The following is a 72,089-nucleotide window of genomic DNA, read 5'->3' on the forward strand; positions in this document are numbered from 1 at the left end:
GTGTTTCCAAGTTTAAAATGAAAAGCAATATTCACAATGATTGAGAGATTCTACATTGCTAAGTTCTTGCAATAGTTATTACATGGAACCATAATTCCACACTTACATCCTTTGCCAAATTGAACAATTATTTGATATTAGCAACAAATTGATTTTAAAACTACTATTAATGAATTTAAGAATAATGAGGTATCTCATCTTACTATTCCACTGAGTAATGTGCAGAAATGAAGAGAAATATTGCAGTGTAAAGTAACTGGTGTTCTCTGAATATCAATGACTGTGATGACTGTGATCTTTCAAATGAGCCAAAGTCAGATATTTACAAAGGATGTCGCAAGGGCAGTTATTGGTCTTTTCTGGGTGTATTGGCCCGACCAAACAGGTTTTTATATTGTAGCATTTACAACAAGAAATATGGAAAATATTAATAACACATTAACTTAGACTTCGTAACAAGCACAAAGTGCTGTGTAATTATTGTAATTGTTAATTGTTTCTAGAATATTGATAGATAAATTAACTTAATGTTTTGAAAGCACTTTGCTCTGACATCGATTGCGTCATAATTAAGATTGATAAACAGAAAATTAATATATAAAAAGTCGCTTTAATAATTCTAAAAAATACTCAGCAACAATTGACACAGTTCAACATTGGGTTTTTTTGTTGAGTCATGTTTGTTTTTTTTTAATTTTTATCGTGATAAATGTTAAGACATCTATGTCAGAATAAGGAAGAAAATAATTAGACCGGGAAAGTGAGTCCTATTGTGAACAAAAGGTCAAATAAATGACATTTGGTACAGAAAATTATTTTGCACAAAATGACTGATAATTACGTGATTATTGTTCATTGACAACTAATGCTGGAAGTAAAAGAAACAGATTCGAACATTTCCAAAGCAGGTTTTTTTTCTTATAATGAAATTAAAATACAAATCATTTTGTATTGATTTGAAAAAGTGTCATTTAATGTGATATTTGAGATGAAGAAGTGTTCTTTTTTCCCCAGTGTAGTCTTTTCAATAACTTAAAATTTAGTGTCATTTGAGCTAAAGTACAGATGGGTGTACCTGCATTGTTTTCTTGCACACAAAAGAAGTAAAGTCAACAAAATTTTTAAGTTTCGTAGAGTTACTTCGCAAAATGCATTGAAGCTATCGTGCATGAAGTGAGATAAGTGAGAGAGAGAGACAAATTAAATGCTCAAATGAACACGTCGATATTTTGAAAGCATATCAATCTTATGAATTATGAATTGGTGGATGGAAATTAAAAACAAATTCCTGACAATTCAAGAATGAATAGTGATAAGAAATTTAATTTGTTCAAAGCACATAACAATATTTAGATGAATTGCAATATTTAGTTACAATTGTAGGTGATCAACTGACCAATGAATAATATGAAGTTGCATTTGGTTATTTTGCTGAAGAGGAATTTTGACTGTTTATTTTTTCATTTTTATAATACTGGAGAATAAGGATTTATGTGCTTGAAATGTCTGAACTAGGTTCTTTCAAACAGAGGAAAAAAAATCAGTGAGTATCATTTCTTAGACTCTTCCAACTTTAAGAATGCAACATTTTCAATTACTTTTTCAAGGAATGTTGAATTAGCAGATATGATACGTTTTATTAGTGACCTGAAGAAAATAAGTAGTAGATATGGTGATGATTGAAATGCACAGCAGATTGAAGTATATTTCATGTGGTTTTAAATACAGTTCAATCTATGCCAGGTATTTTCTCATGAATATTTGGAGCTGCTCTTACACATCTCTGCTGAAGGTGGGAATTGAAATCATTCCTCCTGATCTTGTCGGAGAGACACTGTCAGAGCTCCACACGGACCCTTCATAATGTCCCCACCCCCGGAAGGGTAGGACCATAGTCACATGCTTACTGTGGCAACACAAATGAAAACGAATCAGATGTTTATTGTAATAATTTGTATGGGAATTAATTACATATTTTCTGTGTGTAATGAACTGACAACATGAATTAGTAATTTACAGTAAAGTTGTTAAAAAGCAATAATGACTTTAATTAAATATGAATCTCATGAAGATCCATGATAGGGAAAAAAGCCTAATCATTTGATCATTGTACACTGATGAACAAAAATCAATAAAATAGTTCCATATGTTCAAAGCAATTTTTCACAGAATGACAAGAAAATTAAAATGCTTTTGCAACATAAATGAATAGGAAAATAAATGAATTAGTCACACAATACGACTATTCATCTGAAGACAACTTCCCTTCTTTCCCAAAATGTTCAAATTCCCAAAGTTCAAAATGTACTGTGACTATTTCATGGAACAATAGAGATGTTAGCTCATTTTGTTGTACTTCAAAACGTCACAAGAATTTTAAATTATTTTGTTCCATGAAAAATGATTAACTTGTATCGTGTTTATAAATACAGTAAATGTTAACGTGTAAGCGAAACATAATTAAATCAATTCAACTTTTGCTAGGGTTAAAATAAAAATTGATATTTACAACACACACTGCAAATCTTTACATTATTTCATGCATGAGCCATAATTCCACAGATATACCCTGAACTATATTGAACAATGATCAGATAATAGCAGCAATTGGATTGTCAAAATTCTATCAGTTAATTTAAGAATACTGAGAAATCTTAGTTGATTATTTCACTGAACAATGTGGAGAAATGACCAGGAATTATTCTAATGAAAAGTAATTACAGTTTTCTGAACGCTTCAGGCTGAGGTTACCGTGATCATTCAAATGAGCAATCATCAAATATTTACAATGAGGCATTGAATGTGAAGTCATTGGTTCCATTATGGGATCGTTCAGCTGAACATTAAATTGATTTATATATTGTAGGGTTCGTACTCAGAAACAATTGATGCAATTAAAATGCGATTCTCACTATATTTGATAGAAAGATTAACTCCAATAATTGTGCAATTATCGTAATGGCAGTGACTGGAAAAATAACATTATAATCTGAAAAAATAAATTGATTTAATATTCTAAGAGCACTTTGCTGTGATGATTATTGGATATTAATTAAGATCGATAAACTGAGGAATACAATATAATGGCGAGCTTTATGGATTCACAAAAATGATCCATTCAGTTATTATTCAGCAGAATTGTTTTTGGGTCAGACATGCAGGATTACAAGAATGATATGTTACCATCCATTGGTTTGCTTCATGAGACGTTCTTTTAATTTATATACTTTTGATCATGACCAATGTTTCGACATTCCTGTCAGAAGTAGGAAGTTAATAAGTAGATAGTGAAAGTGCGTATGACAGTGAACGGAAGATACAGGGAACTTCCATAATTTTATGATGATTGTACATTGATAAATAACTTCGGAGTAAAAAAAGTAAATCAACATGTTCAAAGCAGTTTTTTTGCTAATAACAAATTGAAAATTAAAATAATCCTTCTGCAGTGCACATGATGTGAAAACGCATCAGTCACCAGTCACAAAAAACATCGGCGCGAGACAATAAGACCCTTATGAAGGGTATTCTACTCAACAGGAATTCGAGGACCTTGAACATCTTCATGTCGTTCTTGCAAAGAACACTCTTATTATTCCTAAAGTTTTATTACCATAAATATTTCAACATTTGTATCAGAACTAGGAAGAAAATGAGAAGGGATTCACATGAGTATTTTCGTGAGTGAAAGTCAAAATAAATTTACAGTGCCATCTTTCATTATTTTCTCTGAATAAGCAGATAAAGATTTTTAAGGTGCAAGCTCAAAACGTTTTCACCTACTGGTTGTACTAAGCCAAAATACATCATTTTATTTTGCGATACTTCAACTGGATTGGAAATCTGCTATGTATGCTGACGTAAGCGTCCTCGCTCATTTGTAATAAAGCATTGTTATTGGTTTTAGTGAAATATTTCGTGTGCAATTACTGAAGTGAAATGTAAGAAATCAAGTGCATTTATTGGATGGAACTGCTCACCAAATGTTTATTGTGGTTCTTGTTCTCAGAAACAATAAGATACTTACTCAGGTTTTTCTCTGGAGCAGTAATTAGATGACCAGGAAGACATTTGTGTAGCTTTGTGTGCTGTGTTCAGTGAGCATTTTTTTTCAATTACAACTATATTTTAAGAATATAGGAAGGGATTAATAATCGTGTATTAAAGATCTTAATTAAAGTCATATTTTCTTTTAAAAATTACGAGAATTCCTTTGTGCAACAATAATTTGGAGATCTCGGTATTGGACTAGGGTGGACAAAGTTAAAAATCACATGACACCAGGTTATAGTCCAACAGGTTTATTTATAAGCACTAGCTTTAAAGGCTATTGCTCTGCATCAGGTGATCTGGTCTCTTCGGAGAGATACTACTAGAGATACACAAGTGCCTTTCATTATCGTCCCAGCAAGGAAGGGTGGGATTATAATCAATTGGGATTTCTCAAATGAAAATTAACCAGTGTTCATTCCGAAAATTGGGCTGGGAATTAATTAGACTGTTTCTGTGTAATGGACTGAGAATGAACTAGTAATTCACGATAATAATGGTACTAAGCACATATGCTCTTACTTACAAATTAATGTCAGAATAATTGGAAGAAAGATAAATCGACATATCATGAGCTTATAGTAAATTCATAAAAAATACAACTGTTGAATACGTTTAAAGCAGTTTTTCTTATAAAGAAAAAGATAATGAGAATGTTTAGCAGTCGGACGGAATCGGAAGAAAATGTCATTCACTGTGACTATTCAGCTGCAGACATCTTCTCTTCCTTCCAAAAATGTATAACTTGCAACAATTCCAAATGTATTCTGATTGATAAAGGAAAGAGCAAACACCTGTAAATTCTATTTTTTTGTTTACAAAAAAGTCACAAATTTAAATAATCTTACTGTGATCAGAATTACAATAAATCTTTGTGTTGAAGAAAAATATAATCAAATCAAATCAAAATATACATCGATATTCACAATAATTGGCAGAGTGAACACTGCAATATCTTTCCATCAGTTGATGTACTGAGCCATATTTCCACTATTCTATCCCTGACTGGATTGATCAATGGTTAGATATTAGCAATAACTAAATTATTAATATGCTGTCAGTGAACTGAATATTAATGAGAAACTTCACATTGCCGTTTTTATTGTAGTATTGGCAGTAATAATCAATGGATTAAATTATGATGCGCATCACACCTTACTGAATATTATCAAATTTTCTAACAGGTTTCTAGTCCAATCTTCAATTTAAAAAGGGTAATTTTGGCTCAGCACATCAGTAACTGCAAACATTTTCAACACATCTCCAAAGTTATTAATCCTATAATTCAAAAAAAAATCAAAAAGTTGCCTCTGTAAATGTCATTGACTCTTTCTTTAGATTATAGTCAAGTTCGTTCTCTACTTATTTTCTTCCTATTTCTAACACCAGTGGCTAAATATTGATTAGATTAAATGTCATATGAGTGAGGTATTAGTTTTCTCTGAAAGATCTGTGCAGCACAGGAATGGGTCCTTTGGCCCATAACGTTGTGCTGAACATAATGCAAAAGAAACTCATCCCTTCTGCCTATCCTTGGTCCATATCCGTCCAAATTATCTAAATGAACATTAAATAGCCTTCATGTATCTGCCTCCACCACCAAGCCTTGAAGTTCATTCCAGACACCTACCACTCCCTGTGTAAAAAATAAATGCCCCTCACATGCCCCTTGAACTTCCCCCCACAACCTTAAATTCATGCCTCATAGTTTTGACATTTCAACTCTGGGGAGAAACTTCCTGACTGACAAACCTACCAATGTATCTCATGATTGCACAGACTTCAATCAATTCTTCCCCTCAGCCACCACCACTCCACAAAAAAGCAGCCTCTCCAAATCCAGGCAGCATCCTGGTAAACACCCTCTGTGCCATCTCCAAAGCCTCCATACCCTTCCTGAAATGTGGCGAACAGAAGTGAATACAATAATTTAAGTATGCCTTAACCAAAGTCTCACAAAGTTGCAAAATGATATCCTGACTCTTGTAACCAGTTCCCTGACCAATAAAGGCAAGCATGCCATTTGCCACGCTTTCTACTTGCATGGAGACTTTCAGGGAGCCATGGTCTTGAACGCCAACATCCCTTTGAACAACAAAGCTGTTCAGGGTCCTGCCATTAACTATCTACATTTCCTTAATATTTGAGCTCCCAAAGTGAGACACCTCACACTTGTATGGATTAAGCTTTCCCTTTAATTTCTCTGGCCATAGCTGCAGTTTATCTTTTTCCTGCTGCATTCTTTGACAACCTTCTATATTATTCATAACTGCACTGAACTTTGTATCATCTGCAAGCTTATTAACTCACCCAATTAGGTTTTAATTCATGTCACTTCTATATATTTGTATCGTAACCAGAAGGGTTCCAGTAAAGATCCCTGTGGAAAAAAGACAGAAAATGAGGGAAATTTCTTGAATAAATGTGTTTTTTTAATGACAAAACAATTCTGATGAATAATCTCTGAAGTTGTGATTTTTGTTTTAAATTAACCCAATATTTTAATTCTCAGTTTACTGATCTTAATGAATATCCAGTACAAACTGCTTTGAATATATTGAATCATTTTAAGTGTTGATTTCTAACATTAATTATTATTTGATTGTCATTTCAATTCTCACACCATCATGAGATTCACATTTTAGTTGAATCCATTATTTCTTAGTGCCAGTATCACAATGAAATATTAACATTCTTTTCAGGTCAACACACCTGCAATCAACCAGAGTTTTCTCACCCAACACTCATAGTAACTATCTCATTCTCTTTCATTTGAATTCTCGTATTAATGGAAGAATTATTAATCAGCCTTATCAATTAAGAGATGGCTAATTATTTTTCACTTCAATATTTCAGTTTTTTCAGATATACTGCACAATTACATTGCAATAAGGATTTTCTTATCAAGCTTAAATTTGGTTTCAGCCATTTTAAAACTAATTATTGCTAATGTCTAACTGGTAATCAATGTTTAAATGCAATATATCCAGCTGTCGATGTGGAACAATGGCTCAATACATCAACTGACAAACAATATTGCACTCTGCAATCTCTTAATCTGAGCAAAATAATTTTCAGTGTGGAAGCTTAGTTAGATTGAATTGGCTGTGAGCAAAAATACATTTTGAGGAAGGGTCACTGGACCCAAAGTATTAACACTGAATGCTTCCCACAGATGCTGCCAGACCTCCTGTGTTGGTTTCCAGCAATTACTGATTTTGTTTCTGAGTTCCAGCATCCACAGTTTTTTGCGTTTTTGTACTGATTGTATATCACTTCAATGCTAACATTTCTATATTTCTGATTATTATAAAAGAGCTAACTATTTTTCACATTAAACATTATGTAAATTTCATGTGTTTCTTGTGTACACAAACCTGAATTAACAAATGTTTGATCTATTCTTTTACAATAAATCTTGAATTCATAGAAATCACAATTTTGTGAAACTGAGGAAAGTTGTCTTTCGCTGAGAAGTCACCTTAGAACATAGAACATAGAACATAGAACAATACAGCACAGAACAGGCCCTTCGGCCCACGATGTTGTGCCGAACTTCTATCCTAGATTAAGCACCCATCCATGTACCTATCCAAATGCCGCTTAAAGGTCGCCAATGAATCTGACTCTACCACTCCCACGGGCAGCGCATTCCATGCCCCCACCACTCTCTGGGTGAAGAACCCACCCCTGACATCTCCCCTATACCTTCCACCCTTCACCTTAAATTTATGTCCCCTTGTAACACTCTGTTGTACCCGGGGAAAAAGTTTCTGACTGTCTACTCTATCTATTCCTCTGATCATCTTATAAACCTCTATCAAGTCACCCCTCATCCTTCGCCGTTCCAACGAGAAAAGGCCGAGAACTCTCAACCTATCCTCGTAAGACCTACTCTCCATTCCAGGCAACATCCTGGTAAATCTTCTCTGCACCCTCTCCAAAGCTTCCACATCTTTCCTAAAGTGAGGCGACCAGAACTGCACACAGTACTCCAAATGTGGCCTAACCAAAGTCCTGTACAGCTGCAACATCACCTCACGACTCTTGAATTCAATCCCTCTGCTAATGAACGATAATACTCCATAGGCCTTCTTACAAACTCTATCCACCTGAGTGGCAACCTTCAAAGATCTATGTACATAGACCCCAAGATCCCTCTGTTCCTCCACCTGACCAAGAACCCTACCATTAACCCTGTATTCCGCATTCTTATTTGTTCTTCCAAAATGGACAACTTCACACTTGGCAGGGTTGAACTCCATCTGCCACTCCTCAGCCCAGCTCTGCATCATATCTAAGTCCCTCTGCAGCCGACAACAGCCCTCCTCACTGTCCACAACTCCACCTATCTTTGTATCATCTGCAAATTTACTGACCCACCCTTCGACTCCCTCATCTAAGTCATTAATAAAAATTACAAACAGCAGAGGACCCAGAACTGATCCCTGCGGAACTCCACTTGTAACTGGACTCCATGCTGAATATTTACCATCTACCACCACTCTCTGACTTCGACCGGTTAGCCAGTTTTCTATCCAATTGGCCAAATTTCCCTCTATCCCATGCCTCCTGACTTTCCGCATAAGCCTACCATGGGGAACCTTGAATGGGGAACCTTGAATGGCGAATGCTTTATTTCCAATTCATGTGCATTACAAAGCAGGTCAATGTTAATTTATGTATATAAATAACTGCTTCAAACATATTGAATTATTTGATTATCATGAGACTTATATTTATTTAAGATTATTGTCGCTTCATTCCATCATTATTAGAAATTAGGAATTCTTTTTATCCATTACACACTGGAAGTGTCTAATATAATCCTAGTCCAATTATCACGATAAATATCTGAGCAGTTTTCCCTGTGAGTAACCACAGTAAGTATGTGATTATAGTCCTGCCTTTCCTGCACGGGAACATTATGGAGGGCTCTGGTAATGTCTGTACCAATAGACCATGAGGCAGGCGTTCAATTCCTACCTTAAACTGAGATGTGTCAAAGCACCTCAGAGTTGATTAGAAAATATCTAAGTGTCAATTGAATTACTTTTAGATTAGATTAGATTAGATTACTTACAGTGTGGAAACAGGCCCTTCGGCCCAACAAGTCCACACCGCCCCGCCGAAGCGTAACCCACCCATACCCCTACATCTACATCTACCCCTTACCTCACACTACGGACAATTTAGCATGGCCAATTCACCTGACCTGCACATCTTTGGAGTGTGGGAGGAAACCGGAGCACCCGGAGGAAACCCACGCAGACACGGGGAGAACGTGCAAACTCCACACAGTCAGTCGCCTGAGGCGGGAATTGAACCCGGGTCTCAGGCGCTGTGAGGCAGCAGTGCTAACCACTGTGCCACCGTGCCGCCCATATTTTCAATCCAACATTTTCTCAACTTGCATCTGTTGTTGATTATAATGATCACAATATCTTGAATTTATTTGCTTCAGGTCACTGATTAAAGTATGAATGTTATTAAGGCGAGGGGGAAAGTTTTAAAAGGGATCTGAGGGGCAACTCTTTTCACAACGCGTGTTTGGCATATTGAGATGAGCTGTGACGGGAAAGTCAGGGGTTGGTACAATTACAACATCTAAAAGACTTTCGGACAGTTACGTGGATAGAAAACATCCAGAGGGATATGGGACAAACACAGGAAAATGGGACTAGTTTAGTTTCGGAAACCTGGCCGGAATGCCAAGTTTGGCTGAATGGCCTGTTTCCGTACTGTATCAGTCTAACTTTCTACAATTCAAACTTGACTGTGATGGGGAAAGGAAAGCAAACAACGGGTATTAATTCTTTTTTGTGTCCATAAAAAAGTGACATGAATTTTAAATAATTGTGTCACATGAAATAGTTCACTCTTATTGTGATTAGAAATACAATGAATGCGAGCATTAAAGTGAAATATAATTGAATTAATTCAACTATGTTTCCATGGTTAAAATAAAAATTGATATTCACAATGATTGTGAGTTTGTACACTGCAATATATTCACATCAGTTCACATACTGAGCTATTTTTGCACATTTATACCCCTTACTGAACAATAGTTACATATTAGCAACACATAGATTTTTGAAAATATATCAGTGCACTTAAAAGAAGGAGATATTTAATGTTGCTATGTGACTGTGCCGTGTGTAGACATCAACAGCAATCATTGCAGTGAAAAGTAATTACAGTTCTCTGAATTTATAGGGCTGAGATTACTGTGATTATTCAAATGAGCAAAAGTCAGTTTTCAAAGCATGCTGGATGCAAAATCATTGGTTCCATTGTGGGATACTTGACCTGAATACAATAGTATTGTTACAATGGATTAAATGAAACAATGGATTAAATTAAAATATGGATCTGACTATACATGTTAGAAAGACAATCAAATTATTCTGTAATTATTATAAGGATAATGAATTCATAATAAATGTTGTAATCAGAATAAATAAGTTGACTCAACATTTTAAAAACACTTTGCTCTGATGTTGATTAGACATCAGTAAGATCTGTAAACTGAAGACTAAAATATAACAGCTGGATTGATGGATTGAGGACAATAAATGAGCCATCCAGTAATGATTGAAAAGAAATGACTTTTACTCAAAATGCAGAAAATACAGAAGTAATGTATTTCATTCAATTAGTTTACATGTAGAAACGTATGTTTTTAAATTATTTAATTTTATCCTGATCGATGTTCAAACATCTGTGTCTGAATTAGGAAGAAAATTATGAGACAACGAAAGTTAACATCAGAGTGGCCACAAGATACAGTCCATGACATTTGATAGAAAAAGGAATTTGAATAATTTTGTAATTATTGAACATTGTTAACCAATTAACTCCTCAGGTACTGAAGCAGTCCAACCCCAAGAACAACAAGATCTGGACAATATCCAGGTTTGGGTTGACAAGGGGCAAGTAACATACATCCCACACAAATGCAGGCTGCGACCATCACGTATAAGAAATGACCTAACCACCATCACTTGACATTCAATGCTGTTACCATTACTGAACACCCACTATCAACATTATCCTGGGGATAATCATTGATCAGAAACTGAATTGGTCTCACCACACAAACACAGTGGCTACAAGAGTAATTCAACTCCTGGCTCCTGAAAGCCTGCCCAACAGCTACCAGGCACAAGTCAGGAGTGTGATGGAACACTCCCCACTTGCCTGGTTTAGTGCCGCCCTAACAACACTCAAGAAACCCATGGCCACTTCCATCTCGAGGGACAAAGGCAGCAGCTAGATGGAAATACAACTACCTTCAAGTTCCCCTCCAAGGTACTAACCCACCCTGACTTGGGAATATATTGCCATTCCTTCACTGTCGGTGGGTGAATGTCCTGGAAATCCCCACCCCAATGGTATTGTGGGTCAACCCACAGCAGTTAGACTGCAGTGGTTCAAGAAGACAGCTCAGCACCAATTTCTCAAGGGTAACGAGGGACAGGCAATAAATTCTGGGCCCAGCCAGTGACAACCAAATCACATCAAATAAATATTAAAATAATGTCTGCAAGATCAAAACAGCTCCAACTCTGCCCTAACTGCAATCTCTGCCTCTTCTTATTGACAAAGATAAAAGGTTACCTTGCTCAACTTTCTCATCAGTACAGTATTCACCCCAGCCCTCTCTTATACCAACCAGAAGCATTTCCATCACCAGCAGCAACTCCGCTTAAAATATTTTGTCAGTAACTTTTCATTAACTGGTTACTTCAATTACAATGCAATCTCTACAAACAGACCAAGTACCTTTTCGGCGACAACAAATTTTCTAACAACTTTTCTTGATCTGTCTCTGCCATTCTTTTTTTTTATATGAGGTAGGGAGGGATTGGATCACCACAGTGATGTAAGATATATGTAACACAGTGAGACAGGAAAGCTAGTATGACTCACGTTGACTCTTAGACCCCACACAGTGGGACAACACATTCACTGCATAATAAACACAACACAACATTTCAACCCGGTGTGACAGTAATAAAATGTGGATCGGTTGGACAGGCTGGGTTTGTTTCAGACGGAGTTTGGGAGAGTGAGGGGTGACATGACTGAAGTGTCTAAGATCCTGAATGGTTTGTTAAGGAGGAGGTGGAAAGGATGTTTCCTCTTGTGGGTCATACGTGAACTCTCGAGAGATCTGCTTTAAAATTAGATTCACCCTTTCAGGACAGAGATGAGGAGATTTATTTCCTCTCAGAGGCCTGTGCAACTTTGGAACTCTCTGCCCCAGAAGGTGGGCTCACTGAGTATTTTAAGATACAGGTTGATAGGTTCTTGTTAAGGGACGTTGGGGGAAGATGGAACACAAATCACTAATAGATCAGGCCTGGCCTTATTGAATGATGGAGTGAACTTGAGGGGCTGAAAGGTCACCTTCTGCTTCTTTCTCACATGACACAGGACTAAGAGCTTTGTTGAAAATTCATTCACTGGATGTAGGTGCCACTGGCTATGGGCAGCATTTATTACCCAGAGGGCAGGTAAGAGTCAACCACATTGCTGTCGGTCAGGGGTCACATGTAGACTAGATCAGGTAAGGATGGCAGCTTCCTTCCCTAAAGGACATCAGTGACCGAGTTGGATGTTTCCTGACAATCGAGAATAATTTCATCAATAGACTCATAATTCTAGATGATTATTGAATTCAAACTGCTGAAACTGACTGACCACGTGGCTGTCAGTGAATCCAACACAAGTGAATGGAAACATTGCTCAGAGTCTGGTTCTGGAACATTCAATACAACCAGGAAATGGAAAGTGAATACTTAGCTGAAAACAAGACCACTGCTCTGTTAGAGTCAAAATCAATCAATGTTCAGTTACTGAACATTATTGACTCACAGAATATGCGAACCTGCAGAATCACAGTAAAAGGGAAGAGTAAACAACATTCTTGCCAAATCCAGAATGAACCAACTGCTTGTACAAAAACAGCTCAGAACAAAGGGGCTGAATCCTCCACAAACTGACAAATCAGATTTGTAGATAGAGATTGGAAATCTTTAGAAAAAACCCTTCCCTGCAGATGGTGTGTGCGAGAAACCATTCTCAGTGTGAACTGCCACTTATTTCCCCTCACAAAAGGAGGTGTGTTGCTCACTTACAGACTGACTTACAGACAAAGATAACCTGATCAGGAACTCCCAGGTTAATTAAGCTATTAGTGACAGACCATTGCACACAACAAGAGCTTAGACCACAACAGATTCTAGTGAAACCAACAGTGCAATGAAAATGGTGAATTAGTCTTTATAATCATGCAGCCTTCTCTCAATTAAAGTAATCCCAGTCAACTTCTCAACATTTTAAAACTATTAATATCAATGAATATATATTTATTTCCATTCCTAATTTCCTCCAAAAAATGTATCTGATTATTCTCTTCAAAATATATTTTAAATGGTGTATTCCAAATCACAATTCATTTCCAATTATTCTTAGAGCAAAACAACTTGCAAACTAAAATAGTTTTCATGTCAATAATGACACTGGAAACTTTGTTATGTAGTTCAACCATATTTCCAAATATTGTATTGGTTCATTATTGCAGTGAAGCTAAAATTAAAGTCTATTTATTTTCTCTGATATCCTTCTATTACTTTATTCCCTAATAAGAGTACCCATGGTGTAATGGGTGACAAACATTAAGTAAAATTGAATTTTCATTGCAAGAACTTGTACAAAATATCACATATTATTCAGTTCATTCATTGTCGTTGATTATCTGTTGTTTTCATTGTATGATCACGTTAAATTCACTTAAATAATCACAGTAGAATTTTCACCTTGATAGATATGTAAAGTGAATGTCAAATTATTAATATTTCAAGTAAAACCAAATTCACATTTTGTTCTGTTTTATTCCAGGAATGACAGGATGTGTTACATTATTATGATAAAAAGGAACAAGTGAAGGTGGTGGCTCTCAGACGTGAGGCCTTCAAGCCAAAGGGCCAGGTGGTAGTTACAGTAGGGGAAGGTACTTAGTGCCCCGCTCTCCTCAGAAGGCAGTGAGGATGGTGACACTGACTGGAACGGGTCAGATGACAAAGCGCCCACGTATGGACAGAGGGACGACAATGGGTAGGATGACCCACCGCCCTATAAGGCCCAGAAGACCGTGTCTATGGCACCACTGGGCATCAAAGCTCAATTTGGCAGACAGCAGGGAGCAACAAAGGGAACTGACAGAAACCAAACCTGAACTGTTCACCCGCTGAATAACAGATGTTGGTGAATGAAGACCCAGCCTGATAGAGAAATGGTAATAATGGGCCTTATTGGGACAATATGGATGAATTAGTAGAGGTACACAGTCTCACCGAAGATGATGTACGGACCCTCCCTCAGCCCAAGATGCCCTGACGTGTACAGCAGAAACTGTGCCTGCAATGAGACGATGGGGTGCGAGCCAGTTCCCCCCAGAGTACAGCTGATCCATGGCGCCAGGCATTTACAGATATTGCAGGGACACACTGGGGAGGGGACAGGCTGAATGGGCTAAAATAACCTTTGTGACTCAGGGACCCAAGGGTAATATCGAGGATCATACAGAGAGGAAGTCTGAGGTGTGTAAGGACCACGGGGAATTACCAAACCCTAACATGTGATGATGAAATCGGTTTGATGCATTTAAAAGATGACATGGGACCCTATTTAACTGTAATTATAAACATGGGACTCCCAGTGGGAGATAATTCTAACCACATTCTGAATTGGGCCATGAGAGCTGAGGCAAACACAGAAACACAGGGGAATAGCTGCAGTACAGGGAGGGTAATCAGACCCACAATGTTACAAGGGAAGCAGGAAAGGGCACATAGACAAGGAACATAGGCAGAGAGAGGGAGATAGGTGTTCATATTGTGAGTGGCCTGTGTTCACGTAGGTATATGCATAGCCCATGAATATTCATTGACGTGCTGTTAAGGGGCCAACACTCACATGATTCTAACATCGGAGCATCTTTGTCAGTTACCGATAAGGATATACCCCTCACCCCCTCAATTACTAAAATGAGAGCAGTTGGAGAGGTTACCTAGGAAGCTGGATGAAGCAAACCTGCCCCGATGTAGAATGGGAGTATGACAAAATGTATTCAGATATGGAGGTGTGATACTCAAGAAGGGACCATTCTGGGAGTTGCTCCTATTTTTTCTAAAATGGCAACTATTGACATCAACACCCGAATTTAAACATGAGGATGTTCCGGCCAGGACTGGGACAGAAAGAAAAGGAGAGACAACCTCTCCGGAGTAGCTACATTGCAGGGAGAATGGGGCAGTCAGAGAATCTGGTGGGTTATAGCTCGGACCCACTCAGCGGTGTGCGTAACTCAAACAGGAAAGTGGGTTGTTCTCTATCGACCCTCTAGAGATCTAGGGCCCTCTCACTCCCCACATAAACGGGATCTCATAAAAGCTGGGGCTGAAGAGGCAGTAATTGTGACAGTGATTGATTGACAGAAGCTGGAAATAGTCTGGGTCAATACCTGTGGACATTGAATGGCAGAAGAGAGTGGTGTATACAGACCGAGGAGAACAGTCCACCAGGATACTATATCCTCAGGGAACCCGCAATATTCCAGTATATCCCACTGATGTGTTTTTGATGGAACTCATCACACTGATCTTACCAACACCTCATCACCTCAAGCGGTGAGAAAGAACATATCCAGATATTATACAGAGTATTGGATCAGGTTAGCCAGGCCAGGCTTAAAATTAACACACAGAGAGTGCAACTGGGAAGGTAGGGAGAGACGGAACTGGGACATCATATTGGGGAGATCAAATCAGGAAGGGAGAGGGAACAGTCCCAGCGGGAACAAAAACTATGATTATATAATTATCTACCCACACACCGTAAAGGGATCAGGCAAACTTTAGGATTGTTTAATTTTTGTGGGAATTTTGTGAGGAATATTCAGAAATAGAGAACCATCACGAGCCCTGGCAGAAGCGCAGACATTAACCAGGGGTGAGGGAGGCAAAATGCACACAGTCAGCATGCCTTTGGTATAGTTCATGACTGGGCTCGGTGAAGGTATATCACCCTGTCTGGGGGCCACATTGAGCATGAAGAACAGGTCAGAGAGTTAGTGGGAGCAGCCAACTTTCCCAGTGAAGCAGCAGTAATGAAGAATAGAGCTCACAGGAATGTAGAAACCCCACACCAACGGGGTATTTGGTGAGCATGGGTGAGCATACTTACTGAAACAGGGCAGACATTTGAGGAGGATGCAGTGGCAGGAGCTACAGAAGCGAGAAAGGAAAGTTTGAAGACATTTCCAGAAACAGTCCCACAGCAGGAGAAACAGGAATGGGAACAGGGTGGGGCAGTAATAGGACATAGGATGATCCAGCAGTGCCACTGTATAAGACAAACATTATTAAAAACATATCATGGGCTGGCCCATATTGAGCAGGATAAAATGCAATATCGGATGATCAACTACAGGGGTGTTCTAGAACAAGAAGGTTTTGTCACAGGGGTGTAGTCTGTACACAGTGTGAGCCATGGAAAACAATCAGGATAAAATGGAGGCAGTCGCAGGGATCCAGGGGCCCATGGGAACAATTACAGATGGATTTTACATACACCCCCATCCCAATCCCAGGGAAGGAAATCCTGCTGGCTCTTAATAAACAGGTTTACTCAGTGGGCGGAAGCATTTCCCTGCAGATTCTGACTAAGGGACACATGCTCCAGGAAATGACGTTAAGCACCTCTGTGGCCTGTTTGGTACTGAGCAGAAATCCCATCTCACATACCACCCCCAGAGCTCAGGGACAGTAGAAGGAATGAAGCAGACACTGAAAGCAAGTCTGACTAAGGCCCTGACAGAGACAGGCCGGGATGGGTTAGTGTACTCCCCACAATCCTACTGAAACTGACATCAACCCCAGCAAAGGGAACTGAGCAATCCCCCTTTGAATTTGGACTATGCAGCTGCCAGAGGGTATGGTAGTGGGAGGGCAGGAGATGTACAATGGCAGGGATAGAGTGAAACAATTTGTGAAAGAACTGACAAAGCAACTGCATGAGCTGAGAGGGGAAGTTGCAGACGGACAGAGAATCAGAGACTGGGAAAGGGAGCTCATAAACATCCGAGCTGACATCCCGAACCCAGGAGAACGGGTCAGGGGGGAAATATTCGTGGAACGTATGAAAGAAACACATCTAAATGCTGGACCTGGCTGGGGGAGCCACAGAATTCCAGAGAGGGAACTCTTCCATCCTGCATTAGTAAGGAGCTCTGAATAAACATTGGTCGTGCTGCTCAGCACAGAACTCAAGGCTCCTCTTTGATATTTCTCCTAGTAACAGTTGTGCAGGGGTATGTTGGTGGCTGGAGGTCTGTGACCAGTGCCTCTGTTCCACAAGGGTCAGAGCTGGGACATCTGGTGTTTGTAATACATAGAAATGATTAGCCTGAAAATGTAAATGATTTAATTAGCAAGTTTGTAGATGGCACAAAGTGAAGAATGTTGTCAAAGGAAACATCAAGGACGAGATCAGTTTGAAGGTTATGCAGAGAAATTGCAGACAGATTTTAATTCAGACAAGTGTGACGTGATGTTTTGGGCAGCTCATTGTAAGAGGAATGTATACACTAAAAGGAAGTGCCCTGAGCAGATTGATATACATAGGAATCTTCAGGTGCAAGTTCACAGCTCCCTGAATGTGGTGAAGGAGGTGGATGGCAGGCTCGCCTTCTTCTGTCAGGGGAGTGAATATAAACCTGTCATGAGCCCACCTTTGGGGTATTGTGGGCTGTGTTGGGCACCGCATTATAAGGAGGATGTGGAGGCTTTGGAGAGGGTGGAAATGGGTTTACCAGGATGTTGCCTGGATTGGGAGAGGTTGGAAAATCTCGGATTGTTGTCTTTGGAAAGTCAGTGGCTGTGGAGTGATCCGAGAGGCACAGAGAGAGTGAATACTCTGAATCTTTTTCCAAGTGGAAGTTATCAATTCCACAGGCCATAGATTTAAGGGGAGAGGGGGCAAGTTTCAAGGAAATGAAAACCGAAAGAACAGCAGATGTTGTAAACCAGAAAGAAAAACAGAAGTTTCTGAAAAAGCTCAGCAGTTCTAGCAGCATCTGTGAAGAGAAATTAGTTAACATTTCTGAGGAAGGGGGACCGGACCCGAAACTTTAATGGATTTTTCTTCACAGATGCTGCATGACCTGCTGAGCACGTTCAACAGCATCTGTGCAAGTTAAAAGGGAGTTGTGTCAGACAAGTTTCTTATGCAGGAGGTGGTCAGTGACTAGAATGTACTTGCTTGAGAGATGGTAAAAGTAGAAACAATCACAATGTTTAAGACACATTTGGACAGTCAGATAAACAGGCAAGGGTTGGCAGGGATATGGATCATGTACAGGCAGATGGAATCAGTTTGGAATGGCATCATGATTCACACAGACATGGTGAGCTGATTATTCCGGTGCTGTCCTGTTCTGTTTTCCAGGGGGGAGAATGTGTGGAGCGAGAGATAATATTTTGAGTATAATATGTCTCTTCTTTAGAACACACAGTAAGTTGATGCATTTTGAGAGAAGCAATGTAGAAAGGGAATATATATTTGAATGGCACAGACACAGAGAGCAGGACAGCAGGAATGGGGGACAATGTGTACAAATCCTTAAAGGAGAGAGAACATAAAGTGTTTTGAGTAAACGTATAGGATGCTGGGCTTCATTAATAGAGGGAATGATAACATACTCATGGAAAAGATGCTGATCATTGACAAAGTTCTAGTTAGGTCACAGTCAGTCATTGCATCCAATTGTGGTCAACAGATTCCTGGTCAGGATGAGGAAGTTAAAATACCACAAAGGGGCCAGTTCCATACTTTGCTTGTCTTTCAGGATGCATTGGTGACTCAAGGGTTAAACATTCTCCTGCCAAAGGTCTTCCTGCCGTATTGTAAGAGTACAAGGCCTGTACTCTTCCAATACAGACTGAACACCTCAGTAGGGGTGAGGCAGACCGTATCTGCGAAATAGAACCTCTTGGAGCCACACATGTGGATTCCACCATAACCCCAGAGAGAGCAATTTGCCCTTTCCAGACAAGACTGAGAGTCCTGGGCACAACCCTGTTAAACAGCCTCCTGCTCCCATTGTCTTACCTCCCCTCCATATGAGCATAGGTACGTGAATCCCCCATTTACTGAAGGAAGAACCCTTCTGCCTTAATCTCTTCCCATCAACACATAATCATGGACAATACGATAATCAGTTTCTGTAATTCAACACACATTATCACAGGACATTGGCATTCATCAAGCTTTGTAAATTCATAATTACCAGCTTTAAACTATGTAATGGCAATCGCGCATGTGACTGATATGCCTTTGTCTAATTCTTATTAAATATACTGTCTCTGTGGGTAAGGCAGAGATTCATGAAGATGAGTCTGTACAAGTAGACACTCGGCTACTTTAGAGATGCTTTGAAACTCTTGCCAGCTGTCCGATAATAAAGCTGCTGCTGTTGTATAGAAAACTTGTGTCATCTGGATTTGTGGAACAAAACAGACATTAACAAGGAAGGATATGAGATCTTCAGGGTGTGGAGTACAGACTTACTGGAGTAGTTCACTGATGAAGAAAATGCAGTCACTGGATTGATTTGAAGAAATTGCTATTTTCTTTGAAGTGAAGAAGTAGAATATATTTTTGATAAAGCTGTATAAGATTATAACAGACCTAGATATAGCAGACAAAAATATCTGTATTTGATAGGTGATAGCACAAGAATTAAGACCAGATGTAAGGTTTTGAGACAGTGGGAGATGAGTAAGTGTTTCTGATGACTGTATTGGCTGGAAATATGCAGAACATGCTGCCTATTATGGTGGTGCAGGCAGAGAAGATGAATGATTGATAAAAACAATTATACCAGATCTGAGGGAAATAAAATTGCAGAGTCTGGGGGACGGATGGGGAATGAGAATGTTGGATTCTGCTACAGAGAGACAGTTTGGATTTAATGGGCCTCTTTCTGTGCTACAATGCATTTTATTTGGACTTGCTTAACTTGCTCTGGTCACCAATTAAATTGTCATTGAGGTAAATCTGCTCAGTGTTCCTACTCAGACCAATACAGGCTGTCCCTCCACAGCAAGAGATAATGTTTACTGCTTTATACTGGGTTCTGGGGGTGGTGGGGGGTGGGGGGGTTAGTGGTACTAACGGTGTGTGTAACAGTCTGCCAGTATTTATCTGAAATGGCAAAACACCAGTGCAGCCAGACCAGGGATCGACTCTGGAAATGTGGGGAATACCAGAAGGGAATTCTTTACCCATCCCACCTGGAAACTGGCCAAACCAGTCAGATTGGGGAGAAGCTGTTCACCTGCTGTGTGTGTGGGGGGAAGGGTGGGGGGAGGTGGGGAGGGATTCACTCAGGCATCCATCCTGCTGAGACACCAGTGAATTTACTCATAACCACAAGTTGAAGGATTTTTTTTCTCTTGTTCACACCAAGTAATGAATAATAGTTTTGGCAGTTCATAAAGTTTTGCATATAGAGAACTTAGTTTTGGAAATGTTCACAACATCGTTGAACATGTACAGATTCACACTGGGTAGAGACTTTTATTTTCCTTTATCCATTCAAAGGATGAGGGTGTCGCTGGCCCGGCAACATTTACTGCCCATCCCTAATTGCCCAGAGGGCAGGTAAGAGTCAGCCACATTGAAGTCACAATGTAGGCCAGACCAGGTAAGGATGGCAGCTTCCTTCCTGAAAGGGCATTACTGAACCAAATGGGTTTTTTCTGAAAATCGATTAATGGTCATCATTAGATTCTTAAATTCCAGAGCTTTTTTTATTGAATTCAAATTCCCCCAAGTGCTGCAGCAGGCTTTGAACCCAGGTCTCCAGAACGTTATCTGGGGCTTTGGATTAACTGTCTAGTGACAATACCGCTCGGCCAATCCTTCCCCACATCACTGTCCATCTGCACAGAGTGAACAGCGGTTTTCTGGTTCATCAGGACAGGGTAATCACACATACGTTTGCTGAATAATTGCAGGAGTTGGATGTTGATGGGCTATTGACATCCATCTCTGAACCATGTATTCTGGGGTTTGTTTCTATTGTCTTGTTATCTTTTGGGGATAAAAACAGTTTCAATTAGCTTTCTATTAAATGCATGGCAATCAAGTCGATTCCATAACTCTCAGGCAGATTAGTTTCTTTTGAAGGACTCTCCATCTCCCCGACCTCCTCCATCCACACCTCCAACAGTACAATAATCTCACAGAGTCTCTTTGTGACAATGAATGAGACAATCTGATCAGCTGCTTCTTTCCCAACTCCTATGTCAAGTTGGCTCTTAATCTCCCCTTGCTGCAGTTGTGATCCTGCATCATTGTACAGTGTTGCTCGTATTTCATGTCTTGGCCTATCAGTGTTCATGATACTGCATGTAGCTTCTTGCATATATGGCTTACAGTGCAAGAGTTTACCTCTTTCATTCCAACAACAACAGTAGAATTGTACTCCAACAAAATTTACAGAATCACGGCCCAGCATATTCCCCTAATTGCCTCTTACCATCAAACCAGAGTATCAATCCTCATTCAACTGAGAGAATTCAGGAGGGCATGCCAGTAACAGCAGCATGAATACCAAAAAATGAGGTGTTAACCTGATGAAGTTCCCAAAGAGGACTACTTGTGTTCCAAACAGCATAAGCAGCAAGTGATAGACAGGCAAAACAATCCGGGAAACAACAGAACAGATCTAAGATCTGCAGTCCAGCCACATCCAGTTGTGAATGAAGTCAGAGCACAGCTGGAGTTCTGAGGATAGTTCTCTTCAAGATATTAACGAACAAGAATATCAGACTGGATGAATTATCATAAATCTCAAGTCCGTTTGATATTCATATATTGACAATCAGTTTTCAATTCACCAAATGTAGCTGAAGGTAAAGATAATCTTCAAGTGATTATAACAGTGGAGACATCTGAATACTTTATCAGCAACTTAAAGCCTGTTATGTTTAGATAGTAATATTTTTAAAGAGATTTTAAAAAGTAAGGTGACTTGAGTATAATGGAAGAAGTTGATTGGTAGGTAGCTGCTAATCTTGTTTTAATCTGAAATTAATTTAGGATTAGTTAACAAATAAACACATGGTAGGGAATCCCAGCCCCATGGAGTGCACATCCAGTTCCACGTGGAAAACCAGGACACTCATGTGTGAGCGACAACCACAAGAAAACTGAGGTGACACAGGAAATGTCAGGAACACTCGTTTGACTGCGGTTAAAGTACTGCACACACTTCTGATCCCCTCATTCCAGGGTTAATGTGATCTCACCAGAGAGGTTACAGAGGAGATTGATCAGAATGTTTCTACAATTGGAAAATTTCTGCTGTGAGGAAAGGTTGGATAGGCTGGGGATGATTTCCAAGGAGGATGTGCTGAGATTTAATTGAAGTGATAAAATGCTGAGGAATCCAGATCAAGTGGATAGGAAGGAGCTATTCATTAACCGAGAGGTCAGAAACTGGGGGATTTAGATTGAAACTAATTCTCAGAAAGAAGGATAGAGGAGAATTCATTTCACTCGGAGATGGTGGGGAGCAGGAACTCATTGATGGGGTGGCAGAGGCAGTAACCAGCATCACATTAGAATAAAAGAACATGGATGTAACTGAGATGCTGGAACATGTAGGGCTATGGACTAACGTTTGCAGAATGGGATCATTGCGATTTATTTGACATTTCTCGAGAATATTAAAGTCAGGTCCAATTTGAGAATTTATGAACATCATCCGACCTGAATTCCAAATGTCAGAATAAATTTATCAGCAAGTTACAGCACAGATTGAGGCCACGTGGCCCATCCTGCATGTGTTGGCTGTGATAGAACTACCCAGGCTTTACAGCGTTCTGTACTCACCAATGAGAGCAACACTTTCAGACTGTGTACTCTGCCCTCTATGTTGTTATAATCTGTTTTTAAAATGTATATCTTTCACAGCTGCACACCTTGTTTCCTTGTTTCTTTCCCAACCCTAACTTTATTCCCTGTGGCCTTGAGGGACGACCATTTCTGCAGTTTAATCTCTCCTGCCTTCCCCCATGCGTCAGACTGTCTTTTTGTCCTTGTCTCACCCCCACCTTGCTCACAACCTGTTACATTTATGATTCCCAGACCTCTGTGACTGCATTGCGCCCCCTGAGTCAGTGGCACGAGTTTTGAATTCTCTTCCTCATGAGATAATCAGAAATCTTTCTGGCTGCAGTTTCCCCTAGATTTTATTTTGAAAAAAAAAGAGGATTTGCGTTAGAGTCAAGTATTTTGAGCCTTCATCCACAATTCTGAGCACTTAGACATAAATTGAGACCCTCCCACAGATGTGCAGTTTTGATGGATTGGCCGTGCTAACATGGCCTGGAGTGTGCAGGTTAGGTTAGCCATGCTAAATGTGGGGTTATGGAGGTAGGGTGGGACAGCAGGTCATTGCAGACTCGATGGACCGAATGGTCTCTTTGTGCGCCTAAGGGATTCTGTAATTCTAACTAGTTGTGATTATTGTCACATTTTCCTAAGTCCAGGTTCATTCAACTCAGGTACACATGCTGCCTTTGTGTTTCTGTGGGTGCTCACGCAATCCTTTCCTTCTGTTTTACATCAATTTCACGCTGTATGTGAGGGTGGGAATGAATGCGTAAATATAAATACTCCAACTGAAAGCCGTCACAAGTCAGGAACTGTTTCTGTTACTAGCATCACTCACAACAGGAAAATAAAGGTTCAGTCACAAATCTGACAGAAACACAGTGGTTATAATCACCAGGAAAGGCTTAACAGCTTAAAACTCTTTTCTTACGAAAAGAGGAGGCTGAGAGACAACCTGGTACAAGTAGGAAGCTTTGTGTCTGTTTTCAGAGATTTGAGGTTGAAATCATTGGGTTTGAAGCATGTTTCATTGATAACCTGGGGCAAAGGTGCTATCTAAATGTGCATCTTTCTTTCTGCCTATCTGTCTGAGTCAACAATCAGATGGATGTGTCATTGTCTGAGTGTTTTCCCAAATCCCTGATTGAATCTGCCTCCCCCACAATCTCAGATGCCAGCTGCCTCTAGTCCACCCCCATGGGCATGTTGAAGAGCATGACAGGAGAATGGATTGAAACGGAGAGTTCAATGCCAGAATGAAATAGGAAGAAGGAAATAAATGGGATTTTTGGATCCCACGGGAAACAGACTCCAGGATGAGTCCTTGTGGGCATTCCTGCAGTAACACAAGACAGCATTCCATGATGAGTGTTAAACCCGGGTGGCAGTGGAGGGAGCCACTGAACATGAGCAGGTTTAGTTCAAACACAGGAGGTTTGTTCAGTCAGTAACAGTGTGTTCGACATGGAGGTGAAGTGAGCAGTGAGGGGAAATGTTACCACAAGCTGCAGATGGATAACTTTCATTGGAACAGGAGGTGGCCATTCAGCCCTTCAATCCTGCTCTGCCATTCAATAGATTATGGCTGATTTGTGCCTTAAGTTGCAATGTTCAAAACTCTTCAAACTCATCAATAAACTCCTCTGCAACAGACAAGATCAATATTCAAAAACGAAACATCTGCAAATGCTGGGAAATCAGGAATAAAAATAGAAATTGCTGGAAAAAAAAATCAGCAGATCTGGCAGCGTCTGTGGAGAGTGAACCTTTGGATCCAGTGATGGGTCAGGTGACCAGCTGCAGCTGATCATTCTGCCTTTTCTGTAACACTCTCTGGAACAGGTTCTGGTGTGAGGGGAATGAGACTGTCACTAACAACTGAGAAAATAGGAGGAAGTGCTCAATCAGAATAAAACACATTTTGGTCTTTCACTTTTAATTGAACTGCAAAAATTATTCATGATCATTTCAGAAATAAGATAATAGGCCATAAATAAACTCTTCATGTCATTGGGTCTGAGAAACTGTTAATTCTGACCTGGTCCAGCCTACATGAGAATCCAGAGATTGAATAACGTGGTTGACTCTGAACCATCTCCTGGGCAGTTAGAATGAATGACAAATGCTGCCCCAGCAAGTGATGCCATGATCCCATGAACAAACAAAACAAATCCAATCTCCGTGGTTACTTGGGAACTCGCTGGTGTTATTGGAAGGGGACGAATGGGAAGGTTTATGGGGTAAAGGGAGAAGAATGGCATTCAGTGAGGTGATCCTTTGGAGAGCTGATCAGCCAATTAGCCTCCTTTTGCACAGTAACAATTCAGTGAATATTTCATTCTGAGCCCTCTAAGGAAATATCAGGGCAGGGTTTATAAAGAGGTCAGTTTGAATGAGTGTCTCGGTGAGCACAAGTGAGATACAGGTACAGAGAGAGGTTTTGGGCTGGATTAAACTATATTTTATACATTTGCATAGTCATCAACATGACAGCAGTTAAAACTGGGAGTGTAATTAGAGCAGCAAATAAATATTAAACATTTATGCAGCTAAAGGGGATATTGGATAAAGAAACTGCAGTTAGTGTTTATTTTATTCCAGGCACACCAGCCTAGGAGCACATCCTTCCCGTACCTATCCTATCAAGCTCTTGAAGATTTTTGTTCAATTGAAGTGTTTCATGTTTCGATACTCCAGAGAAGACAGCTTCAAGCTCCTCAATCTCTCCTGCCAGGGCAATGCTGCTGTTAGAATTCAATTCACTGGTGCATGTTCCTGGCTGCTTCATGGACTGGAACTGGCAATTGACACTGAAAGGTTACTGTATAAAATATCTTCAATGGTATTACCAGACGTGAGTGGTTTTAGGAAAATGACCTTGACTTACAGACATTGAGTGTCAGAGCACTTCCTGTTGTGGGGCATCCTGTTTAGATTCAATCCATTGATAACTATTAGAACTGACTTTCACTGGCTCCGTCAAAATGGTCAGAGCATTATGGCTGTCATCGAAGGTGGTAACAAACTTCCCATGGGTTAAAAATCGTAAATGATAGAGTAGGTACGAGGTCTGATGACACTGTTGGAGTATTGATGTTGTTGTCAATCATACTAACTCGGCTGGAGTTGACAAGTTATATTATCTCTTTCTGAATCTCAGAATGTCTGTCTGGGCAGTAAGTCTCCGCAAACAGCAATGTGACAATGAGCAGGGATCATTCTGTTTTGATTTAAATTGTGACTGTAGCACGGCTGCTTCACAGCATCAGGTACAAGGTTGGAGTCCATCCTTGTTCAACAGCCTGTGTGCAGTTCCCACATTCTCCCCACGATAGTGTGGGCCCCCTCCAGGTGCTCTGGTTTCCCCCCACAGTTCAAATATTTGTGGGTTAGGTGGATCAATTGTGCGAAATTGTCCACAGTGTCCAGGATTGTGCAGACTCAGTGGATCAGCCATGGGAAATGCAGTGTAACAGGGATGGAGTGCTCCAGGTGGGATCCTCTTTGGATGGTTGGTGGGGTTTGATGGGCCAATGCTCTCCTGCCACACTGTTGGGATTCTATTCTATGATTGAGGTGAAAGCAGGGTGTCCTTGGAGAAGGAGCATGTGGTATGTATCAATGTTCTCGATGTCTTTAGATAGAGGTGGACACCGCAGGGGATACAGTGCTTTACCTCCACTGCTGTCCCCTCACCCCTAACTCTACTTTGATTTGGTCCCTTCCCACTCTGTCATTTGTAATGGTTTGCTTTGCCCGTAATGGGCCTTGTTTGTAAATATTCAATTGGTTACACGGGTGGTTCACTGCTGGTGATTATATATTAACAAAAACCCAAAATGGTGTAATGATGAACATGGGAAGGTTGCTCAGCTGTGTGTGATAACACTTCTGGGTAGGAGAAATGGGGGGGAACCACTTCACAGCTCACAGCAGTTAAATCAAACCAACAGGTTCAAACAGGGAGGGAATATTTCCCTGCAGTTTGAGTAACTGGAAAGTGATGGTGTCCGGGAATAGACGGGATTTTGTTTTACAAGGAGTTTGAAATTTTAAAAAACTGTTAGTTTCATTTCTTTTCTTTTAGTTTTATTTATTGTGGAATAAATAGCTGCAATATTTTAAAACCAAATTCACAAACCTTGTGTTAAAGACAAATGTTAAATAAAATCCATCAAACCATCCCTCACTGAAAACTGATGTGTAAGTGCAATCTCCTGGAGAATCCCTGCCCACTTCTTCCTACCCGGGCTCCATGGCTATTTACATACCTGGGAGATAGCAGCAGGAGGCCATTCGGCCTTTCAATCCTGCTCCACCATTCAATGGGAAACAGCTGACCATCCAGCTCAGTCTCCTGTTCCTGCTGTGTTCCAATCCCCTTTCATGATTTTACCTCAAAGAACTATATCTAAGTCTTCCTTGGGCTTCACTGCCTTTTGTTCCAGTGATGTTGTTGTGTTACTGTGTGGGTGTCGGTGGGGTAATGTGATGGTGCTGCCTCCTAGAGGATGCATTCAGCATCCCTCATCATCCTGCAGTAACATCAACTGGGTTTCAGCAACTAGAGATAGAAACCGTTTCCAGGATATGGTCATCACGGTCTCAGTCAGCATTTATTCCCCATCTCTCGTTACCCTTGAGAAGATGGTAGTGAGCTGCTGTCTTGTACCATTCACAGTCCATTTGGCCCAGAGAGACCGACAATGCTGGGAGGGAGAGTGTTGCAGGATTTTAGCCCAGTGATTCTCTATTTTTAGTTCTTCAAAATGTTGTTTAACTTAATCACGATCTGCACATGATTTTGAGATTTCAGTCTGCAAATCTTCACCATCTAGCACCCTGTATAAAGGAATATGTACAGATTAGAAATTCAGAACAGACAATTCTAGTTTCTCTGGGAATATCTTTTTCCTCTTCCTTCCCCCAAAGCTGTAACCCTCCAGCCCACTTACTCTCTCTCACCATTCTGACTCTACTACCCCCTAATGTACACCCTTTACATTCTCATCGAGTTATTGATAAACAGATCTATGCCACCACTTTCCGTCCCTGGTTAGACTCTGCACCCTTTCTGGGTTCACTTTCTTTCCCTTCAGTTGCTGCAAGTCAATAATGTAACAGCAGAATGAAACAAAAGGAAACAGAAAGGGAGGTGGCAGATCCTGGACAGAAGAGGAACCTTCAGTCTGGGAGAATGGGTCAGATCCTTCTTTGTTTCTCATTGGTCGATTCCAGTGTTATGACAAGTTGGGGATGGAACTTGGTCCCTGTGGGTGTGGTGACACTTTGACCCTCCAACAGATCAATACTACAAACAAATACGTTCCTCCTCCACACAGAATGTGAAATACTTTCCACTAGTTACCCCAAAGCACATACTCCAAAACTCACCCACATTCTGTACTTGTGCAGTGCCAGGTTTCCCCACGTGTGGTCCCTGCCTCGGAATTTGGGAGTTGCAGTCCTCATGCAGCCACTGGAGCCCTGTCTCTGGAATGTGAATGAAAAGGGTGGGGTGGAGGATGTTGTGTATCGGATCCCCATTCAGACACACGGGACATGTGGGCTGTCACTGGGATTTACTGAGACATCCGATTAGACAACCTGATTTCTGACGTAAGGAACATAGATTCAGCCAATTGGGGGATAGGGAGGTTAATAAGGCCCAGTAGGTTTTAAGCAGAGGTGGTTCAGTGGCGAGCGCTACTGCCTCACAGTGTCAGGGACCTTAGGCGACTGTGTGGAGTTTACACATTCTCCCCATGTTTACATGGTTTTGTCCAGTTCTCCAGTTTCCTCACACAGTCCAAAGATGTGCAGGTTAGGTGGATTGCCCATGCTAAATTGCTGACAGTGTCCATGCACGTGCCGGTTAGACAATTAGCCATGGGAAATGCAATGTTACAGGGAACGAGTGGGTCTGAATGGGATGTTCATCATAGGGTTGGTGTGGACTCAATGGATGAATACCCTGTTTCTGCACTATTGGGACTCTATTCTATTCTCATGAGGAAGAATGTACCTATCTCAATGTGTTGTGAATCTGTGGAATTTCCTATTGAAAATGCGGTGGATGCCAGGACAGTGACCCAATGTAATGAAGAGATACAGATGTTGAATTTGCAATGGGTTGAAGTGTGAGAGAGAGCAGGCGGGAAAATCCAGCTGAGACCGAGGTGAGCTCAATCATCACCGTATTAAATGGTGGAGCTGGTTCGAAGGGCTGCATTGCCTCTCCTGTGCCCAGTACTTATCTTCTTACGGTAATAACTGGAAAGCTGAATCCAAAAATCACCACCTTCACCAAAGGAGATTTTCAGAAACAGCAGGATAGTCAGGTGGTTTAGCGTTCCAAACTTAGGTAGTGAGTAAGCGTGTAGGAGATAATGATTTTGGAATTTTAAACTGAGGGGAGACAGTGATTTATGGTTTTATACTGTGTCGTACATTCACAGCGTCCAGAATACTCTGTTGTGAATATCTATTCTGGACTTTATTACAAAGCCAAGGTCTCTGACAATGAAAACCAAAACACCCAGGAAACATCGTCTCACCTCGTAATCTGATAAAAGACTTCTGATCAGTCTGGTTGAACTTAGAACACAGATGGAAAGCTGGAAGATTAGATCCAATCCCAAGATCCAGTGCTTAAACAAAGGAGACGACAATAGGATGAGGCAGGAGTTGGCTAATGTAGACTAGAATCAAAGACTTTATGGTGGGAAAGTTGACGCACAGTGGGGGAATATAAAGCAATTTTTCGAAGTGCTCAGCAAAAGTATATATCAGGGAAAAGGAAGGACTGTAGGAAAAGGAGTAATCTGCCGTGGGTGGCTCAGGAAATAAGGGAGTCTATCAAACTGAAATAGAAAGCATACAAATTTGGCAAAGACCAAGGAGAAACTAGGAGATTAGAAAACCTTTAAAGATCAACAGAAAGCGAGATGGGATTGGGGGAGAAAAGCGATGAGTAGCTATCCCCAGGGCTGGAATAGCTGTTTACACTGCTAGAGGGGAACCTATTATGTGGGGAACATATGGCCTCTGTAGTTGTTGAAGCACTTAACTGTTACCATAGAGATTATCCTGATCAAGTTAAAAATCACAGCACATTCCAAAAGCTTGTACTGCCAAATAAACCTGTTGGATTTTAACCTGTTGTGTGATTTATAACTTTGTCCACCCCACCCCAATACCGGCTCCTCCACATCAGAATCCTGACAGACAGCCCCACTGAAACTGAAGTGCCTGTCAGATACTTGAGGGAGCCACAGGGAGGGGGGGGGGGGGGGGGTCTTTCTAACTGCTGTTGCCATGGAGAGAATACTGAGAGACAGTCTCTATTCAAAGTCCCAAACCACAAAGGTATAAGAATGGGAGCTTTACATCGGACAGGCGGGGAGTTACCTGATGCTGCCTGGAGGTGTTTTGCATGTACACTATCTTTGTTACTGCCATGTTTCATCAATAAAGACTCAAAGAAGACCCCTCAGACTTCTGTGCCTCGTTATTCCTATCCTGCAGGGTTCAGCAGTCAGACTTCACAGTGGAGGAAACGTAGAACATGCCAGTAATTGATAAGGAGACTAAGGAGGGTGAAGACCTAGATAATAACCATTATCATGAAAGAGACAAGCTAATGGAGTTAAAGGTACACAAGTCTCATTGCCCTGATGGAATATATCCCAGGATACCAACAGAGTTAGTGGGAGAAATAGCAAATGCACTTAGAGTTATAGAATCCTACAGCAGAGACAGGCCCTTTGGCCCATGCCGACCAGAATGTCCATCCACGCTAACCCCATTTCCCTGCACTTGGCCCATTTGCTTCTGACCCTTTCCTATCCATGTATTTGTCCAAATGTCTTTTACCTGTTGTGAGTGTTCCTGCCTGAACCACTTCCCCTGGCAGCTCATTCCATATACATACCACCCTCTGTGTAAAACAGTTGCCCCTCAGCTTCCCTTTAATTCTTTCTCCTCTAACCTTAAACTGATCCAATCAAGCCGTCCAATCCTTGAGTTCCTGGGAAAAAGACTGAGTGCATTCACCTTATCCATGCCTCTCATGGTCTTATACACTTCTAGAAAAGAACCCCCTCGGTTTCCTCTGCTCTAAACATAAAATCCTCACTTGTCCAACCTCTCTCTGTAACTCAGACCCCTGAGCCCTGGCAACATCCTTGTAAATTGTTCTGCACTTTTTACAGTTTAATAACTGAAACCTACATTACATCCATCATATTTCCAGTATTTCCCCACGGCGCTGGAACCGACGGGACAATACCAATGGATTACAATCCATGATCGAGAATGAACTCCTTTACAACAATCCCGTTTTCATAGTGTTTCCCATGGTGCAGGTATCATTGTGTCTTTCTGGTTGTATGGTTAATTAAAGACTTGTCCTTCTACAAAGCAAAGTTGTGGCTTCATTGTTCCTGGGAAATGTGCCATGATTTTCCAGACTTTCAAAAACAAATGAAATCTCTCTCCACACTCACCATGCTGACATGGACTTGGCTGTGTCTCAGTACTTTCCCAGTCACACTGAAATTTGAAATATTTGCCCACGGACAGAATGCACACCTTTCCTTCCAGATGAAAAGGCCAATGATATTCAGATCGGCACGAATCAAGTAACTATCAGATCCGAACATGAAGTTCAATTTGAATTTCTCATTCGCAAATCCACCCTTTCAGTACCATACAACAGAGTACACAAGTTACCACTGTTAATACAGGATGGAAATTCATAAGACAATTGTAGTATTAAACTGTAGTTTCCTTGTTTCCCCCAAAGCTTTAAACCTCAGTCTCACAATTTCTCTCTTCTGTGAACTGAAATCCAAACCAATCCCCCCACTCCTTTCCTTCACACCCAGTTCTCTCACACACTCTCTCTTTGAATTCAGTTTCCTAGCTCCTGATGAGAACCATCCTGCATACACTGCTTCCTGCACACTCTGGCCAAGACCCATCTTACTAAAATGAGCCAAATTAGAATTCTAACTGCAGGCCCATCCTTGTTCCTTTCCATAACAACCCTGAATCTTCACAAAAGAGTTCTGATAACTTTCTGCAAAACGCTGCACCACTGATAGTCTGATCACATGTCAGGGTAGCAAGAGAAGGACCATTCCCCTGGGTCCTGCTCCCAGAGGGATGAAGCTGCTAATGATAGATTAATCCCTCACACTCACAGCCTCCTTCCCAGACACTGACCTATACTGTGCATACTCCTACAATTGGTCAGCACTGCACCCGTGCACTGGTCTCCCCTCCTACAGCACGTGCTCCCGATCATACAGGAGTCTGGGTGATTGACAGCAGCTGCTGCCCAATATATCAGAATCCCTACAGTACGGAAACAGGCCCTTCGGCCAAACAAGTCCATACTGACCCTCCAAAGAGTAACTTACACAGACCTATTCCCCCTAACTAATGTAACTAATATTATGGACAATTTCGAATGGCCAATTCACCTGCCCTGCACATCTTTGGATTGTGGAGGAAACCCGCTCAGACACGGGGAGAATGCACAAACTCCACACAGTCGCCCATGGCTGGAATCGAACCCGGGTACCTGGTGCTGTGAGGCAGCAGTGCTAACCACTGAGCCGTCTCTATCGATTTGAATCCCACCATCTGAAATGGAGACATTTGAAATCAATAGTTTTTGAAATAATAATAATCCATAAATAAGTATAAAACCATTGCTGATGTACAAAATATCCAAACATTTGTCCTTTTAGAAAGACATCTGCCCATCCTCTCGTGGTCTGCACGACATACTCACAGCAAAGTGTTTGCCTCTCGATTACCCTCTGAAATGGCTGAGCAAGCTACTCAGTTCAAGGGCAGCTAGGATTGGGCAAGAAAGGCTGGTCAGCCAGAGACACCCACATCCCATACCTGATTTAATAAATAATCCATTAGGATGGTCCCACTGGAACTGTGCTGGGACCAGTGTCCTGGCCAATAATGTTGGTAGGTTTATGGACAGGGCTTTAAACTGACAGAGAGGATGCAGGGTTCAGGTGAAAGGAGCTTTCCAAATCCAAAGAGAAAAGGTGACGCATAGGAACAGCATGGGAATGTGGCTGAAGACAAGCAGAAAGGGACAGGATGTGACAAAGTTTAACTCAAGTCGCACAACAGTGAATCGGTTTTTGACAGAAAGTTGTGGGAAAGAGCAATTTTGTTTTGGAATGGACAAAGTCTCATCAATAAGGTCGATGGATTTGTGACCCAAAGTTAAAAGAGATTTCGACACCAGGGAGACATGGTTTCCGGGCGAACAAAAGATGGAACATAAATATTCAATGATCCACAACCTTGCAGAAACTCAGGCGAAATGGGCAATCCTAACAATAATGGATAACAACGGCATTACAGAGAAATCATTTGGCCTCAGATCATGAAGTAGAGTCAGCCAGTAGTCAAATTCTGGCCAGAACTTGCCAAGGACACAAGCAGCAGAACAGTTTTAGCCACAGAACAGCATTTCATTGCTCATCACTGCATTGCACAGGAATTCATTGGAATTTTTTAAACAAATGTATTGTGATAATTTTGGGAAAGTTCAATATTCGCATCATCTGGGACAATCACACAGATAAGTGTGATATTGGAAGGGGAGTAAAGAGATTTTTTTCAGTGTTTCTTTGAATAACACACTGTGCAACTGGCTAGGGATGTAACTATCTCCGGTAAATGGTTGTGAGATGAAACTTAGTGACTGAGTCACGTGACCTGGAGAGATCCTCTGGGAAATTGCGATAAAGTGCAATTTAAATTAATTTAAAGCATTTCAGTGAATCACAGAAAGGCCAAGCTACAACTAGAAACAAAAATAGCCAATCACATAAGTTTGACAGTAGAACTGACCAAGGTTAACAGGCTCAACTGACTGAAATATGTGTCTGTAAATGGACAGTGGAAAACGTTTGAAAGAACAGAGTAAAACACTCAACAAAAGAACATTTCATTGAAACAGACAAATCCTCAGCAAGAAATTCCCACCGGTCCCTCACTCAGAACAAAATGGATCATATTAGATTATGAGGTGGAGAAGGTCACCAAAAAGTACTTAAAATCCTAAAGTGAGAGTGTGTTTTAGGAGTAAGTTTTAAAGAGATTGCAAAGGGTCTGCAAGCAGGGGGAGGGCTGTGGGAAGGGGAATCATTGTCAGCATTTAATGACATGACACGATCAGGGAGAGACGAATGTGCTGAGAGTGTTACAGAGAGTCATCAGGGCCTGAACAGTGTTACAAAGCCAGTACGGATTGCTGCAGCTGGAGGGGTTTGCAGCAATGTGGAGGGACATATGAGGGAGAGGATCAACCAGTTGCTAATCAAAAAAACAACACTTCAGTGACTACAGGATTAGTCAGACACAGTATTGACCATCCTCAGGCCACAGGATTATTCACGAACAGCATTGACCGTCCTCAGCCACTATAATATTCACACATAGTACTGACGAACCTCAGTTCCCAGGATTATTCACATACAGTATTGACCATCCTCAAGAGAGAATTATTCAAACACAGTATTGACCATCCTCAGGATATAGGATTATTCACACATATTATTTCCCATTCCAAGATCACTGGACTATTCACACACAGTATTGACTGTCCTCAGGCCACAGGAATATTCATATAGTATTTCTAATCCTCTGGCCACAGGATTCTTCACAAACAGTGTTGAATATTCTCAGGCCACAGGATTCTTCACAAACAGTGTTGAATATTCTCAGGCCACAGGATTATTCCCACACAGTACCGACCATTTTCAGACTGCAGCATTAATCACACACAGTATTGAATATTCTCAGGCCAAAGAATTATTCACAAACATTTAGATTCGATTACATTACAGTGTGGAAACAGGCCCTTCGGTCCAACAGGTCCACACCGACCCGCCAAAGCGCAACCCACCCATACCCCTACACCTAACACCAATGAACAATTTAGCATGGCCAATTCACCTGACCTGCACATCCTTGGACTGTGAGAGGAAACCGGAGCATCCGGAGGAAACCCACGCAGACACGGGGAGAAAGTGCAAACTCCATACTGTCAGTCGCCTGAGGTGGGAATTGAACCTGGGTCTCTGGTGCTAACCACTGTGCCAATGTGCTGCCCACTAATAGTATTGATCATCCTCAGGACACCGGATTATTAGCACACAGTATTTACCATCCTCAGGCCACAGGTTTATTTACACACAGAATAGAATATTCTCAGGGCTCAGGATTATTCACGCACAGTATTGACCTTCCTCAGGCCACAGGATTACTCACGAACAGCATTGACTGTCCTCAGCCACTATAATATTCACACATAGTACTGACGAACCTCAGTTCCCAGGATTATTCACATACAGTATTGACCATCCTCAAGAGAGAATTATTCAAACACAGTATTGACCATCTTCACTCAATAAGATTAATTCACACACAGTATTAAGTATCCTGAGCCTACAGGATTATTTACACACAGTATTGAAGTTCTCAGGCCGCAGGATTTTTCACACACTATATTGACCATTCTCAGACCATAGGATTATTTACAAACAGCATTGACCATCCTCAGGCCACAGTAATATTCACACACAGTATTGTGCATTCTCAGTTCCCAGGATTATTCGCACACAGTATTGACCATCCTCAGGAAAGAATCATTCAAACACAATATTAGCCATTCTCAGGATACGGGATTATTTACACACAGTACTGAAATTCTCAGGCCGCAGGATTTTTCACAATCTATGTTCACAATCCTCAGGCCAAAGGATAACTAACACTCAGCATTGACTATCCTCAGGCCACAGGGGTATTCACACATTATTGACCATCCTCAGGCCACTGGATTGTTCACACATCATTGGGGCAATCACAGGTGACACAGTATTGATATTCTCAGGCCATGTGAGTATTCACACACTGTACTGACCATTCTCAGGTCCCAGGATTATTCACACACTGTATTGACTCTCCTCAGGTCTGCCAGCTACAGGAGTAGATCTGCTAACCTGAAAGGCAGTTAAATAGTCATTGGATAGTCATATGGATGAGAATGGAATAGTGTCAGCTACTTGGGCTTCAAATTTGTTCCACAGCTTGGCGCAACATCGAGAGTCAAAGAGCCTGTACTGCGCTGCCACATTCTATGTTCTAGAGGGAATAAATATGAAAGGAGCGAAGAAAGACGTAAAAGGGATTGGAGGAGAACATTTTCCACACATAGGATGGTGCAGGTATGGAATGAGCTTCCAGAAGAAGTGGTAGAGCAAAGTACAATAACAACATGCAAAAGACATTTGGGCAGGTACATGGAGAGGAGAAGCTTTGAAGGGATTTGGGTCAAATGCAGGGAAACTTGAATCGTTCAGGGTCTCTGGTCATTATGGACTATTTGAATCAAAGGAACGGTTTCCGTGCTGTATGACTCTGTCTCCAGTGATTGGAGGAGGAGATTACTTAGATAAGGCATGTTGTAGACACTGAAGCAAGTTACAGCGACAGGGATGGTAGTCTGGAATGCAGTACGTTTCAAATATGTGGAGGGACTATTGGGATAGGAGGAGGTTACAGACATAGGATCTGTTATAGGAGTTACAAATTATTGAAGACACTGGTCCACAAGACATGCCGTAGATGCAGCGTTGGAGAGTAGCAAGTCTTAGTACAACAGAACTTAAAGCCAGGGTGGTGATTGTGCATGAGGTGGGGATATTCTGTACTCCCCCTCCAGAACTGTATCGATGTCATGTCTTGTTAACAGAGGTTTGGAGCCTTCTCATTGCTTTCTGCTCGGTTGTCGAGACTGGATGAAGTTAGCAATATTGAGGGTTGTAGAGTTAGCAAGGACTCTTTCGACTGGTCACGGTTACAAGCCTCTCGTGGGAGGCCTGCTTTCCCCTCTGTTGTCCAGATGCTCACCAAGGCAGCACAGGCCTGGATTGAAAACTGGGAACTCTCGATGCTGTCTCAGTGCAACAAAACATACAGTGGGGGTGGTGATTGAGCCTGAGGTGTGTCTGTACTGTGCTCTCCCTCCAGCACTGTATCTGTGTCATGTCTTGTTAGCCGATGTTTGGAGATATCTCATTGCTCTCTGCTCTGTGCACTGTGAGTGATCTTACTTCACTGCAGGATTTATTGAATGCTCCAGATCTCCCTGCCCTTTGTCGCTCTGGCTGACCAACCATCTTCAATGAGGTGATGGATGAGACACCCAGCAATTGGGAAGTCTATTGAGTCGGGAACTTCCTAAATACCTACAGGAGACAGAGAAATAGACAGTCTCTGAAATTAGGGTGATGGAAACACATGCAGAATGGTAATAATTGCCATACTGACCTGAAAAATCCCAATCTCCATCTCTGGTCTGTGCTGCTTCATCTCTCTGGAGAGATGGATTCTGTTGGCTCAGGATCTGGAGTAGCTGGAAGAGTGAGAGACACTGACAGAGGCAGCAATTAAACCCTCACAGTGAGGAATACCAAATGGAGAGATACTCAGTGATATCAGCAGAGCACAGGAAGATTTCATAACAAACCATTGTGTAGAAAGAAGGGGTTTTGATTCATTTTGCTTCTGGTGTCAGTGCTCAGGGATGGGAAACCTGTGAGAAGGTGAAGTGATGGTCTGGTGGTATTATCGCTGTGCTATTTATCCAGAAACTCAGCCATGTTCAAATCCCACCATTGTAAATAGGAGAATGAATGAGTGGTGTGAAGACTGGGGAGGGTTACAGTGATATCATGTGCTCTCCAGGCTGGAGGAAGGTGCACAGATGGGGAGGTTGGTAAGGACTCGAGAATGTTAGAGACAGGGTGGGCTGTAGGTTCTGGACAAGATGACAGAGATGAGGAGCTTTTTTGAGCACAGAGACCATAACTGTTAGCTTCAAAGACATTATGGAAAAAGATAAGGGTAATGCAGAAGCTAAGTATCTAAACTTGGGGAGGCCATTAATCATTAGATTATCACTGTCATTCAACGTTATCATTAGACTGGCAAGCCTCGACTGCAAGGAACTACACTTGTTGGAGTCTCTATTTGGAACACGGGAGATGTTAAATGTGATGCAGTGAGAATTCAGAGCAAATGTGTTTTGCGAGGAGTGAATGGCTTAAACAGCACATTTAGCAAATACTGATCAAGTGATATTGTGAGTTTGAGAAAGAAAATACAGAGCAATAAAAACAGACGAAGCCATTCAAAAGTCTAGAGTGTGTGGGGCAGGGGGAATGGGGTGGATGCTGAGGGTGGTGGTTGTAGTCCTTAAAAATGAACAGGCAAACAACGGTCACAAAATATCCTTAGCTAATAATGTTAAGGATAAGCCACAAGGTACTTAATAAGTACAGTTAGAGTAAGAGAATTCCCAACGAAGCAGTGGGGCCTGTTAGAAACCAAATGGGCAATCAGTGCATGGAGCCAGAGGAAGAAGGTGAGGTCTTCAATGAATCCTTCCCATCTGTATTCACACAGGAGAAAGACATTGAAGCCAGGGATGGTGAGGTTCAGGAACATATTAAGATCAATGAGGAGGAGGCATTAAATATTTTCACAGGCAAAAAGGTGGAGAAATCCCCAGTAACAATCAAATATATCCCAAGCTGCTATGGGAGGTAATGGAGCAGATTGCTGGGGCCCTGGCGGATATATTTAATACTTTACTGGCCACAGCTGAAGTGCTGAATGACTGGAGGATCGCTAATGTGATTCCTTTGACCAAGAGCAGCAGGGATAGGCCAGGTAATTACACAGCAGATAGTCTGATAGGAGGGGGAGGGAAATTATTGGGAACAATTCTGAGGAACATGATGAATCAACATTCGAAAGGACAGGAATATATTAGGAATTGTCTGTATGGATTTGCTTGAGGACTGTCCTCTGATTTTGATGAGGGCAATGCAGATGATGTGGTTTACATGGAGTTCATTAAGGTCTTTGACAAGGTCCCACATGGAAGGCTGGTCCAAAAGGGAAGAGCCCATGGCATCCAAGGCAAGTTGATAAATTGTATCCACAATTGGTGGAGGATTGTTTTTACGATTGGAAGCCTTTGTCCAGTGGATGTACAACAGGGATCTGTGCAGGAACCATCTCGGATTAATATCTCGGATATGAAAGCAGAAGGAATCATTAGTAGGTTTATCGATGACATGAAAAGTGAGGGTGTTGTCCACAGTGAGGGGGATGGTCTCAGGCTGCAGTCTGATATCGATCAGGTGATAAACTGAGCAGAGTAATGGCAGACAGTGTTTACTTCTGATCACTGTGAGGTAATGCACTGTGGGGAGTCTCGTAAGCGAACAGTATACGTCATGAATGGTAGGTCCTCCTGGAGAACTGAGGAACACAGGGACCTTGGTGGGCAAGTCCCTGGATGTCTGAAGATGTCAGCACAGGTACACAATCATTATGTAAGTGGCCCAACTGGAGAATGGGGCTAAACCTGACCTCCCCTTGGGAAACAAGGTCGGGAATGGGACTGAGGTGTTAGTGGGGGAGCACTTTGGAAAGTCACCACAATTGTATTAGTTTGAAAATAGCAATGGAAAAGGACAGGCCTGGTCCACAAGTTCAAGTTATACCATGGAGCAAGATAGTATTAGACATAAATTTTAAAAGTAGATCTGGGAGGCTATTTGCAGGTAAAGGCAAGTCTGGCAAATAGGAATATTTTACAATCAAGATAAAAGGAGCGTTCAGCACCAGCGTGTTCCTGTTAGTGTGCAGCTCAATGCTGACTGAATTAAGAAATACTGGCTGAGTTTCGAGGCTCTGGTCAAGAAAACAGGGGGGCACATTACTGGCTGACTCAAGTGAATCCCTTCAGGAGCATTGGGGCTGTAGAAATACTCTTAGGATGGAAATCAGGAACGTAAAGACGGAACATAAGATAGCTTCGGCAGAGAAAGTTAAGGAGAATTGAAAGAGATTCTATAAGTGTATTAAGAGCAAAAGAAGAGTGAGGGACAAAACAGGTATCCATAATGATCAATGAAGCCAACAATGTAGTCAACTACAGGATCCGAAACAAATATTTCACTTTGGAACTTAGTGTGGATAAAGACTGGGGCGCTCGGGGGACTAAACCATGTTTGTCTGAACTACTATTAGAATACTGTGTGCAATTCTGGTCTCAATGCCATAGGGAAGATGTTATGGAACATGAAAGGTTCGGAAGAAATGAACAAGGATGCTGCCAGGGTTGAAGGGTTTGCTCTTCAGGGAAAACCCTGAATAAGCTGGGGCTGTTTTCACTTGAACATGGGAGGTTGAGGAGTTAACCGATAAAGGTGTTTAAAATCATGATGGTCATCGATAGGGTCAATAGACAAGGTCTTTTTCCCAGGCTGGGGGTTTCCAAACCGACAGGGCATAGCTTTAAAGTGCGAGAGGAACGTTTCGAAGGGACCTAAAGGAAAACTGGTTCCGGCAGAGTCTATGGAATAAACTGCCAGTGGAAATAGTGGAGGCTGATAGAAATACATTTTATATGATGGGTATATGAATAAAAAGGATTTAGAGGGATATTGGCAAAATTCTGGCAAATGTGACTAGATACATCATGCAGGAGTTGGTCTGAAGGATCTGTTTCCGTGCTGTACATCTCTATAACTCAATATCTTGAAATGAGTCCACATTATAGAATAGGAGGTGCTGGAGGTTTTAAACCACAAAGGTAGATAAATCCCCAGGCCCTGATTAAATGTATCTCAGGACATTATGGGAAGCTGGTGAAGAAATTGTAGGGCCCCTAGCAGAGATATCTGTACCATGTGTGATAGGCAGGTAGACTGGAGGGTGGCATTGTGGACAGTGAAGAAGGTTTTCTGAGATTACAAAGGGATCCTGATGAAATGCGTGAATGGCTGAAAAACTGTCGATGGAGTTCAATCTGTATAATGCGAGGGAATGCATTTGGTACAACAAACACAGGCAGGGCCTATACAATTAATGGTAGGACCTTCAGTAGTGTTGTAGAACAGAGGGACCTCGAGGTATAGGTACATAATTCTTTGAAGTTTGCAACATGGAGACAGGATGGTTAAAAAGGGACTTGCCACACTTGCTTTCATTACTTTGGATATAGGAGTTGGGAAGTCTCATTGAGATTATACAGGCCATTGGTGAGTCCTCTTCTGGAATACTGTGTTCAGTTCAGGTCGCCCAGTTATCAGAAGGATATTATTAAGCTCGAAAGGGTTCAGATGAGATTTACTGGAATGTGGCTGGTTATGGAAGTTTTCAGTTCTAAAGAAAGGCTGAATAGGTTGATATTTTTTTCATTGAAACCTGAATGTTGACAGATGACCTCGTAGAAGTTTATAAAATAATGAGGGGAATAGATAGAGTTAATGGGAGCTGGTTTTTTCCCAAGGACAGGGGAGTTTCAAGACTAGAAGCTACGTTTTTAAGTGTAAGAGGAGAGACATTTAAAAAAAAAGTCATGAGGGTCACATTGTTACACAGAGAGTAGATTGTGTGTGGACTGAACTTCCCAAGGAAGGGGTGAATGTGGGGACAATTACAATGTTTAAAAGACATTAGGATTAGTACATGAATAGGAAAGGTTTGAAGGGATAGGATCAAGGTACAGGCAGGTGGGACAAGATCAGTTTTCGAGTATGGTTAGCATTGACCGAACAGTGTGGTCTGACTCTCTGACTATGATTATAATGTTGTGTCATTAATTAACAAAGGCTGCAAGAGGAAGCCAGGGAACTACAGACTGATGAGCCAGACATCAGGGTGCGTCAGTTGTTGGAGGTCATTCTGAGAGGTAGGTGGTATTTGGAACGACAAGGACTGATTACGGCAGCCAGTATGGCTTTGTGCATGGGAAAACATGCCTCACAAATTTGACTTGAAGATAGATGAAGGCAGAGCAACAGACGTTGTTTCTGGCTTCAGCAACCCTTGGTACATTGGTTAGTAAGGTTAAGTCATAAGGGATCAGGGAGAGCTAGCCAACTGGATACAAAATGGGATGACAGTGGGAGACAGAGGGTGGTGGGAGAGGGTTGTTGTTCAGACTGGGGCCTCTGACCAGCAGTGTGCTGTAAGGATTGGTGCTGGGGCCACTGTTGTGCACCACTTACATAAACAATCTGAGTGAAAAGGTAGCAGTCCCTGTTAGTATGTTTGTGGATACCAAGATTAGTGGAAGAGTGGGCAGGGAATATAGTTATCGAAGGGGATGTTAATCAACTGGGCCAGTGGGCCAAGGAATGAAAGATGAAATTTAATTCAGGTGTTCGATTTAGTTCAGACAAACCAGGGAGGATTAAAGCAGTTAATGGTAGGGACCTGCGCAGTGTTGTCGAACAGAGGGAGATCAAGGGGTGCAGTTACATTGTTCCTTGGAAGTGGCATCACAGGGGGACAGGGAGGGGAAAGCAGCATTTGGCACACTTGTCATCAGTGGCCAGAACATTGAGTACATGAGTTGGAGATATTTGTAACATTGTCGTCAATATTTCTCCTGGGCAGAGGAGGCCACGGGTTGACCTTATAAAGGTGTATGAAACAATGTAGGGCTTAAGTAAGGTGCATTGCAAAGGGTAGGTGAGTCCAAATCTAGAGCCATAACACATGTGGTGAGAGAGCAAGGATTTAAAGAGAGAGCTGAGGGGCAACATTTTCCACAGAGGATGGTGCATAGATGGAGCGGACTGCCAGAGGAAATGGTGAAATCAAGTACAATTACAACATGGAAATGACACTTGGTCAGGTACATGGAGAGGAGAAGATTGGAAGGGATATGAGCCAAACACAGGCAAATGCAACTCATTCCATTTAGGAAACATCAAACAAAGAGTCATGCAGCACAGAAACAGACCCTATGTCTCCAGTTGTTGGAGGAGGAGACTATCGAGACAAGGCATGTTGTAGAGACTGAAGCAAGTTACAGCGATACGGATGGTCATCTGGACTGGAGGTTTCAAATATGTGAAATAATTGGTGAGAGGGGAGGAGAAGACAGAGATAGGAACTGTTATAGGAGTTAGAATGATTGAAGACACTGGTCCACAAGATGAGCCATAGATACAGTATTGGAGAGGGAATAGTTAACAGAAAGATCCCAGGCAGCATTACCACTCTCTCATTGCAGGCCTGTTTTCCCCTCTGTTGTCCTGGTGCTCAACAAGACAGCACACGCCTGGATTGAAAACTGGGAACTCCCGATGCGATCTCAGTACAATAAAACTTAAAGTAGAAGTGGTGATTGAGCCTGAGGCGAGTCTGCTCCCCCTCCAGCACTATATCGATGTCATGGCCTGTTAGCTGATGTTTGGAGCCCTCTCATTGCTCTTTGCACTGTGTGTAATCTTACCTGGTGGCAGGATTTATATAAGGCTCCTGACCTCCCTGACCTTTTTCTCTCTGGCTGACCAAACATCTTCCCAACCAGCAGTTGGCAGGTCTATTGAGTCAGTAACTCCTTCAAGTACCTGTAGAAGACACAGAAATAGGCAGAATGGGAAATTAGACTGATGCTTGTGAGGGTTACACATGTAAAATGGCACTGAGCCCCACAGAGATCTGGAAAATCCCAGTCTCCATTCCTGGCCTGTACTGCCTCATCTCTCTGGAGTGGAGAATTCTGTTGGCTCAGGATCTGGAGTAGCTGCAAGAGTGAGAGACGCTGACAGAGGCAGCAATTAGACCCACAGTGAGGGACCGCACAAGGAGAGATACTGAGTGACATCACCAGAGTTCAGCATCAAATAATTGTGCACAAAGAAAGGGTTTTGATTCATGTTGCACTGGGATGTGCAACCTGTGAGCAGACGAAGTTATGGCCTAGGGGCATTATTGTGAAGCAATTTATCCAGAAACTCAGCAAAACTTCTCTGGACAGTTTTAAATCCCGCCATTGCAAATGATTGAATGTGAATGAAATGCTTCAAAAAAACAGGTAAGTGAGTATTAAACAATTGCTGATGATAAGAAAAATCCATCGGGTGAATTCCTGTCTTTAGTGAAGTAATCTAAGATGGGTCTGGGATATCACAGGTATTACAGAAACAACAGCTGAGGGAGGGACAGGACAGGCAGCTCAATGTTCCAGGGGACAGATGCTGCAGGAAGGACAGAAGGGGAGCTGAGAGAGGAGGAGAGCTGCTGGTTCTGATTGGGTGAAACATCCCAGCAGGACTGAGAGAGGATATTCCTGTGGGATCGCCCAGTGAAGCTGTGTTCGTGGAATTAATCAATAACAATGGGGCTTCCCTTTCCTCTGATTGTTCTACAGACCCCGATAACCCCGCCCTCCTGCACCTTGACCTTCTCAAGATGGCGGCCCTGACCATCCTCACTCTTCCCTCAAACAAATGGCGGCCGTGACCCTGGACCACTTCCCTGATCAGAGACCGCCACCTCTTTCCCTGGGCCTGGAGGGACTTTTTCGATTTTTTTAACCTTTATCCGGGACTTGTGAATTCTCTCCGCTCCTTTCTCCCCGCGATGCTCCCACACACCGGCTCTGAACGCCGCTCTCTGAAGCCGATCGCAGCCGCTGCCGGAGAAAGCAGCTCCATTTCTCTCTGTCCTGACCAATGTGACACTGCGCATGCTCTGTATTGAAACCAAACCACGCGTGCGTCTGAGGTTATCATTGAATTGAGAGAGAATATTCATAACTGCACAGACTGATGGGTAAAATATTATTCATTAACAATTGTTTTGTCGAATTATAGTCATGGAGATGTCTAACAGTCAAATAGATTGTCCGGTCCAAATCAACCATAACGGCCAGGTATGCAAATTACCAGTCGTTCTGGGAGCTTGAAAAGAAGTTTCTTACTCGAGTTATGTAAATCGATTGGAAATATGTACGTTATCAGATTTACATTTCAACTACAGTATTTCTTAAAATCTCACATTGATTTATAAGAGAGGTTTAATGCTCCACTATGTAGTGAGAATGATCAATCCTGCAAAATAGTTTGCTCTCTGACCAATCTTGAAGCGTTCACTCCCGAGAATGCTTTGGCCCCTCTCCTCACTCACTCTGGTTGGAGGACCGGCCTCTATTCGGTCCTCCTGTTCCGCCCCTTCCTCCCAATTGCAGAGTTGATTCAGGCGTGACTTAGCAGGCAATGGACAAAGGAAGTTCGAGTCGATGTTTTGTGACGCGGTGAAAATATCCCGAATCTTGGACCGAGGGGCCTGGGTTCAATTCACAGCTTGTGCAGGTGTGTGTAATAACAACTTTTACCAGGTTCATTAAGAAAAACAAGGGAAGTCAGGAACAGAGAGAAAACAATAGAAAATGCATGCAATGTGGTGGGGCTCTCAATGCTCAGATGATTTGACTCTTTACCAAGCGTATCAGGGTCCCAGTACAGACTCTTGCACGCCTCTTAGTGCACAGCCAGATACCACGATTGTGGGGGCAAAATGTTGTGGGCTATAGAGGTGCTTTTCTGGAAGGCGCTCAGTTTTTGTGGTGAAAACTGTTGAGAAGGAGTCGGGTTTTGTATGGAGCTACCTGTCCCCCTCCTGTTGCAGCCTCTTATTATTGTCGTGGCTCTACTTCGTACATGGAGAAAGTGAGGACTGCAGATGCTGGAGATCAGAGCTGAAAAATGTGTTGCTGGAAAAGCGCAGCAGGTCAGGCAGCATTCTCTACCTCGTACATGTTTGGTAGAGATCAGTGACACTTCGTAAGCCCACAATACAAGATCCATCACTCTGTTTAAGACAGTAAAAATCTCTTGTAGCACAATAGTCAGAGAACAATACAGTGCAGAATAGGCCCTTTGGTCCTTGATGTTGCGCCAACCTATGAACTATTCTCAGCTCATCCCCCTACACTATCCTGAAATCACCCATGTGCTTATCTAAAGGATTGTTTAAGTCTCACTAACGTGGCTGAGTTAACTACATTAGTAGGTAGTGGATTCCATGTCCTAACCACTCTGAGTAAAGAACCTGCCTCTGTCATCTGTCTTAAATCTATCGCCCCTCGATTTGGAGATATGCCCCCTTATACACACTAATGTCATAATCCTAGGAAAAAGAATTTCACTGTCTACCCTATCTAAGCCTCCGATCATCTTGTATGTCTCTATCAAATCCTCTCTTCGCCTTCTTCTTGCCGCTGAGAACACGTTCAAGTCTGTCAACCTTTCCTCATAAGACCTTCTCTCCAGACCACACAACATCCTGGTAAATATCCTCTGCGCCTTTTCCCATGCTTCCACATCCTTCCAGAAATATGGGCACCAGAACTGCACACAATATTCCAAATATGGCCGCACCAGTGTTTTGGATAGTTGCAGCATGATATTGCGGCTCCAGAACTCAATCCATCTCCAAATGAAATCTAACACACTGTATGCCGCCTTAACAGTAGTGTACACCTAGTGGCAACTTTCAGGCATCTATGTACATGGCCTCCAACATCCTTCTGCACATCTACACGACCAAGAATCTTTCCATTGACCCAGTACTCTGCCTTCCTGTTATCCTTCACAAAGTGCATCACCTTACATTTAGCTGCATTGAACTCCATTTGCTACATTCAGCCCAATTCTGCAGTTTATCAAAGTCCTCCTGCAACCTGTAACATTCTTCCACACTGTCCACTACTCCACACTGACTTTGGTGTCGTCTGCAAATTTACTAATCCATCCCCTATGCCTGCGTCTAACACCTTTATAAAAATGACAAACAGCAGTGATCCCAAAACAGACCCTTGTGGCACACCACTAATAACCGCACTGGAGGCTGATTATTTTCCATCATCCACCACTCGCTGCCGCCTTTCAGAAAACCAGTTTCTAATCCAAACTGCTAAATCACACTCAATTCCATGTCACTGCATTTTCTCTAACAGCCTACCATGTGGAACCTTATTAAAGGCTTTACTGAAGTCCATGTATACCACGTCAACTGCCCTACCTTCATCTATATGCTTGGTCACCATCTCAAAAAACTCAATGAGATTTGTGAGACACGACCTGCCCTTGACAAAACCATATTGACGATTTGAAATCATATTGTTGTTTGCCAGATGATTACAAATAGTGTCTCTTATAATCCTTTCCAAAACATTTCCTACAACAGAACTAAGGGTCACTGGTATGTAATTACCTGGGTCATCTCTACTTCCCTTCTTGATCAAGGGCATAACATTTGCAATCATCCAGTCCTCTGGTACTGAACTTGTAGGCAATGACAGCTCAAAGCAAAGACTTTGGCTTTGATAATCTTCTCCCTAGCTTCCCAGACAATCTACGGATAAATCCCATCTAGCCCAGGGGACTTGTCTACATTCAATCCTTCTAGAATTGATAACACCTGTTCGAAACTAACCTCTATTCTTTCTAGTCTAACATCTTCTACCTCATTATTATCTACAATATTCTAATTTTCCTGAGTGAAAACGAATGAGAAATATTCATTTCGCACTTCTCCAATTTCCAGTGTCCACACTCAACTTGCCACTTCTGTCTTTGATTGGCCCGATTCCTACCCTATCCTTTGTTCCTCACATACCTATAGAAAGCTGAAGGGTTCTCCTTTATTCTATTCGCTAAAGACTGCTCGTGTCCTCTCTTTGTTCTTCTTAACCCTCTTTAAATCCTTCCTATCTGATCTGTAAGTCTCCATCGCCTCATCTGTACCATTTGCCTCATCAAAACATAAGCCTCCTACTTCTTCTTAACAAGAGATGCAATTTCTGTGGTAAACCACAGTTTCCTTACCTTATCACTTCCTCCCTGCCTGACAGGGACATACCTATCAAGGACACGCAATGTCTGTTCCTTAAACCAGCTCCACATTTCCATTGTCTGCATCCACTGCATTTCACTACTCCATCCTATGCATCCTAATTCTTGCTGAATCGCATTATAATTGCCACTGCCCCATCGATAAGTCTTCACCTGTGGCATGTACCTATCCCTTTTCATCGCCAAACTAAACATAACTGAATTATGATCACTCTCTCCAAAGTGCTCACCTACAACTAAATCAAACACCTAGTCCGGTTCATGACCAAGCACCAGATCCAATGTGGCCTCCCCTCTTGTCGGCCCTTTGACATACTGTGTCAGGAATCCCTCCTATACACATTGGACAAAAACTGATCCATCCGACGTACTAGAATTATAGAATTTCCAGTCAATGTTGGGGAAGTTAAAGTCCCCCATAATGACCACCATGTTACTTTCACTCCTACCCAGAGTAATTTTGCTAATCCTCTCTTCCCCCTCCCTGGAACTCTGTGGTGGCCTATAAAAAATCCAAGCAGTGTGACCTCCCCTCTCTTGTTTCTAACCTCAGCCCACACTAATTCAGTAGACAAGTCCTCATCAAATGTTCTCTCAGCCACCGTTATACTATCCTTGACTAACATGACATGCATGGGCCCATTACGGTGCTTCAAATTCCATGAGGCAGCCATACTGTCTATGACAGACAGACTCAGGCTGGAACCTCCTCTATCCTTAAGACCTTATGCACTGCCTATGCTCCTCCATGTCACCTTTGCACGTTCCCTTTTCAACCCACCCCACCTGCATCACTCCACATTTGGAGCTGTCAAGAGCAGAAGTCTGTGGAATACCCTCCCTAACCTTCTCTCTCCTCCGTTACGATGTATTTTAAAATCATTCTCCTCAATCAATGTTTTGATCATCCATGAAACACCTTAGGAGATTTGCCGTTGTGAAAGATTCCATATAAAGCAAGTAGTTGTTGTTATTGCTGTACATTAGGAGAAACAGGAATGATGCTTTCAAAATTCTAACAAGAAAGTCACTGATAGGCGTAGTGTGTAGGCTAAATAATAACATCACAATGGGATGGGCAATATACAAAGAAATAACTAATGCCTGTAAAAATGGTACGGCTATTATCATGGGTGATTTTAATCTACATGTAGATTGGTCAAACCAGCTCAGTCAGGGTAGCCTTGAGGAGTTCATTAAGTGTATCCATGATAGTTTTTTGAACAGTATGAAATGTAACCGACAAGGAGCAAGCTATCCAAGATCTGGCCCCCGTGCAATGAGACAGGAATAATTAATGACCTCAGAGTTAGGGATCCTCTTGCAAGAAGTGATCACTGTATGGTTGAATTTAGAGTACATCTGGAAAGTGTGAAGACAAAATTTAATATCTTGGTCCTGTGTTTGAACACGGGGAAAATAGAATGAGGGAGAACCTGGATAAAGTAGACTGAAAACAAAGATTTTATGGTGGGACAGTTGATGAGCAGTGAAAGATTTTCAAAGACATTTTAGGAAGTGCTCAGCAAAGGCATATTTCAGTGAAAAGGAAGGACTGTAAGAAAAGGCGGTGGACAAAAGATAGGGAATTCTACGCCAGTTACCTTATTCTCTGCAGTTGGAAAGATGCGTTGATCTATTATCAGGGAAGAAATAGCAGGGAATCTCGATAGAAATTGTCCCATTGGGCAGACAGAGCATGGATTCATGAAGGGCTGGTCATGCTTGACAAATCGTTTGGAATTCTAAGAAGACATTTCAAGCAAGGTGGACAACGGGGACCCAGTGGACGCGGTGTACCTTGATTTCCAAAAGGCCTTCAACAAGGTGCCATGCAAGTGGCTGTTGCATTATATAAGGGTGCATGGGATAGAGTATTAGCATGGATAGAAGATTTGGTTGACTAACAGGAAGCAAAGAGTGGGGATAAATAAGCCTTATTCTGGCTGGCAATCAGTAACTAGTAGTGTGCCTCTAGGATCAGTGTTGGGACTGCAATTATTTAGAATTGATACAGATGATTTGGAGTTGGGGACCACATGTAGGGTGTCAAAGTTTGCATATGAGACTAAGATGAGTAGCAGGAGAAAGTGTGCAGAGGACTGGGAAACCTTGCAGAGGAACATAGATACATTGAGTTAGTGGGCAATGGTTTGGTAAGTGGAATATTATTTTTATAAATGTAAAGTCATACTCTTTGGTTGGAGTAACATTAATAAAAAGATGATTACTTGAATTTTAAAAAAAGTTACATTATTTGCTATGCAGAGGCACCTGAATATTCTTCTGCAGGAGGGTGGGTCACCAGGTGTAACAATCAATTCAGAAGGCAAATGGAATTTTGTCCTTCATTGCTGAAGGGATTGTGTTTAAAAGCAGAGGTTATGTTCTCGCTATAATGGGTGCTGGTGAGGCCACACCTGGAGTACTGCATGCAGTTTTTACCTCCTTACGTGCTCAAGGATGTACTGGCACTAGAGGGGGTGCAGAGGAGGTTAACTATGTTGATTCCGGAGGTGAGGGGTTCGGCTTAACAGAGACGGAGTAGATTGGGATTATATTCATTGGAATTCAGAAGAATGGGAAATATATAAAATAATGAATGGAATGCATAAAATAGAAGTAGAGAGGATGTTTCCACTGGCAGATGAAGCCAGGACAAGAGGGCATCAGCATAAGATTAGAGGCAGCAAATTTAGGAGTGAATTGAGAAGGAATGTCTTGACCTCGATGGAGTGCATTGCCCAGGGAAGTAGTTGATGCTAGTTCAATGAACGTTTTTAAAGCTTAGTTTTTTTTTTAAAGGAAATAACTAATTAAGGAATATGGTGAGAACGTGGGTAAATGGTTCTGCATCCACAAAATGATCAGCCATAATCTTATCAAATGGTAGAGCAGGCTCGAAGCGCAGGACGGCCTTCTCCTTTTCCAAGATCTTTTGTTCTTATGTTATGCATTCCTCCCTCACTCGTGACTTGTAGATGCTGGTGTTGGATTCGGATGGACAAAATTAAAATTCACAGAACACCAGGTTATAGTCCAACAGGTTTATTTGGAAGCACTACTTTGCTGGTCCTTCATCAGGTGGTTGTGTGATTTTTAACTTTGTCCCTCACTCTTGTAACTGAGAAACAGCAACAAAAGCCACGAAGCAGTGCGCAAGCTCCAGCCAACAGTTGGTATTGTGGACAATGAAGAAGGTTATCTCAGAGTACGGTGGGATATTGATCAGATGGGCCAATGGGCTGAGGACCGGCAGATAGGATTTAATTTACATAGATTAGGTTAGAATATCTGGTTGGCATCGACAGGTTGGATTGAAGAAGTGATTGATGTCAGCGGCGGACCAATACATAGGCAGGGGCGGACCTGGAGGACTTGGCGGCAGTTGGTCCTCCGGCCAATCAGTGAATGGGGGCGGGACTAGACTAGACCACGTGATCATCCTCGCGGTGGGCGCAAATGTTGGGGATGTCGGTAAGGAAAGAAATAAACAGCAGGAAGCGGGAGGGAAATGGTGTTGGTATGGTCTGAGAGGTTTTACAATCATTTGGTACACATCGGAAGATACAACTTTGAACCTTACAGTCCAGTTTTTGCAGCAAACGGGAATATGCCTCGTTGAGTAATCGGCCCGAGTGAGCGCCGCCATCTTTATTCGGGGCAACGATTCACTGGACACGTGCGCGGCCGCCTGCTTTGTAGGGGGCAAAGTTCAGAGGGATGTATGTGCAGCCTTCCCTGGTAAAAAGAGTCATAGGGCAGGATTTACACAGAGCACATTCAAACCCAGAGAAATGGACTTTTTTCTGGATTTGTTTCATCATTCTTTTAAATGATTTGGATGTGAATAGAGGCCGTATAATTAATAAGCTTGCAGGTGACACCAAAATTGGAGGTATTGTGGGCAATGAAGAAGGTTATCTCAGAGTACAGTGGGATATTGATCAGATGGGCCAATGGGCTGAGGAGTGGCAAAAAGGATTTAATTTAGGTAGATTAGGTTAGGATATCTGTTTGGCATAGGTTGGACCGAAGAAGTCTGTTTCTGTGCTCGACATCTTTGACTGTGGGATCATAAAAGTGAACTCTGCTCTGATTCACCGCTGGGTTCTCTGTCCACTTGTTCCTTATCTAGCTTCCTCAGTCTCTCATGGGTGTAGTTTTGCTCTGTATAGTATTTTACTATTACTTTCACAGCTGTTTTGTAAATGAATTGAAAAATGTAGAGCTGGAAAAACACAGCAGGCCAGGAAGCATCCGAGGAGCAGGAGTAGCAACGTTTTGGGCATAAGCCCTTCTTCAGGAATGTAAATGAATTGTCCACTGCTGCCGGTTCCTGACCGTATGCTGTTCCATTATCAGGTTATTTTTTCCACAATATCTTAGACAGTCAAGAATTCTTTTTTCCAATAAGCGAGTGCATTTTCCTTCAGTTTCTGACAGTCAAGTTCTGCACCGTTTTCATTCCCTGTAATTCATATTGCACTCCATGAAACATCAACTGTGTATTTCTCCTTCCACAGAAACCAGTGATCAATGCCAAAGCCTTGTTGCCTGTGGAGAGGGTGATATTTGACTTCCTTGTCCTGCTGCAATTTGTATGGTGAAGGTGCGCCTCCAACGTGGTTGGGTAAGAGACATTACAGATTATTCACTCAGTGATATTGAAGAGTAGAAGATATCTGTACAAATCATCATAGTTTTAATTTCACAAAAATATTATTGAGAAGTTTTGACATAAAGCTACAGATGGAGAATATTGTGTCCAGTGACCACAACCATTGCCAAATAAGCAGTTTTTCAAGAATGCCTTAAACAAAGAAAGTAGATCTTAGTCCATTAATTGTGGATTGTTATTCTTGATGTGTATTCGCAACACACATGTCACATGAGTAATTAATGTTAAAACAGCCCCACAAATTCTGCAACTAAAATCCCCCATTCCTTGAACCATCCTGGTAAATATCCTGTGCCCTCTCTCAGGGACCCTGTCATCCTTCCCAATGTGTGGGCGATCTGTGGTTCGCACAGACCCAGCTGCTCTGAACCCTGTGGGGGATAGCATAGAGTAACAGTTGCACTAAACCTCACTGTCTGGAAATGAGTGAGAGACAGAAATCCCGATGGCATTTCAGATATATTTAGGAACACACTTGCAATGCCAAGGCTGACAGGTCTATGGGCTCAGTGCTGGAAAATGGGATTAAAATAGTTAGATGGGAGATTTCTTTACAGCATAAACCCGATGGACCACAATATCTTTTTCTGTCACCACAGATGCATAATATAGGAATATGACAAGCCACAATAGAAACCAGGTCAGAGAAGGTGATATTAGAATAGATGATACGTGATTGATTAATGTTTTTTGGAGGAAAATGTGACAGAGGTTAAATGGGACACTGTGGAGCTCTGGGTGCAGGAATCTGAAATAAAAATGGGTTATCTTGAAGGTTGGAATGAAAGAAAGGCACATCACAGAGATTTGTGAGGGTGGACAAGATTAAAGATAGAGAGGGTGTTGAGATTGGAGGATGTTGCATAGATTGAGATGTTTTTGATACCAGAGATAGTGATAGTTCTGAGGCTAGAGAGGAATTATAGAGATAAGGATGAGTTGTTCCCTTTCCCAACCCGACCTCTTTACTGATAATGATTGTTTCTCTGTCCTCATCTGCCATTGCCTCCATAGGCCTGCGACAATGAGAGTACACAGACAGTATGTTCCCGTTAAGGCCAAGGCTGGGAGGCATCGAGAATGCTGCATGACCTGAGAAATTGAGGCTCTGGTCAAGAAATTTAAGAAAGGATATGGCAGGTACAGACCACTGGGTTGGAGTGAGTCCCTAGAGGACTATAAGGGCAGTAGGAGTATACTCATGGGAAACCAGGAGGCAGAAAAGGGGACATGAGATAGCTTTGGGAAATAGGTTTAAGGAGAATCCAAAGAGATTCTACAAATACACTAAAGACAAAAGAATAACTAGGCAGAGAATAGCGACCCTCAAAGATCAACAAGACTGTCTATGGAACAGCAGGAGGTGGGAGAGATTCTGTAAGTATTTCATGTCAGAAAGGGGATATGAAAGATAGAGATGTTGGAGAAATAAATAGTGATAACTTGGCAAGTGTACATATTATAGAGGAGGTGGTACGATGTCTTAAAATGCATAAAGGTGGATAAATCCCTGGAATCTGATCAGGTGTATCCCAGAACCTTGTAGGAAATTAGGGAAGCTTTTGCTGGGCCTCTCGCTGCGATATTTGTATCATCGATCACCACAGGTGAGGTGCTGGAAGATGGGTGCCATTATTTGAGAAAGGTGGTAAGGAAAAGCCAGGGAACTATAGATCGGTGAGCCTGAAGTCAGTGGCAGAGAAGTTGTTGGAAGGATTCTCAGGGACAGGATTTACATGTCATTGGAAAAGCAAAAAATGATTAGGGAGAGTCAGCATGGCTTTGTGCATTAAAATCATTAACTTGGACTTGAGAAAGACACAAGGTTTCACATAACACACTGGTTAGCAGGTTCAATACCATAGAATTCTGGCAAACTAGCTGTTTGGATACGGAATTGGCTGGAAGGTCAAAGAGTCATAGATGGACAGCACAGAAACAGAGACCCGTCGGTCCAACCAGTACGTGCTGATCAGATATCCCAATGCAATCTAGTCCCCCCTGTCAGCACCCGGCCCATATCCTTCCTATTCATATACACATGAAGATGCCTTTTAAATGTTGCAATCGTAATGGCCTCCACCACTTCCTCTGACAGCTTATTCCATACACGTACCACCCTCTGTGTGAAAACGTTGCCTCTCAAGTCTCTTTAAAGTCTTTCCCCTCATAACATAAACCTATGCCCTCTAGTGCTGGGATCCCCCACGCCGGGGAAAAGACTTTGTCTATTTATCCTATCCATGCACCTCATGTTTTTATATACATAGATAAGATCACTTCTCAGCCTCTGACGCTGCAGGGAAAACAGCCCCAATCTATTCAACCTCTATTCAACCCCCAGCCTAGCTCAACTCCTCCAACCCTGGAAACGTTCTTGTAAATCTTTCCTGAACCCTTTCAAGTTTCACAACATCCTTCCAATAGGAAGGAGACCAGATTTGTACACAACGTTCCAAAAGTGGCCTAACCAATGTCCTGTACAGCCACAACATGACCTCACAACTCCTGTACTCAATACTTTGTCCATTAAAGGAAAGCATACCAAATGCCGCCTTCACTATCCTATCTGCCTGCACTCCAAGGTCTCTTTGTTCAGGAACACTCACCAGGACCTTACCATTCAGTGTATAGGTCCTGCTAAGATTTGAGTTTCCAAAATACCACTCCTCAGCCATTCACCAATCTGATCAAGATCCCATTGTACTCTGAGGTAATCTTTTTCACTGTCCACTCCCCCTCCAGTTTTGGTGTCATCTCACTAACTATACCTCCGATGTTCACATCCAAGTCATTGATATAAATGACGAAAGGTAGTGTATCCAGCAGTGGTCCTTGCACCATTCCACTCGTCACAGGCCTCCAGTCTGAAGAGCCAGTTCTGTATCCAAATGGCTAGTTCTCCCTGTATGCCATGAGCTCTAACCTTGCTGAGCAGTCAGTGTCATAGTGCAGGATGCTTTTTGGACTGGAAGCCTGTGATGAGCAATATGCTGTCAGGCTGGGTACTGGGTCCACTGCTTTTTGCCATTTATATAAATGATTTCTATGTGAATATAGGAGCTATGGTTAGTAGGTTTACAACAGACACCAAAATTGGAGGTGCAGTGGACAGCAAAGTTACCCGAGAGTACAATGAGACTCCGATCAAATGGGCTGAGGAGTGGCAGATGCATTTTAATTTAGATATATGTGAGGTTCTGCATTTTGGAAAAGCAAATCAGGGCAGGACTTCTACACTTAATGGGAAGGTCCTGGGGAGTGTTGCTGAACAAAGAGATCTTGGAGTGCAGGTTCATAGTTCCTTGAAAGTGGAATCATAGATAGGCAGGGTAGTGAAGAAAGTGTTTGGTGTACTTGCCTTTATTGGTCAGTGCATTGAGTACAGGAGTTGTGGCGTCATTTTGCGGTTGTACAGGACATTGATTCAGCCACTTCTGGAATTCTGCTTTCAGTCCTGGTCTCCCTGTTATCGGAATGATATTGTGAAACTTGAAAGGATTCAGAAAAGATGCAAAGATGTTGCCAGGGTTGAGGGATTGAGCTATAGGGAGAGGCTGAATAGACTGAGGCTGTTTTCACTGGAGAATCGGATGCTGAGAAGTGACCATAGAGGTTGATTAAAATCGTGAGGGACATGGATAGGGTCAACAGCCAGGGTCTTATTCCTGTTTAGGTGAGTCCAAATCTAGAAAGCACAGGCGTGAGGGAAAGATTGAAAAGGGATATTCGGGGCAAAGTTTCAAGCTGAACGTGGTACGTGTATGGAATGAGCTGCCAGAGAAAGTGTGGAGGCTGGTACAGTTACAACATATAAAAGGCATCTCATTGGATATGTGATTGGGAAAGGTTTAGAAGGCTATGGGCCAAGGGCTGGCATATGGGCCGAGATTAATTTAGGATATCTGGTCGGCATGGACAAGTTGGACTGAAGGGTCTGTTTCTGTGCGGTACATCTCTATGGCACTAATAAATTAAAATTAAGATAGGTTTCTCTTTTATGGAGAGTTAGCAGAAGGTCAGATAATTCTCCTTGGAGCTGAGAAGGTTAAGCAGTGATTTCGACCAGGAGTTGATTTGTTTCCAGGGTATTTCATTTACAGAGAGACAGAGTGAAAAATTTTTAACATCACAATTTTTAGTAACTATTTTCAGGTAACTGGCAAATAATACAGGTTAAAAATGTGAAGATTATTTTACTCACTAAGTTCTGAGCATCTGGAACAGTTTGACCGACAGCTGGATGCAGATTCAGTAGTTTATTGTCAAAACAAATTTGAAATTTAACTTTTTTAAGGAAGGATTTGGAGGGCTATGTCCAAATGGGAGGTGAGTTGGGACTGACTGGCACCATCTCCAGAGGGAGAGAGTACAGCTCCAATGGGCTGAATAGCCTCCAGTCCCTGTGTTCTGTGATACTGACCCATTCACTGTGAATGATGAAGCTCATCACAGGGCAGAGCCGTAGAGATGTACAGCGTGAAAATAACCCTTTGGTTAAACAGGTCCATGCTGACCAGATATCCCAACCTAATCTAGACCCATTTGCCAACACTTGGCATACATCACTCTACACCCTTCCTATTCATATACCCATCCAGATGCCAAATGGTTTAATTGTACCAACATCCTCCACTTCCCGACAGAAGATTCCATACACGTACCAACCTCAGTGGGGAATAAAATTGCCCCTCCGATCCATTTTAAATTCTTCCCCTCTCATCTTAAACCTATGCCCTCTCATTCTATACTCCCCGACCCCAGGGAAATGACCTTGTCTATTTATCCTACCCAGGCCCCTCATGGTTTTATAAACCTCTATGAGGTCACCCCTCAGCCTCTGATGCACCTGGGAGGATCCCACCACTCAGGTCACAATGGGGCCTGGCTGATTGACACAGCTTCAGACCAATAGGAGAGTTGGCATGATCCTCCAGCCAATGGGAGTGAATGAGGGGTGGGTCCAGCAGGCCAACACATGACCATCAGCTTTGCAGGCGCAGTGTCACTGTGAGGGGGGGACTGAATGTGAAGGAGTGGGAGAGACAGCAGATACTGGGAGAGAGATGGAGTTAGTGTGGACTGGGAAGGTTGATAAACACTGTTTCAGTCTGCTGGACCTGAATTAGATACTCCGGGTAAATTAGAACCAAAAGAACTTCGGATGCTGTAAATCTCACACAACAACCAGAAGATACTGGAAATGCTCAGCAGATCAGGCAGCATCTGTGAAAAGAAATCAGTTCGCATTTTCGATCCAGTGACGCTTCTTCAGGAACTGATGTTACTGAGAAAAAAAGTCTGTTTTTATGCAGAAGGTAGGTATGTCCACATTTACAAACACAGATTCAAATTTATCATTTATACAGGTCTGTGCATTTCTCAATCTTATGCATATATTTAGCTGAGGCATCAGCAGAGCCCAAAAAACGTCCACATGGGCCCCCGTTCTTCTTTAGGCAGGCCGATCTTACACGGTGGTCTTTCCCCACCGCGCCTTGGCGGCAGCTGCCCCAAGCTTCAGTGCATCCCTCAACAAGTAGTCTTGGACCTTGGAATGTGCCAGTCTGCAACACTCAGTTGGGGTCAACTCCTTCAGCTGGAAGATCAACAGGTTTCGCACCGCCCAGAGAGCATCTTTCACCGAGTTGATGATCCTCCAGGCGCAGTTAATGTTCGTCTCGGTGTGAGTCCTGGGGAACAGACTGTAGAGCACGGAGTCCCGCGTCACGGCGCTGCTCGGGACGAACCTCGACAAACACCACTGCATTCCTCTCCAGACTTCCTCTGCATAGGCACATTCCAGAAGGAGGTGTGTGACAGTCTCGTCCCCACCGCAGCAACTTCGAGGGCAGCGTGCGGTGCGGCAGAGAGTCCGGGCGTGCATGAAGGATCTCACAGGCAGAGCCCTTCTCACCACCAGCCAAGCCATGTCTTGGTGCTTGTTGGAAAGTTCTGGCGATGAGGCATTCTGCCAAATGGCTTTGACAGTCTGCTCAGGGAACCGCTCGACAGGATCCGCCCTCTCCTTTTCCCGAAGGGTCTCAAGGACACTACGTGCTGACCACTTCCTGATGGACTTGTGGTCAAAGGTGTTTTTCCTCATAAATTTCTCCACGAAGGACAGGTGATACGGAACGGTCCAACTACTCGGAGCGTTCCGCGGCAGCGAGGCCAGGCCCATCCTTCACAAAACCGGGGACAGGTAGAACCTCAGTACGTAGTGACACTTGGTGTTTGCGTACCAGGGATCCACGCACAGCTTGATGCAGCCACACACAAAGGTGGCCATCAGGGTGAGGGTGGCATTGGGCGTGTTTTTTTCCCCCATTGCACCGGTCTTTGTACATTGAATCTCTTCGGACCCGGTCCATCTTTGATCTCCAAATGAATTGGAAGATGGCCCGGGTGACTGCGGCGGCACAGGTCCTGGGGATAGGCCAGACCTGTGCCACATATAGTAATACTGAGAGGACCTCACACCTGATGACCAGGTTTTTTCCCGCGATGGAGAGTGACCGTTGCCCCCATCTGCCTAGTTTCTGTCTCATTTTTCTGATCCACTCCGCCCAGGTCTTGGCGCACGCCCCAGCCCCCCCGAACCAAATACCCGGCACCTTCAGGTGGTCAGTCCTGACGGTGAAGGGGATAGAGGATTGGTCGGCCCAGTTCCCGAAGAGCATGGCCTCGCTCTTGCCTCGGTTTACCTTGGCCCCCGAGGCCCGTTCGAACTGGTCACAGATGCACATGAGTCTGTGCACGGACAGTGGATCCGAGCAGAAAACAGCGACGTCATCCATGTACAGGGAGGCTTTAACCTGTAGGTCCCCGCTGCCAGGAATAGTTACCCCTCTCAGGCTCGTATCCTTCCTGATGGATTCGGTAAATGGCTCTATGCAACACACAAACAAGGCGGGTGAGAGGGGGCATCCCTGCCTGACTCCAGATCTTACAGGGAAGCTATCTGATTCCCACCCATTGATTGAGACTGCACTGACAATGTTGGTGTAGAGTAGTCTGATCCAATTTCCTAATCAAATCACGAGACTGACTGAAACACACCCATATTCATCAATACAGAACCATCCTGACACAAAGGACAGGCATCCACCAGACAGGAACGAACAGACTAATACACACCAGCACCCCAAGGGAACAAAGTGGGGTGCTAGCCTCCAGCCCTCACAGAGAGAGACAAGCAGATAGTACCCGGACCCGTTTACATAATCCAATTTGCACCCTATTATGTGTACACTGCAACTCTCCTGGGACGGCAGGAAACCCACCATTTGCACCTACTCCAGCGATGATGGGGACCTATCATCCCATTCATACTCAAAATCCTCACATCCTAACAAAGAAAGGTATATAATGTGTAGCAGCGCGCGGGAACAGCAGAACAGCCGAGATTCGGACCTCGTTTGGTCTGCGCCGGTGTTACTGTATCAATAAACGTTACCGATTGTTGAACCGCACTCAGGGCTCGGACTGATACCATTTCATCCGCGCTAACAATTGGGGGTTTCGTCCTGGTTAACGACGGCTGCTGGATCCCTGCGACGGCGCTGGGTGAGTATCTTTACTCTTTTACTTCTCGCGTAAAAGTCTCCCAGTGCCCCGCAAGGGACTTCACTGCCGGCCGTTATCTGAACCTGTGAACAGAGTGAGTCCGGCAGTCGTGTAACGGTAGAGTACTCTTTAAAAGTGTGTGTGAGTGAGTGATCCTTCGTGGGTGGGCGATTGGGGTCACTGAACACCAGTAAATGTGTGCGTGATTATTATTATTGTCGTTTATTGTTAATGTGCTACTGTGACTGATGGACTATCCTTGGACCGACGTCTTTAGGTCCGAGACCCCGACAGATTGACCCCCCTCCCCGCTGTTTAAAAACCGACTAAACAAGCCTTCCTGGTTGACCTCTGCAGTGGGAGATAGGGGACCCCACTGTACGTTGAGCCCGGTTTTAGCATCTTCCTTGCTTATGCGGTAGAGGCTGGGAGGTCTACGCGCTACAAGAAGGGAAGTCCTCCAAACCAGCCCGAGACGCGGAGCCACTGGGCCAAGCGATGGTTACGCACTCTGCCGATTGACTTCGCGGTCCCGAGGTGTTGGCCTCTTCAGGATCAGGCGCGGTTAGGTCTGAGTTCACAGCACCCCCCCCCCTTGCACTCGGGCCCCTGATTCACGCCCAGTGTTCGCGGGATACACACGGCCGCTGAATGTCAGGCGGTGAGAGAGAGACTCACGGTAACCCGGGGTCACACACTTAGGAATCGACACGCACCCCGTCTGTAACTATCCCCACCCCTGCCCAGGTTGACCTGCGGGGTTAGGGTTCAACTAACAGGGAGTGGGCTCCCCGACTGGGAGATTAATAAGTTTAGTGCTAGCGACATCCCGTAGCACACCTGCTAGCTTTACTGTAGTTTAGCTTCTGTCAAGTTACACCCGCTGCGCCCCTACCAGGGGTGGAAGCATGGCTTAAGACCTAGATTGAGGACCGGATGGTTCCCTTACCCGTTTTATAGCCAACAAGAATAAAAAAGTTATTAAGGCTATGCTTCGCTCAGGCTGGCGACCCGCTAACCCGCTTGATGTACAGCGCGAGTGGTGGGCCCGCCAGAGGAAAGATAGGTACGAGAAAGCTTGCGTCCTGGTGCTACAGGCACACGTTAAAGCTGAACCTTGCCAGCAAGCCTATGTCCAAGACAAGAAAAAGCAGCCCGCAGAGCACTTAGAAGCCCAGGCGCTTGCTGCCCACATGGTTTTACCGACCTTATCCGATGCGCCCAGTGCCCCGCAGTCCCCCACGTGGGACTGGGAGGGGCTCACGGACATTCCGGACACCCGGGAATCGCGCACGGGCTATGCCCTTGCAGCCCCTGTGAAAGTTGAATATACCTCCGGGGGAGGGGAGAGGGGACGGGCCACAACCCTTGCTCATAACCCCCACCTTACGATGACCTACGTCTCCCTGACCCCGGGCGACACCATGAAACTTCTGGACAGGCTCCCCGCCCTTAAGCCTCGGCACAATAACGCTGAATTTTGGCAGAGGCTTAGGGAGATGCAGATCTGCCACAACCTCCACAATAGGGACGTGGCCGGCCTGGTCCGGACCAAACTCCCAGAGAACCTTTGGTCCAGGCTCCAGCCAGCGCACCAGAATGGGTCCTGGTGCACTGACCTCCGCGACAGCCGTCGCAAACAGGAGGTTGCCATCGCCGACTTCAAGGCTGATGTCAGCGAGGCACTTGGCCATACACCGGTCGACTGGATCTCCATTGTGGGTATCACTTAGAAACCTGGGGAGGGTGCCCAGGCATATGGGGTCCGCAAGTTTGAGGCATTCCGAGCACACAGTGGGGTTCCCGACGCTGATCGGCAGAACCCCACGTTCGTCCTATTATACAAAGATGGCCTGAGCCCCGGGCACCAGGCAGTCCTACAGACGGGCCTGGTGCCCTATATCACCTTTGCGGAGCTTGAGAACTGGGCCATGTCCCTTGCCAACCGAGCGGCGCCTGCCGTTGCGGCAGTTTCGACGGACGTTTGCTTGTGCTGCAAACAGACGGGGCACCGCAAAGCCCAATGCCCGCTCTCTTACCGACGCCCCTGGGGTCCGGGTCCAAAGGGGGGCCAGCCACCTACACAGCCGCACTCCTCGCGCCCCCACGACCAGGATCGCCCCAGACAAGGGGTCAACAACGACCCCAGCCCCCACAAAGCCCAAGCTGGAAACCCACTGCCCCCGACTGGGATCAACTCAGTCGGGACCAGCTGCTCGCCCGACGCAAAGACTGAGTAGAGTCGGCCCCCGTCCCGGGAGCCGACCCCCGTCCCGGGAGCCGACCCCCGTATCTGGGCTTCCGCATCACTAGGGGGCCGCCGATGCAAGATTTTGATCGATACGGGGGTGTCGGTCTCCCTCACCGACCTCGACCTTCCCTCAACCCACCACTCCATTTCCACTAAAGGGGTTGGGGGGAAGCTCGGTTATTGCACGCCGAAGTGAGGCTGTCCTCCTAGAGGTAGACAACATTTGACTTCCCGTGCATTTCTGGGTTTGCCCAAACTCGGAAGGGACGATAATGGGTATCGACCTCCTGGGCGAACTGGGGGTGGTGGTGGACGCGTCCCACTGCTGCCTCCTGTGGACATCCTGCAAATTTCACAAGAGCGTCCACGAGGGTAGATGGGTGCACACTAAATCCGTTACTGCGCTTGCACCCAGTGTGCCCATCGCCCGGGACTGGGCCAAGGACGGTGCCTTCGGGGCCGTCTGCCAACTAGTCCTGGAGATGTGACCCACGAGCAAGCAGGACTGCGGCCTTGTCCGCTCCCCTCCTGAGCGGATACCCGGTCCCATACACGCCCCGCACCGACAATACCCGGCCAAACGTTAGGCGCTGCTCGCCACTGAGGCAGTCGTTGCCGAGCTCACCCGGCACGGCGCGTCCACGGACATGTACCACCACCTGGGAGCCCTGGCCGCCGTCCTGCGAACCCTTGGCCGGGCAGGATTCAAAATAAGCCCCACGAAGGCCCAGGTTGGACTGGCTAAAGTCCGGTACCTGGGACATGACATCAGCCAGGGAAGTAAGACCCTACCCCCCGACCACAAGTCGGCCATCGTTGACATGCCGCGGCTGGACACAGTCAGGGGAATCCGCCGTGTCTTGGGGCTTTTTAACTACTGCCGCTCTTTCATTGCACATTTCGCCACTATCGCCGAACTCATTCAGCGCCTAGGGAGGGGGGAGGGAGGGAGGGAGGGGGGGGGGGAGGGTGGGGGAGGGAGGGGGAGGTGGGGGAGCGGGCCAGGAGCGGAGAGGGTGGTATGGCGAACCGAACAGGATGACGCTTATTCTAAGTTAAAGTCCCATCTCCTCAGCGCCCCGGCCCTGTGTCTCCCCGACCTATCAAAGCCCATCCACATCTTTTACGGCCTCGAAGGGGGGTTTTACAGCGCTGTTGTCACCCAAACCTCAGGTGACCACATGAGACCAGTGGGTTACTACTCCACAAAGGAGTCCCCGGTCGTGAAGGGCATGCACTGCTGCGTGGCAGCGCTGGATTGCGCCACATGGGCGGACCGGGTGTGTGAGCCAGTCACCATGTCCGGCCAGATAATTTTACACACGAGACACACGAGAGTCGAATTCCTGAATACGGGCCGCCTCCGGACGGTCCCAGATGCCCGCAGGGCAACTTGGGAGGCAGCTCTCCTCCCCCGGGACCAGTCCATTCAGATCGTTCGGGACACAGGGCCAAACCCCGCCGACGGGATTATCGCGGTAGGGGAGCCCCACCATTGCCAGGCCGCCATCAACTCGGCGGAGGGGGACTGCGTGGCCGGTCCCTGATCCCGACCTGACCTTGTATCTGGACGGCTCACGTAGGCTTGTCGAGGGGTCCTATCAAACGGGATGGGCGGTGTTCGACCATACCGGGGCCACCCGAGCACAGGGTACGATGGGGGATGGGGGATGGGGGGTGGGGGGTGCGACACCTCTGCCCAGGTCGCGGAGCTGGTCACACTCACTGCCGCACTCCGACTGGGAACAGGCAGGCGGGTAAACATCTTTACCGATAGCCAGTACGCTTTCGGGGTAGTCCATGATGACATGGCAGCGTGGAGCCGCCGGGGATTTATTACGGCCGGCAGTGGCCAGATTAAACACGAAAATATGGTCCGCGACCTGGTGGCGGCCGCATGCCTCCCCCTGCTCGCCGCAGTGGTGAAAATCAAAGCAGACCAGGGGGCCACCACCGCTGAACAGCTAGAGAATCATTGGGCCGACCTGGCCACCAAGGCCGCTGCGGGCGCGGCGCTACCACCCGTGCATGCAGCACTGGCTACTGAGGTCTTGGACGTGAACGTCTTGGACGTCCAGAATTGAGCGCTGCCTGAGGTACCGAGGGGGCGCTGCCTGAGGTATTGAGGAAGCAAAATCTGAGGTACTGAGGGAGCACTGCCTGAAGTCCAGAGTGTGCACTATCGGAGGTATTGAGGGACGCTTTCTAAGGTATTGAGGGAGCTCCTTCTGAGGTACTGAGGGAGCACTGTCTGAGCTCTGAGGAAGCACTGCCTGAAGTCCAGAGTGTGCACTATCGGAGGTATTGAGGGAGCGCTTACTGAGGTATTGAGGGAGCTCCTTCTGAGGTACTGAGGGAGCACTGTCTGAGCACTGAGGAAGCACTGCCTGAAGTACTGAATGTGCACTATCTGAGGTATTGAGGGGGCGCTTTCTGAGGTATTGAGGAGCTCCTTCTGAGATATTGAGGAAGCAATATCTGAGGTACTGAGGGAGCACTGTCTGAGCACTGAGGAAGCACTGCCTGAAGTACAGAGTGTGCACTATCTGAGGTAGTGAGGGAGCGCTTTCTGAGGTATTGAGGGAGCTCCTTCTGAGGTACTGAGGGAGCACGGTCTGAGCACTGAGGAAGCACTGCCTGAAATACAGAGTGTGCACTATCTCAGGTGTTGAGGGAGCGCTTTCTGAGGTATTGAGGGAGCTCCTTCTGAGGAACTGAGGGAGCACTGTCTGAGCACTACCTGAAGTACAGATTGTGCACTATTTGAAGTATTGAGGGAGCGCTTTCTGAGGTACTGAGGGAGCACTGTCTGAGCACTGAGGATGCACTGCCTGAAGTACGGAGTGTGCACTATTTGAGGTATTGAGGGAGCGCTTTCTGAGGCATTGAGGGAGCGCCTTCTGAGATAGTGAGGGAGCACTGTCTGAGGACTGAGGATGCGCTGCCTGAAGTACAGAGTTTGCACTATCTGAGGTATTCACGGAGCGCTTTCTGAGGTATTGAGGGAGCTCCTTCTGAGATATTGAGGATGCTCCTTCTGAGGTACTGAGTGAGCACTGTCTGAGCACTGAGGAAGCACTGCCTGAAGTACAGAGTGTGCACGATCTGAGGTAGTGAGGGAGTGCTTTCTGAGGAATTGAGGGAGTTCCTTCTGAGATATTGAGGAAGCAATATCTGAGGTAGTGAGGGAGCACTGTCTGAGCACAGGGGAAGCTCTGCCTGAAGTACAGAGTGTGCACGATCTGAGGTATTGTGGGAGCGCCTTCTGAGGTATTGAGGGAGATCCTTCTGAGATATTGTGTTAGCAATATCTGAGGTAGTGAGGGAGCACTGTCTGAGCACTGAGGATGCACTGCCTGAAGTACAGAGTGTGCACTATCTGAGGTATTGAGGGAGCGCTTTCTGAGGTATTGAGGGAGCTCCTTCTGAGCTACTGAGGGAGCACTGTCTGAGCATTTTGGAAGCACTGCCTGAAGTACAGTGTGTGCACTATCTGAGGTATTGAGGGAGCGCCATCTGAGGTATTGAGGGAGCTCCTTCTGAGATATTGTGGAAGCAATATCTGAGGTAGTGAGGGAGCACTGTCTGAGCACTGAGGAGGCACTGCCTGAAGTACAGAGTGTGCACTATCTGAGGTAGTGAGGGTCCGCTTTCTGAGGTATGGAGGGAGTTCCTTCTGACGTACTGAGGGAGCACTGTCTGAGCACTGAGGAAGCACTGTCTGAAGTAAAGACTGTGCACTATCTGAGGTATTGAGGGAGCGCTTTCTGAGGTATTGAGGGAGCTCCTTCTGAGATATTGAGGAAGCAATATCTGAGGTACTGAGGGAGCACTGTCTGAGCACTGAGGAAGCACTGCCTGAAGTGCAGAGTGTGCATTATCTGAGGTATTGAGGGAGCGCTTTCTGAGGTATTGAGGGAGCACTGTCTGAGCATTGAGGAAGCACTGCCTGAAGTTCAGAGTGTGTACTATCTGAGGTAGTTAGGGAGCGCTTTCTGAGGTATTGAGGGAGCAATATCTGAGGGACTGAGGAAGCACTGACTGGGCACTGAGGAAGCACTTCCTGAAGTACAGATTGTGCACTATCTGAGATACTGAGGGAGCTCCTTCTGAGGTACTGAGGGAGCACTGTCTGAGCACTGAGGAAGCACTGCCTGAAGTACAGTGTGTGCACTATCTGAGGTATTGAGGGAGCTTCTTCTGAGATATTGTGGAAGCAATATCTGAGGGACTGAGGGAGCACTGACTGAAATACAGAGTGTGCACTATCTGAGGTATTGAGGGGGCGCTTTCTGAGGTATTGAGAGAGCTCCTTCTGAGATATTGAGGAAGCAAAATCTGCGGTACTGAGAGAGCAGTGTCTGAGCACTGAGGAAGCACTGCCTGAAGTACTGAGTGTGCACTATCGGAGGCAGTGAGGGAGCGCTTTCTGAGGTATTGAGGGAGCTCCTTCTGAGATATTGAGGGAGCTCCTTCTGAGGTACTCAGTGAGCACTGTCTGAGCACTGAGGAAGCACTGCCTGAAGTACAGAGTGTGCACTATCTGAGGCAGTGAGGGAGCGCTTTCTGAGGTATTGAGGAAGCGCCTTCTGAGGTACTGAGGGAGCACTGTCTGAGCACTGAGGAAGCACTGCCTGAAGTACTGAGTGTGCACTATCTGAGGTATTGAGGGGGCGCTTTCTGAGGTATTGAGCTCCTTCTGAGATATTGAGGAAGCAATATCTGAGGTATTGAAAGAGCACTGTCTGAGCACTGAGGAAGCACTGCCTGAAGTACAGATGGTGCACGATCTGAGGTAGTGAGGGAGCGCTTTCTGAGGAATTGAGGGAGCTCCTTCTGAGGTACTGAGTGAGCACTGTCTGAGCACTGAGGAAGCACTGCCTGAAGTACAGTGTGTGCACTATCTGAGGTATTGAGGGAGCTCCTTCTGAGATATTGTGGAAGCAATATCTGAGGTAGTGAGGGAGCACTGTCTGAGCACTGAGGAGGCACTGCCTGAAGTCCAGAGTGTGCACTATCTGAGGTAGTGAGGGTGCGCTTTCTGAGGTATGGAGGGAGTTCCTTCTGACGTACTGAGGGAGCACTGTCTGAGCACTGAGGAAGCACTGTCTGAAGTAAAGACTGTGCACTATCTGAGGTATTGAGGGAGCGCTTTCTGAGGTATTGAGGGAGCTCCTTCTGAGATATTGAGGAAGCAATATCTGAGGTACTGAGGGAGCACTGTCTGAGCACTGAGGAAGCACTGCCTGAAATACAGTGTGTGCACTATCTGAGGTATTGAGGGAGCGCCTTCTGAGGTACTGAGGGAGCACTGTCTGACCACTGAGGAAGCACTGCCTGAAGTCCAGAGTGTGCACTATCTGAGGTATTGAGGGAGCGTGTTCTGAAGTCTTGAGGGAAAGCTTTCTGAGGTATTGAGGGAGCGCTTTCTGAGGTATTGAGGGAGCAATATCTGAGGTACTGAGGGAGCACTGTCTGAGCACTGAGGAAGCTCTGCCTGAATACAGATGGTGCACGATCTGAGGTAGTGAGGGAGCGCTTTCTGAGGAATTGAGGGAGCTCCTTCTGAGGTACTGAGGGAGCACTGTCTGAGCACTGTGGAAGCACTGCCTGAAGTACAGAGTGTGCACTATCTGAGGTATTGAGGGAGCTCCTTCTGAGATATTGTGTTAGCAATATCTGAGGTACTGAGGGAGCACTGTCTGAGCACTGAGGAAGCACTGCCTGAAGTACAGAGTGTGCACTATCTGAGATATTGAGGGAGCGCTTTCTGAGGTATTTAGGGAGCTCCTTCTGAGATATTGAGGAAGCAATATCGGAGGTACTGAGGGAGCACTGTCTGAGCACTGAGGAAGCACTGCCTGAAGTACAGAGTGTGCACTATCTGAGGTATTGAGGGACGCTTTCTAAGGTATTGAGGGAGCTCCTTCTGAGGTACTGAGGGAGCACTGTCTGAGCTCTGAGGAAGCACTGCCTGAAGTCCAGAGTGTGCACTATCGGAGGTATTGAGGGAGCGCTTACTGAGGTATTGAGGGAGCTCCTTCTGAGGTACTGAGGGAGCACTGTCTGAGCACTGAGGAAGCACTGCCTGAAGTACTGAATGTGCACTATCTGAGGTATTGAGGGGGCGCTTTCTGAGGTATTGAGGAGCTCCTTCTGAGATATTGAGGAAGCAATATCTGAGGTACTGAGGGAGCACTGTCTGAGCACTGAGGAAGCACTGCCTGAAGTACAGAGTGTGCACTATCTGAGGTAGTGAGGGAGCGCTTTCTGAGGTATTGAGGGAGCTCCTTCTGAGGTACTGAGGGAGCACGGTCTGAGCACTGAGGAAGCACTGCCTGAAATACAGAGTGTGCACTATCTCAGGTGTTGAGGGAGCGCTTTCTGAGGTATTGAGGGAGCTCCTTCTGAGGAACTGAGGGAGCACTGTCTGAGCACTACCTGAAGTACAGATTGTGCACTATTTGAAGTATTGAGGGAGCGCTTTCTGAGGTACTGAGGGAGCACTGTCTGAGCACTGAGGATGCACTGCCTGAAGTACGGAGTGTGCACTATTTGAGGTATTGAGGGAGCGCTTTCTGAGGCATTGAGGGAGCGCCTTCTGAGATAGTGAGGGAGCACTGTCTGAGGACTGAGGATGCGCTGCCTGAAGTACAGAGTTTGCACTATCTGAGGTATTCACGGAGCGCTTTCTGAGGTATTGAGGGAGCTCCTTCTGAGATATTGAGGATGCTCCTTCTGAGGTACTGAGTGAGCACTGTCTGAGCACTGAGGAAGCACTGCCTGAAGTACAGAGTGTGCACGATCTGAGGTAGTGAGGGAGTGCTTTCTGAGGAATTGAGGGAGTTCCTTCTGAGATATTGAGGAAGCAATATCTGAGGTAGTGAGGGAGCACTGTCTGAGCACAGGGGAAGCTCTGCCTGAAGTACAGAGTGTGCACGATCTGAGGTATTGTGGGAGCGCCTTCTGAGGTATTGAGGGAGATCCTTCTGAGATATTGTGTTAGCAATATCTGAGGTAGTGAGGGAGCACTGTCTGAGCACTGAGGATGCACTGCCTGAAGTACAGAGTGTGCACTATCTGAGGTATTGAGGGAGCGCTTTCTGAGGTATTGAGGGAGCTCCTTCTGAGCTACTGAGGGAGCACTGTCTGAGCATTTTGGAAGCACTGCCTGAAGTACAGTGTGTGCACTATCTGAGGTATTGAGGGAGCGCCATCTGAGGTATTGAGGGAGCTCCTTCTGAGATATTGTGGAAGCAATATCTGAGGTAGTGAGGGAGCACTGTCTGAGCACTGAGGAGGCACTGCCTGAAGTACAGAGTGTGCACTATCTGAGGTAGTGAGGGTCCGCTTTCTGAGGTATGGAGGGAGTTCCTTCTGACGTACTGAGGGAGCACTGTCTGAGCACTGAGGAAGCACTGTCTGAAGTAAAGACTGTGCACTATCTGAGGTATTGAGGGAGCGCTTTCTGAGGTATTGAGGGAGCTCCTTCTGAGATATTGAGGAAGCAATATCTGAGGTACTGAGGGAGCACTGTCTGAGCACTGAGGAAGCACTGCCTGAAGTGCAGAGTGTGCATTATCTGAGGTATTGAGGGAGCGCTTTCTGAGGTATTGAGGGAGCACTGTCTGAGCATTGAGGAAGCACTGCCTGAAGTTCAGAGTGTGTACTATCTGAGGTAGTTAGGGAGCGCTTTCTGAGGTATTGAGGGAGCAATATCTGAGGGACTGAGGAAGCACTGACTGGGCACTGAGGAAGCACTTCCTGAAGTACAGATTGTGCACTATCTGAGATACTGAGGGAGCTCCTTCTGAGGTACTGAGGGAGCACTGTCTGAGCACTGAGGAAGCACTGCCTGAAGTACAGTGTGTGCACTATCTGAGGTATTGAGGGAGCTTCTTCTGAGATATTGTGGAAGCAATATCTGAGGGACTGAGGGAGCACTGACTGAAATACAGAGTGTGCACTATCTGAGGTATTGAGGGGGCGCTTTCTGAGGTATTGAGAGAGCTCCTTCTGAGATATTGAGGAAGCAAAATCTGCGGTACTGAGAGAGCAGTGTCTGAGCACTGAGGAAGCACTGCCTGAAGTACTGAGTGTGCACTATCGGAGGCAGTGAGGGAGCGCTTTCTGAGGTATTGAGGGAGCTCCTTCTGAGATATTGAGGGAGCTCCTTCTGAGGTACTCAGTGAGCACTGTCTGAGCACTGAGGAAGCACTGCCTGAAGTACAGAGTGTGCACTATCTGAGGCAGTGAGGGAGCGCTTTCTGAGGTATTGAGGAAGCGCCTTCTGAGGTACTGAGGGAGCACTGTCTGAGCACTGAGGAAGCACTGCCTGAAGTACTGAGTGTGCACTATCTGAGGTATTGAGGGGGCGCTTTCTGAGGTATTGAGCTCCTTCTGAGATATTGAGGAAGCAATATCTGAGGTATTGAAAGAGCACTGTCTGAGCACTGAGGAAGCACTGCCTGAAGTACAGATGGTGCACGATCTGAGGTAGTGAGGGAGCGCTTTCTGAGGAATTGAGGGAGCTCCTTCTGAGGTACTGAGTGAGCACTGTCTGAGCACTGAGGAAGCACTGCCTGAAGTACAGTGTGTGCACTATCTGAGGTATTGAGGGAGCTCCTTCTGAGATATTGTGGAAGCAATATCTGAGGTAGTGAGGGAGCACTGTCTGAGCACTGAGGAGGCACTGCCTGAAGTACAGAGTGTGCACTATCTGAGGTAGTGAGGGTGCGCTTTCTGAGGTATGGAGGGAGTTCCTTCTGACGTACTGAGGGAGCACTGTCTGAGCACTGAGGAAGCACTGTCTGAAGTAAAGACTGTGCACTATCTGAGGTATTGAGGGAGCGCTTTCTGAGGTATTGAGGGAGCTCCTTCTGAGATATTGAGGAAGCAATATCTGAGGTACTGAGGGAGCACTGTCTGAGCACTGAGGAAGCACTGCCTGAAATACAGTGTGTGCACTATCTGAGGTATTGAGGGAGCGCCTTCTGAGGTACTGAGGGAGCACTGTCTGACCACTGAGGAAGCACTGCCTGAAGTCCAGAGTGTGCACTATCTGAGGTATTGAGGGAGCGTGTTCTGAAGTCTTGAGGGAAAGCTTTCTGAGGTATTGAGGGAGCGCTTTCTGAGGTATTGAGGGAGCAATATCTGAGGTACTGAGGGAGCACTGTCTGAGCACTGAGGAAGCTCTGCCTGAATACAGATGGTGCACGATCTGAGGTAGTGAGGGAGCGCTTTCTGAGGAATTGAGGGAGCTCCTTCTGAGGTACTGAGGGAGCACTGTCTGAGCACTGTGGAAGCACTGCCTGAAGTACAGAGTGTGCACTATCTGAGGTATTGAGGGAGCTCCTTCTGAGATATTGTGTTAGCAATATCTGAGGTACTGAGGGAGCACTGTCTGAGCACTGAGGAAGCACTGCCTGAAGTACAGAGTGTGCACTATCTGAGATATTGAGGGAGCGCTTTCTGAGGTATTTAGGGAGCTCCTTCTGAGATATTGAGGAAGCAATATCGGAGGTACTGAGGGAGCACTGTCTGAGCACTGAGGAAGCACTGCCTGAAGTACAGAGTGTGCACTATCTGAGGTATTGAGGGACGCTTTCTAAGGTATTGAGGGAGCTCCTTCTGAGGTACTGAGGGAGCACTGTCTGAGCTCTGAGGAAGCACTGCCTGAAGTCCAGAGTGTGCACTATCGGAGGTATTGAGGGAGCGCTTACTGAGGTATTGAGGGAGCTCCTTCTGAGGTACTGAGGGAGCACTGTCTGAGCACTGAGGAAGC

At 44.4% G+C, this 72,089-nt stretch overlaps 1 long non-coding RNA gene across 1 annotated transcript; it reads right to left on the bottom strand.

Annotated features, from left to right (window-relative positions):
• Positions 1–34,989: 34,989 nt before the first annotated feature.
• Positions 34,990–44,615, bottom strand: LOC140458553 (uncharacterized). The gene is made up of 4 exons (XR_011953527.1): positions 44,485–44,615; positions 43,397–43,514; positions 37,402–37,486; positions 34,990–37,319 (listed from the first exon to the last, which is right to left on the bottom strand). It is a non-coding gene; the product is annotated as an uncharacterized lncRNA (long non-coding RNA).
• Between the last annotated feature and the right edge of the window lie 27,474 nt (positions 44,616–72,089).

The sequence above is a fragment of the Chiloscyllium punctatum genome, chromosome 33 (genome assembly GCF_047496795.1).
Source record: "Chiloscyllium punctatum isolate Juve2018m chromosome 33, sChiPun1.3, whole genome shotgun sequence".
Classification (NCBI taxonomy): Eukaryota; Metazoa; Chordata; class Chondrichthyes; order Orectolobiformes; family Hemiscylliidae; genus Chiloscyllium; species Chiloscyllium punctatum.